The following is a 71,747-nucleotide window of genomic DNA, read 5'->3' on the forward strand; positions in this document are numbered from 1 at the left end:
GAAAAATAGCTTGGAATTTCCTTAAACCTATGCTCTATTTGCCTTAGAATGGAAATATTTCTGTTATGGGATTACCATAGCAATTTCAGAAGATAATATAATATACATAAAACAAAACAACAACAAAAAAGAACCTGGCTCTTGCCAGAGGCAGAGGCAGAGGCAGAGGCAGAGGCAGAAGAACCTCTGAATTCAAGGTCAGCCTGGTCTACAAAGTGAGTTCCAGGATGGCCAGGGCTACACAGAGAAACCTTGTCTCGAAAAACAAACAAACAAACAAACAAATAAACCAACCAACCAACCAACAAACCTGACTCTCTCTCTCTAGGTCTAGAACACAACTCTAATATCAGAGCCAGGGTTATTTATGAATGAAAATGATTTCATGACAGTGTCTGCTACTACAATGGACGTGTAGATCTAGTTTATAGTCACGTATGATAGTAATTCATTCTCTATCATTCTCTAATTTCTACCAACCCAGTAATTCTGGGAAGTGGTGAGTACATTATAGATTTACCACTTTAATTCGTATAAGGGAATTTAATTCACCTCCACAGTAAAATGCAACCAGAATACTCTGCTTTAGTAAAACTTTTTTTTTTTTTCTCTGTGTAGTTTTGGTGCCTGTCCTGGATCTCCCTCTGTAGACCAGGCTGGCCTCGAACTCACAGAGATCTTCCTGGCTCTGCCTCCTCAGTGCTGGGATTAAAGGCAAATGCTACCGCCACCCGACCTAGTATAACTTTTATAGGTACCTTGTATTTAGTGTGAGAACTCCATTTTAATTCGGTCTATAATCCATAGTTTGAAATTTTGGGCTTTGAAAATGGAAAATGTTTTAATAAGTATTTGGATAGTTTGTAGAAGTTCCAATAAGGCTATAGTTGGACATGAATATAATTTTTAAAATTCACCTTTTATGTGAAAATATAAATACAACAGCCAGGCATGATAGTACAGGCAAAATAAGGAAAAACACGAGCTTGAGGTCAGCATGGTGTATTTAATTAGCCAGACTCTCTCTGAAACAAACGAAATACTATCTTGTTTTGTTTGTTCGTTTATTTGAGACAGAGTCTCTCTACATAGCTCTGGCTGTCCTGGTTTTATGTAGACCATCTTTAACTTAAATAAAAAATTATTTTGGTGCTGGGCATTCAACCCAAGGACCCGACACACTTGCAGTGAGCTATAGTTCCTGTTCCCTGTTGTTCTGAGAAAAATAAAAACATGTTGGGAACTATCATTTCACTGAAGAAATTTTCTCTGGCAAGCAAGCTACAATTAGTTCATCCTTCTTTCTCAGTCTTTGATGTTAAAACTACTATAAAAAAGGACAAAGAGCCAGGAGTAGTGGAGATTGCTTTTAACCCCATGATTAGGGGGGCAGGGATAGAGTTCTGTGAGTTTGAGGCTGGCCTACTAAGGAAGTTCCAGGCCACCTACCTAGGGCTCGATAGTGAGACCTGGTGTCTCAGTCAGTATTCTATTGCTGTGAAGAGACACTCTGATCATGGCAGCTCTTATAAAGGAAACCATTTAATTGAGGTTGGCTTACAGGTGTCCAGAGGTTTAGTCCATTATTAGCATGGCGGCATGCAGGCAGACATGGTGCTGGAGAAGTAGTTTCCAGTCTTACATCTGAATCTGCAGGAAGCAGGAAGAAAGAGTGAGCCACTGGGCCTGGCTTGAGCTCCTGAAACTTCAAAGCCCCCCCCCCCCCCTACTTCTTTCAACAAGGCCACACGTCCTAATCCTTCAAAGAACATCACTCCCTCTAAGCCTATGGGGGCCATTTTCGTTCAAACCATCCATTCTCCAAAATAAATTAATAAATATTTACATATTTATGTACATACTTAAATAGGAACAGAGAATGCTAAAAATAACCCAGGCTTGTAAACTTATATACTTTTTAGATTTAGTCATTTTATGTGTGTTTTGCCTGAATGTATGCCTCTGTAACCACGTGGGTGTGTGGTGTCTACAGAGATGGCAGAATGGAGCATCAGATCCCTGGTACTGGAGTAAAGGATGGTTGTGAACCACCACATGGGTGCTGGGAATCCAACCTGGATCCTCTGGAAGAGCAGCCAGTGCTCTTAACTGCTGAGCCATCTCTCCAGCCCCAAATCTAGGCTTTTTAGACTTCAGGTTTTTAAGCCCTGGACCTGAACTTTTGCATCTTTAATTTTGGGGGTAGGGGGTATTTGAATCAAACGTAAATGGTTGTAAGCAGGACAGGCAGACCGTTTCTCTTACTGCTATTTATTTCCTCAATGCACTAGTTTTCACCTGCGACATTTCCTTATCTGTCTCCAGCTGGGCAACTCCTTGGACACATCTTAAATTTAAAAACAGATTTCTGTCGGGTGTCAGGGGCGCATGTTTTTAATCCCAGCACTTGGGAGGCAAAGACAGGCAGATCTCTGTGAGTTCGAAGCCAGCCTGGTCTACAGGGCAAGATCCAGGACAGGCACTGAGAAACCCTGTCTCGAAAAACAAACAAGCAAATTTAAAAAACGAATTTCTAACTTTCACTTTTGTATGCCTGTGGCCTCACACACCGCTGGCTGTACGGTGTGCAGAAACACTTGGAACTGGAATTCTGAAATGCTAAGCGATGCGAAGTATAAAGGAGAAAATAGCAGATGTTAAAAGCACGATCAGTGGAAAATACACGTATCTTTCTTGGGGAAGAAATGACTGGGTGGGGGAGGAAAAACCGGACTAGACCAGGAAACAACCCACAGCTGGGAAATGAAGAGGCGCATTTAGGACTGCAGGGCACAGACAACTGATCTGAGGCAGGTCCCCAAGGTTTAAAGTAATGGGGCACTTAGGGAATGATAGGCTTCTCTCTGCAAAGAAATGCTCTACCTTTATTTACCAAGGGTCGGTCACTCAATTAGTCACTGAAATGGTGCCGGGTGGTGGGGTGGGATGGGGTGCACTGTAGTGGACTAGATTACAAAGATAAAAAGCACACCAGCACACCTAGTTTCTAAAGATAGGTGTTAAAAGACCTTTTGCAAAAAGAAGCCACTGAGCCCTGAACAGCAGTCCTTAGGTTTCACAGAGGAAGTGAGCTGTGGGTTGGGAACCAACAGAGCCCTGTGATACCGGTTCCTATTTTGGAAAACGACCGATAGTGAAATGGATCCTCCAGAACAGGAAGAACGAGGCTCCAGGCGGGGTTTTTAGATGAAGGCTGAGAAGAACACGTTAACTGTAGCCGGGACTTGGACGTGCCTTGCCCGCAAAGGGGTGATCGGGTTTGCACCTATGCAACCAACCCACGCGGGCCCGGGTGTGGGTCGTCTCCTTGGACTCGCCACATTCGTTCCCTAACTGCCAACAGCCGCCCTCGAATGTTTCGTCAACTACGGGATGCAATTTTTGCACACGCACTTTCGGGGCCGGGTGGGGGGGGTGTCGGTGTGCGCGGCGCCTCGAGGTTTCCCCTCCTCTTTTTTTAAAAAGGAGAAGAAAAGCATTCAAATCAGCGGGAAGGCGGTTAACACCCGCAGCGCCGGCTCTACCGAACGTCGGTCGCGCCGCCGGCCCAGATTCCCCGGGCACGCCGGCCTAACAGCGCCAACCGCCGGCGCGGGGTGCGGCGGGGGAGGGGTGTGGGGGGGGGCGCAACCGCTGCAGAACCCGCGCGCAGCGGGCGTTGCGCGGTCGGGACTCGAAGCCCGGCGAGCCGCGCGCGCGCGGTGGGGGGGTGGAGGAATGTTGACGAACAGCCGCTCCAGCCAATGGGAAGCCAGATCGCCTTTTCCTTGGCCAATCGGAAGCGGGACCTCGGCGAGGAGCGGTGGAGGGCGGGAGCTCTGGGCTGAGGGATTCGATCCCGCCCGGCGGCAGTCAGTCAAAGCGGGGGAGCGGATTAGGGAGGAGGGAAGACCGGAAGCCACGGCCCGGGCCCCCCATCCTTACTTTCGCGTTCCGGTCTCCCCCCGCAACCCATCCCCTCCGCGCCCCAACCCCGCTCCGCCCCGGGGCTTGGGAGAGCTTGCGAAGCTGGCGGAGGGAGAAGCTGGAGGCCGGCTGGGAGAGAAAGGGAAGCGTCCCCTCAGCCCGCGCTCCCTCCTCAGCCACGGGCTCCTGGAGCGCGCGGCGGCGTTGGAGGACGCCGGGCCGGCTCGGAGCCGCGCTGAGGCGGCGGGGACGGATCGGCGACATCTGAGGCCCGTCTCCCACGCCACCTCGACCGCCGCCATGTCCTCCTCCACCTCCTCCTCCTCCCCGCAGGAGGAGACGTACGAGGAGGACCGGGAGTTCGAGAGCCAGGCCAAGCGCCTCAAGACCGAGGAGGGGGAGATCGTCTACTCGGCGGAGGAGAGCGAGACTCGCCAGGAAGCGACGCCTCGGGCCGGGAGCGACAGCGACAGCGGCGGCGGCGGCGGCGGCGACGGCGGCGAAGGAGGCAGCGGCGGCGGCGGCGGCGGCCACGACGACGAGGACGAGGACGAAGAGGGCGATGGCGAAGAAGAGGGCGGCGGAGGAGGAGAAGAAGAAGAAGAAGAAGGGGACGGCGACGAAGGCGATGACGGCGATGAAGGCGGCAGCGGCGGCGACGAAGGCGGCAGCGGCGGCGGCGGCCCCCGGAGCATGCCCCAGGCCATGGTAACAAAGCGCGGCGGCGCCGCGTCCGCTTCTCGCGGGGTCCGGGGCCCGGGGCGGCGGGGTGCGGCCTGCTTTCCGCGGCGTGCATGCCCCCTCCCCGCCCCCGGAGCGTGTCGGTGGGGACTCTTATCGGGTTTCGTAGGTCTCGATTTGCCCGTGGCGGCGGCAGGGCGGCCGGACCGGAGCCGACGGGGCCGGGGCCGGGCCCTGAACTTGGGGAGGGTCGCGCGGGCCGGGGGTGGGGTGGGGAGGGCGGGTGTCGCTTCCGCCCCGGGAGCCCGAGCCGCGCGCGCCCTCGGCGGGATTCGGGTCTTTTGTTAGTGGAGCAACTCTGGCTGGGAGGCTGGGCCGGGATCCCCGCACGGATGCAGCCCCCCCCCCCCTCTTCTCGGCCCGCAGCATCCTCGCCCCGGGGCGCCATCCCAGCGAGACTAAATGACCAAGGGCGCCCCGGGACCCTAAACTCCAGTTCCCGTGCTGGGTGTGTGTGTGTGTGTGTTTTCCCTTTTCTTTTCCTTCTTGGCTTGCTCTTGAGAAGTGTTTGCGGTCCTGGAGTCCGTGTTTGGGCTGCCCACTTTTGGGGCGGTGGCTCAAGACAGTTTTTCCTTACAAGATGTTACCCAAAAGAAAGTGTGCGCAGTATTGGTGTGCCCCAGCTTTCAGGTAAAACGTCCGCAAGTGACTTGGCGTTCATCATTGGTGGTGTGCTTACTCCGCGAGTTTGTCCCCACCCGAGAAGGAAATGAATTCAGAGCTGTGTTTTAAATACATTCCTCGAATCCGCCGCCTTATCAGCAATGTTGTTGGCTGGAGACGGAAGGAATGTGAACAGCGGAGCCCACGGCTTCAGTTTCCTGGAGAGTTTAAGGAAACAAAGCCATCCAAACGGTTTCTGTCCGGTGTTGGAGCCCTTAAATTACCCTGATGACTTCTCTTTCAACGTTTAATACATTTGAGAGCAAATCTTAGCGGCATTTTAGGAGGCTAGACGCGTCTTCCACCATTAAGCTGTTCCAACCTTTTTAATCAGAAGTTTTTGGATTTTTATTTGTCTAGCTTAAATTTTTTAAAAAGTTACATATGTGGGTAAACAAGCACCCGTGGCAGCTTCATAAGTTGGATCCCTTGGGGATAGAGTTACAAGTAGTTAAGTTGTGAGTCGCCTGACCTGGGTGCTGGGAATCAAACTGTGGTCCGCTGTGCAAGAGCACTGTGTGCTTTTCGGAGGAGCCCTTTCTTCAGTCCGTTTGAGTTTTTTAAATTACATTCGAGTGGGGGGGGGGGGCGTCAGGGGACAGCTGCTTACATCACGTGAGTCCTGAGGATTGAGCTTGGGTCACTGGCAGCACCTTCACCACCTGAGCCATGTCACTGACCCAGTTTGAATTTTTATGTAAAAATTCTGATAAGAGTTTTTAGATACAAGAAATGTGATGAGTAAATTTGACCACTTTTTAAAAGGAATTTATCTTTCTTGCTATAACTCACAACTGATTTTCTTGAAGGTATTTTGGCCAAGATCAGGCATAGTTTCCTTGCAGTTCGTTGTTATTTTTGGATTTTTCTGTCAAGCTTTTTGAAATACTCAAAATGTACCTTGGGAATGTGAATAAAGGTTTTCTTAGAGACTCTTAAGATCACAATCCACTATTGTAAGAGTTGAAAATAGGGTTATTATAAGTGAAGTTTTGGTTCTTTTGCCAAAAGCCTTGGTTGTTTGTGAAGTACTTTTAAATGTCTTGGAAAGATACTTAAAACAGTTAGCAGAAGAGATGGATGCCTCAGTAGGTAAGAGTGCTTGCTAATGCCGGAAAACTGCCAGAGCCCACATGGTGGATGTTGTCCTCTGATTTGAGTGTGCATGCCTTGGTGTGCACACTTATACATGTGCATACACACACATACACGATACAATTTTTTTTTCAAGAATAGGTTATTTTTGAATGCTAGGGAGAAATAGGTAATTAACATAAATCAAACAGTGGAGATGGCATTGGGCAAAGGCTTGAGGTAGATCGATCTAGTCTTACTTAGCATACAATTTCTGTGACCTTGAGAAAGTCAGTTAACTGCTGCTCCAGTTTTCTTAGTCTATAAGATAACGAAAGTTGAACTGTACAAGCTTTTCTTACTTGAAGCTGTAGTTAACTAGTTAGCACAACTTTTAAATGACCAAGGTAGGAACTAATGTATGTAGTTATAAATTCAAGTTGCTGGTCATCTGTTAGTGCTTAAGGCAAGGTGCTTTCATTTGACTTAATACCTGGAGCTAGGGCTGAAGCTTGCTGGCCTCGGTGGTGTGCTTGACTAGCATGTGTAACTGTTCTTGACCCTAACAACACTCCTCTCCAATAAATTAATTTGTAAATTTAACACTAGAATTGATGGGCTGATGTGAACTTTAATGAAGACTCATTTTTCCCTTTTCAGTTTTTTCCTTGTAATTTTCAGTACCATTTTGAAGTCACTGTAGTTAGGAAACATGTACATAATAAAATTACTATTACCAAGGTGGAGTCTAGTGCTCTGCTATGTTGAAATATGTTTAGCCCAACTTCAGTGGTCCCTAGCCTATAGAAGAAAGACATCTGTGGTCAGACTGTTGAGAGTAAGTGCAGATTAGGTACAGTGATAACTCTTTTCAACTCTAGTTGGAAATTGGTGAAGTGAAAAGTAAGATTTAAAGGGTTCCTACTGTTTGACCTTTCATGACTTAATAACTAATTTTGAAGAAGAATGTGAGTAAGGATAGTTAAAATGGGACTGGATTCCTAGCAGTGGTCTCATGTTTGAAGGTGGAGAAATATGAAGGCTGGGTGTGGTGCCTGCCTATAATTCCAGTACTGAAGAGGTGGAGATGGGGAGGGAGCAGTGCTGTGCCACTTGAACTATAGTGAATTCCATAGTGACACTATGGAAGGAGAAAGAGGAGAATGAGAGGATGGCATTGAGATGGATTGATTTGAAAGGTTTGGATTGGACAAATAAGATACTTCTCAATGTCTAGTGGTACTTTTCATAGAGCAAAAATTTCTGGGGTTTTTGATTCCCTTTTTACACTCTTGAACAAAGCTTAGTTATAGGGGTTCATGCTATGTATTATAGTTAACTTATTCTTTTGGAATAAATAGCTGGTGATTTTGAGGGGGGGTTCGAGACAGGGTTTCTCAGTGATAGTTTTGGTGCCTGTCCTGGATCTCTGTAGACCAGGCTGGCCTCGAACTCAAAGAGATCTATCTGCCTGTCTCTGTCTCCGGAGTGCTGAGCTAAAGGCATGAGCTACCACTGCCCGCCTAGCTGGTGATTTTTAAAATTTATTTTTCAGACAGGGTCTCACTGTATACCCTTAACCTGCCTGGAACTCAACAGGGATTCACTTTCCTTCTGCCTCCTCTGTGCTGAGATTAAAGATGTGTGCCACTATGCCTGACCAATTTAATTTTTTTGTTGTGTGTTTGTCTGTATGCCACTATGTGCATGCCTACTGCCCATGGAGGTCAAAAGAGGCCTCAGACCCCCTGGAACTGGTATTACAGATGGTTGTGAGCTACTGTGTTTTACTAGAAACTGAGCCTGGGTCCTCTCCAAAAGCAGCAAGTGCTAAGCCATTTCTCCAGCCCTCATACTCCATTAAGTAGCATTCTTAAATTTAGCAGGCATAATCTTCAGGCTCTTTAGTTTCTATATCTTTTTAATTTAAAGAAAGAAACTAGACCTTCAAATATTAGGGCTTCGCTTACCAAAACCAATTTATTTACCCAAAATAGTGATGGAGTTCCAATTTATTTTAAAGATCCAGTTTTTCAGATGTTGTGTTCCATTAGTAAACAGGCAAATCAAGGATTGAGTGATAGCAGGCAGTTGTAGTCCCAGCTACTCAGGAGGTTAAAAGTCTGGAGGATTACTGGAGCCTCGGAGATCAATACCAGGCTGGGCAGTATGGTGAAACTGTATCTTAAAAAACAAATTCAGGGAGGCTGGAGAGATGGCTCAGCCGTTAAGAGAATTGGCTACTCCACTAGAGGTCCTGAGTTCAGTTCCAGCAACCACGTGGTGGCTGACAACCATATAGAGTGGGATCTGATGCCTTCTGGCATAAAGTCATACGTGCAGATAGAGCACTCATTCATATACATGAAATAAAGAAATAAATCTTAAAAACAAAACAAAACAAAACAAAACCAGGTACAGTGGCACATGTCTAATACCAGCAATTCTAATACTCCTCTAAGTGGACAGAGACAGGAGGAGGATGAGTTGGAGGTTAGCATAGGCAACAGACTGTCTCAGAAAGCCAAGGAAAGTCAGGGATGGGGTAGCAGTTGGGGGAAGAGGCAAGATAATCAGTAGTTAAAGGCTGGCCTTAGCTGCATAGTGAGTTTGAGGTTCGCTTGGGCTCCAAGATACTGTCAGAAGAGCAGTCAAAACAAAATTGCCCAAACAGAAAACTCCAAAAGGAAAGAAAAATGCCCAAAGAGCCAAAAATCATAGGTAATTCGTTTGCTAGTGAGGTAACTATCAAGGGTTTTCAAATCTTAATAAAGTAGACTCGTAAGGTAGTAAGACAGTTAGATGAAATGGTTGCCCCTAAGATTTCCAAATGGGAAAAAAAAACAAAAACAAAAAACCGGGCGGTGGTGGTGCATGCCTGTAATCCCAGCGCTCAAGAGGTAGAAGCAGGTAGGTGGATCTCTGAGTTTGAGTCCAGCCTGGTCTACAGAGCTAGTCCAGGACAGCCTCCAAAGCTACAGAGAGACCCTGTCTCAAAAAAAACAAAACAAAAACAAACAAACAAACAAAAAACCAAATGAAAGATTATAGCAATGTAGAAAAAAGCAATTTGATTGGCTTATGAGAATTAGTCCTTGAGACTGCCCTTGAATGGCTGTTTAGCATGGTTATGACCAGACGAACCTTGAGACTGTTAGTGGGGACCCATTGAGCCTTCATTATAGAGTTTGACCCAATTTATTTACAGAAGGGATTGGAAAATTGTAAAAGAACACATGTATATTGAAAGGGTGGTTGCATTTGCCTGAGTATATACACCTGGAGTATTATTTCCAGGCTGGGAAATGATAGATACAATAGAACAGGAGAGAGCCTCGCTATTGAAGAATTTGAAATAGAAAGGCGCTTCTATAGGAGAAAAGAATTAAAAATGCTTCCTTAAGCCTGAGAAGACATGCTGAAAGTATTAGTAGGTGTGTAGTCTGGCTTTGAACTGTGAATGACGGTGATGTGAGTGATGGAATTGTGGGTCTTTATGTATATGGAGGGATTATCAATACTGATTTACCCACTAGTTTAGAAATCAGGTAATAGGATAATGCTGTAAGACTCAGTGGTAGAATGCTTGCCTAGCATGAGAGAAGTGTATTCCTTGATGCCACAACTACATGTATAATACATAATGATTTTATTAATTATTAAGGTAGGTAAAAGGCTCTGCTGCAGAAAATTTCGGATTTGTCACATATATATCAAATTGAAAAAAAAAGTGATTTAAGAATAGTGTTAATGGTTAGGATATGGCTAAATTTGTGCATGAAACTGTGGGTGTGATTTCCTGTGACACATGAACAGGGTATTCTAGTGCATATCTATAATCTTAGCAGGAAGATCAGAAGTTCAAGGTTGTTTTCTGCTACATAGGTTTGAAGCTGGCCTTGGATGTATGAGAGCTTGTCTTTAAAGAAAAAGTTAATACTTTTGGGTAGAAGGGAAGACAGAAAACTAAGCCTTGGAGGGAGTGGCAGAAATATAGTTTGAAAAGATTGTCACCTTTTCAGTTGGGAATAACTGGAATTTTAAGTTTTTAAAATGAATGATAGAAAAGTTTTTGTGCCAGGCGGTGGTGCACGCCTTTACTCCCAGCACTCAAGAGGCAGAGCCAGGCAGATCTCTGTGAGTTCGAAGCCAGCCTGGGCTACAGAGCGAGATCCAGGACAGGCACCAAAACAACACAGAGAAACCCTGTCTTGAAAAAAAAAAAAGAAAAAAGAAAAGAAAGAAAGAAAAGTTTTGTATTATAGAGATGGGAATCAGATATGGCAGGGCAGCATACTTCCTAGCAGTAAGGACGTTAATGAGTTCTGGGCTAGCCAGGGCTGCATAGTGAGATCCTATCTCAAACAGAAGAGTATGTATGGGAAATATATTAAAGCTAGAGAAATACCAAGATAATTTAAGAATGGTTGATTGGGTACAAGGGGTATGAGGTGCTTTTTTGCCTTGAGATTGAGAAAAATTACCTTTCCCCTAAATACTGTATTATAGTTAGCATCTTCTAGCTTTTCTTTTATAAGTTCTTTTTTTAAACAATTTTGCTAGGCCTTAGTGGCTGTCGCACTCTTAATCCTAGCACTTGGGAGGCAGAGACAGGCGGAGCTCCGTGAGGTTGAGGCCAGCCTGGTCTACAGAGTAAGTTCCAGGACAGCCAGGGCTACACAGAGAAACCCTGTCTTGAAAAAAAAAGTTATTTCCTTGACACAATATTATATATTTATGGGGTACAGTTATAATTTGTATGTAATACATTGACCAAAGCAGAGCAGTAACATTTTTATGTCCATCAGCTTTTGGGAATGACTTCGGTGTAGACAGTGAATTCTTTTGAGGGATTTAAAAAAATTGGTCTGTAATTCATTTTTGTGAGAAAGACCAATTTGAAAACTAGCCATTTTTTGCACTGTAGTCATGGTCATTATTCATGATGGGCAATTCTTAGAGAGAAACTGGCAAAGGTAAAGGCCTATTCAAAAGTTACTGCCAAGATACCGGAAGAGGAGACTCTAGAGACACAGAGCTGAATTCAGAAGGCAGATTTTTTTATATCCAAGATTTTTTAATGGAATTAGCATTGATGTATCTCTTGAGTATAGAAGGTAAATTTTATAATAGACTAAAAAATGGAGTTAGAAGTCAGATGATGGACAATTGCAGAAATATGAAGACAGATTTGTCTAATCGAATAATTTTTTTAATGAAAATGGTAAAGGTTAAGTAAAAGAATGTTGAGCTATTTAGTGATGAAATGTCATGATGCCCACAACTCTATTTCTTGTAGTTTAAGGAGAAAAGTGTCTATCCAGATATGAAATGCAGGTCTAAAACCCCCCCAAGGGGGGGAAACCACAAACAGTATTGAGTATTTTATGAAATAAAAAGCTGTAAAATTATTACTTTATTTAATATGTAAGACAAACAAAAAGGTATACAAAAAAAAGCACTCATGAGCTCACCACCTACATACTTTAGTAAATCAAACATTGCCTATTACGACATCTCCCTTACTGGCTTAAATACAATTTTTTTTTCCTTTTTTCTTTTTTGGTTTTTCGAGTCAGGGTTTCTCTGTGTAGCTTTGCACCTTTCCTGGATCTTGCTCTGTAGACCAGGCTGGCCTTGAACTCACAGAGATCCACCTGCCTCTGCCTCCCGAGTGCTGGGATTACAGCATGTGCCACCACCGCTTGAATACTTTTTAAAGAAATTTATTTTGTGCATGTAAATAATTCCCTATGTCTACTGTGTGTGGGTTCTGGCGATTGGACTTGGTGTCAGGTGTGGTGGCAAGGTGCTTGTGCCTTTTACTTACTGAGTTGATGTGCTGTTCTCAATCACTCTTTTTTAGAAATAAAAATTTCAGAGACAGGTGAATCTCTTAATTTGTGGCCAGTCTAGTCTACACAAAGAAACCCTGTCTTGAAAACACCAAAGCTGGGGAGGAGGGGTTGGAAATTTACTAGAAATATGATTTTCAAATCAAACATTCATTTTATCTTATTTTTCAGGTCCTTTGTTGACTTGTGAATTGTAATTTGGCTTGTCATTGTGTGTGTATGTGAGGTGTGTGTGTGTGTGTATGCACGTGCAGGCGCGCGTGCACGCAGAGTTTACTGAAAGATGTCGTTTAGACTGTTGAAGTTGACTGGACATTGTTTCTCTTCTCTAGGAAGGAGGTGGAAGTCATCATAAAGTTTCTGTCTCCCCTGTTGTGCATGTCCGAGGGCTCTGTGAATCGGTGGTGGAAGCTGACCTTGTGGAGGCGCTGGAGAAATTTGGGACAATATGGTAAGGACGGCAGGGACTCAAGACATCGGAAAGAGTGTGGGAGAACAAGCCTTGCTGGATTTCTTCTAGTCGGTATTCAGCATTGTATAGATTGTTTGCCTGTGTGTGCTTTTCTGTGGGGAAAAACTCCCCCCGCCATTTTTTGAGTTGGGGGCTCCTCCCTGTGCAGGGCAGGCTGGCCTGGAACTTGTATTCATCAAGTCTCAGTCTGTTGAGTGCTAGGATTGTAGGTGTCTGCCATCTTTGGAACCTTTTTTGTTTTCTGACTTTTGGGGGGTGGTTCGAGACAGGGTTTTCTGTGTAGTCCTAGCTGTCTTGGACTTACATATGTAGTCCAGGCTGGCCTCAAACTGAAGGAACTCTTCCTGCTTCAGTCTCCCAAGTGTTGGGATCAAAGGTGTCCACCACCACCACCTGCTGGGTGGTTTTTAACTTTTAAAATTTACTTATGGTGCGTGGAGGTCAGAGGACAACTTGAGGGGATCGAGTCTCTCCACCATGTGTGTCCAGGGATTAAATCAAGTTAGTTCCTCAGATTGTCCCCTTACCCAGTGAGCCCCCGTGCCAGACCCACCTTTGGAACTTGTAAGCTTGTTAGTACTGTGTTTTGTGTTCTGCTGCTAGGGATTGAGCTCAGGGCTTCGTACACTACACCCACTACACCTGCCAGGCAGACAATCTGCCACTGAGCCTTAATTACGATTAATTAAGTTTTAACCTTCCTGGGGTGATTAGTAGGTGCTTATGTTGACATATCACCTGCCATCCAACAGGTTTGTAGGTAAAAATTTCAATAGAGTTGGCCCTTGCATTTCTTTTTTGCTGTTTGGCCTTTCTTCATTCTTTTTAAAGAATTGGTTCACTGGGCTGTTTAAGCACATGCTGAAATGTCTGTGACATTTAAGTTCTCCCTTTTTTTTGTCCTTTATACAAAGTCACTGTCCTGGGTACTTTTGACTTTGCTTCTAGTTTAAATGTCTTATTTTGGGTATAGGTTTTTGGTTTTTTGTTGTTGTTGTTGTTTGTTTTGTTTTGTTTTGTTTTTTTGTTTTTTTGTTTTTTGTTTTTTTTGGTTTTGTTTTTGTTTTCAAGAGACAGTCTCAGTAATGGTGCATGCCTTTAATCCCAGCACTCTGGGAGGCAGAAGCAGGCAGATATCTGAGTTTGAGGCCAGCCTGGTCTACAGAGCAAGTTCTAGGACAGCTAGGGCTACACAGAGAAACTTTCTCGAACAAACAAGGAGAGAGGGCTGTCCTGGAACTCACTGTAGACCAGGCTGGCCTTGAACACAAACAGAGATCCAACTGCCTCTGCCTCCTGAGTGCTGGGATCAAAGGTGTGTTCTTTGATCATTTTGCCCAGCTAGAAAGCATTTTTTTTTTTTTTTTTTGAATGCCGAATGCCACTTATTGATGGAGGGAGGAGGTTTTAAATACAGGATTACAGCACCATGGGAGAAACCTGGAGGGCAGAAGTTTGCTTCTGTTGTTTTACAATCTTGCATCTAAGCTGTTAACGCCCAATATGCTGGATACACAGACAAGGAGCTTCCCTTAAGCATTCAGGAGGGTGGAATCTGGTAGGGAATTAGCATAGGGAGGATATCAAGGTCAAGGTCAGCAAGCAAGGCAAGTTACCCAAAATGGGTGGCAGGGCCCGACAGGTCTCCCCCTTCTATTAAAAAATGAGCTTCTGATTTAGGTTGTGTGGGGATGTCAGCAGGTCACCTTACCTGTCATGGAGACACCTGTCCAGGCCACACAGGCTTTCTGTCTTAGGTTGGTGAGCGCCCCCCAGGCATTACCCATCTCTGAATACTCATTATCATACAGGCTCAATTGTGTGAACTGCAGAGTTAACTGTTTCCAAAGATCTCTAAGTGGCGCTGGGCTTGCAATCTGTGAGTTCTACACAGAAAAGACCAACAGAAGTCTTAAGCCACCCACAGCTGGTAGGCTAAAGGCAGCTGAGCCATTCCCTTCCTTAATGAGCCTTACTACAAATTGGAGTCCTTGTAAGATGGTATCCCAGGGTGGGGGGGGGGGGGGGGGGAGATGGTATCCCAAAAGCAAATGGAACTTGAGTTCGTAAATTTATAAACTTAGAAGGCAATTTTATTGTGACCAGATCTCTAACAGGCCAGTTACCTTTGTTTTTAATTGCTCTGTTTCCAGGGGCCATTTTTGACTTGGTGACAAAATTTATGTATTGAATGAGAGACATTTATTCTTTTTAGATTTGTTTACATGTATTTTGTCTTCCTTCATGTATATATGGTTCCTAGAGAGATCTTAAAAGAGGGTGTTGGATCCCCAGGAGCTAGAGTTGTGAATTACCATATGAGTGATGGGAACTAAACTCTGGTCCTCTGTGAGAGTAGCGGGTGCTTTTCATTGTTGAGCCGTCTTGCCCTCCCGCCTTAGTTACTTTTAAATGACAGGTCTGATTCCAGGGTTTGCTATTTTATATGTAAAAGATTTCAGAACTTTATTGGAGAATTTATCTCTAGAGGAAATGTGTTCTTTCCTGGGATTTAATTTATATTTTGTACTTAGAGTTGCTGTAGCTTTAAATCCTGGACCTTACTGTTTCACTGTTTACTTTTTAGTGATGTGGGTGGGGATAGCTAACCAGCCTCCAAGGTCAACATATACTTATTACCTGCTGCGTGCCAGCCTCTGTTTCTATCTTTTGAGGATATAAAGTTATATCTTAAGACAGGGTTTCTCTGTAACAGCCTTGGCTGTCCTGGAACTCATTCTGTAGTCCAGGCTGGCTTTGAACTAGAGAGTCACAGGCTTAGTTTAAATCCCTGAGTGCTGGGATTAAAGTCGAGCGCCATCATACCTGGTGTTTTTTGTCTTTTTTTTTTTTTTTTTTTTTTTTTTGACATGATTAAACCATGTTGGTTATATATCAAGACAGTTGAAAGTTCTTATTCCTATCCATTAGGAATATGCTGTTTCTCCTATTGTAAAACGTGCTCTGTGATTTCGATATCTCTCTCTCTCTCTCTCTCTCTCTCTCCCTCTCTCCCTCTCTCCCTCCCTCCTCCCTCCCCTTCTCTCTCTCTCTGTCTCTCTCTCTGTCTCTCTGTCCTCACAGTGCAGTAGTTCTGGTTGGTCAGGAACTCAACTGTGTAGGCCAGGGTGGCCTCAAATCCAGATCTTCCTGGCTCCATCTTTTGAATGCTGGGATTGCTCCGTTTATCATCCATTTTGTGTATTGAAATACAGAACCTTCAAAGGATGAACACTTCATCCTCCTACTCTAGTTAACCATGGTTGTTTCCTAGTCGTTGTCTTTGCACAGACTTAAAATATTTTGGAGTAAATTACTCAGGTGAACTTGGGTCAATTCATGGTTGCTTCCATTTGGTTTTAATAAGACAAATATGGAAACAGTTAATGCTTAGTTACTGTTGTGTGGGTATTTCTGCTATTTCTTTTCCTTTTGGGATGGGCTGGCTTTGAACTTGTAATCCCCTCTGCCTTCACTTCCCAAGTGCTGAGATTACAGCTTTTTCTACCGTGCTCAGATAGTTTCTGCTGTTTAACTATGGTTTTGCTTGGTCGTCTTGTGTGGAGTTTTAATTTCTGTGTCTTGATGTTTTCTAATACTGCATGGGATGGGGATATAAGGGACTGATAATTGGGCTTGAGTAGGGCATGATTGAATACGCTTTCCACCATGGGGCTATTGAAGTCTGCTTTCACTTGACAGACTAAGTGATGTTGTATTGGTATTTCTTCCTTTCAGCTATGTGATGATGATGCCGTTTAAACGACAGGCTCTGGTGGAGTTTGAACATGTAGATAGTGCCAAAGAGTGTGTGACATTTGCTGCAGATGAGCCTGTGTACATTGCTGGCCAACAGGCTTTCTTCAACTATTCTACAAGTAAAAGGATCACTCGACCAGGAAACACTGATGACCCGTCAGGGGGCAACAAAGTCCTCCTGCTCTCCATTCAGAATCCTCTCTATCCAATCACAGTGGTATGTATTGTAGTAGAACAACTAACCTGGCTGTAGTTTTCTTACCTGTCAACTAGTTTTGTTTGTTTTGAAACATGGTTTCATTATGTAGCCCTGGCTGGCCTGGAACTTACTGTACCAGGCCTAGACCTTCTTGGCCTGAAACTTAGAGAGCCTGCCTCTGCCTCCCAAGTGCTTGGATTTAAGATGTGCAACAACATGTTTAGCTGTTTGTTTGTTTGTTTGAAAGATTTATGTTTATTGTATGTTTGTATGTGTATGAGTGTTTTGCCTGTGTGTCTGTTCAACACATATGTGCAGTGCCCTTGGAGGCCAGAAGAGAGCACCTGGAACTGGAGTTGTAGATGGTTGTTAGCTGCTCAGTTGCTGCAAACCTAACCTAGCGTCTAGCCCAGTGGTTCTCAACTGGTAGGTCATGATCCCTTTCACAGGGCTCACGTAGCAGATGTTCACATTATGATTCATAATAGTAACAATTACAGTTATGAAGTAGTAGCAAAAACAACGTTATAGTTGGGGATTCACCAGAACATGAGGAACTGTATTAAAAGGATTGCGGCATTAGAAAGGTTGAGAATCACTGAGCTAGCCCCACTTTACCGTTTTAAACAATGTGGTTATTAGCTGGGTATGGTGGGACATGCCTATGATTCCAGCACTCAGGATGCAAAAGTGGGTAGATCTCTTATTTTGAGGCTCTCCTGGTCTGTGTGGCCAGTTAGGACTACACAGTTAGATCCCCTAAAAAATCTTTACTAATTAAGAGGAATGATACCTGTAAATTTTTACTTTTTAGATAAAACAAAATAGAATATAGTTTTAATGTCTCTCTAAATATAAAAAATGAAATATTCTTTTTTTTCTATTCATAGGATGTTCTATATACAGTATGCAACCCTGTTGGAAAAGTACAACGTATTGTTATATTCAAGAGAAATGGGATACAAGCAATGGTTGAATATCCTTTATTTGTAAATGTGTTACTGATGTATAGAAGTGTTTGTAATTCATATTTTTTTCTGCTTGAGTATTTCTAGGGAAGTGGCATTTTTCCTGCTAGAGCAATCTTCTTGAATTAAATTTGTTACTTTGTTTTCCTTTATGTTGAGATGGTAATCAACTCAGAGATCTGCCCACTTTCTGAGTGCTGAGATTAAAGGTGTGCACCACCATATCCTGCTTACTTACATTTAAAAAATGAAACTGCAGTATTGTAGGGAATTTCACTATTTTAGTAAAAATAACTTGGTACCATAGAGTAGTCCATTAAGGTACTGGGGATTGAACATGCAAGGCCAAGTGCTCTAACACTGTGTTACTTCCTTGGCCCTATTCTTACTTTGAGAACAAAATAATTTTGTTTGCAGGTTGTAGATTGATTGCCCTTCACTCAGAGGATAGAACCTGCTCCGTGCTCTACTTTATAGTACTTCTAATGATTTGGAAGGATTAATGTAGTTAACATTGATGGTGTTCTATTTTCTGTCTTTAAAATAAATCTTTATGAGTAAAGATTTATTTAGACTTTTATTTGGGAAAATATTTCCAGAAACACTGTTAGTTTTGGTTATCATTTTAGTTCCTTGGGAATGAATGAACAACTAAATTGAGGAAGACTTCAGCCATGTTTCCTTAATAGAGCTTTATGTTTGAGTCCGTTCTTTGTGCCCAAAAAGCTAAAGCAGCACTCAATGGAGCTGATATATATGCTGGATGTTGCACACTAAAAATCGAGTATGCAAGGGTAAGCATTCCTTTCCAGCACTACTGAAGAGATACTGATACTTTGGGTATTCAACTTAAACTTACTCGTCGTCTTCACTCTCAACAGCCAACTCGTCTAAATGTGATTAGGAATGACAATGACAGTTGGGACTACACTAAGCCTTATTTGGGAAGACGAGGTAGGTATCTCATGAAGTTTAGAATGTACTTGGATCTGCTGAGAAATTTTTACAAGCAGTTACATTCTTTTTTCTGAGATGAGCTAGTTAATTATAATGAAAGTCTTGTTGCTGAATGCTTTTGTTGCAAAAGTCCGTGTAATGCTGGATATTAACCTTGGACGTTAGTGCCCCCTACTGGTATGTGCTGAGCTTAACTATATTTAGTTCAACAAGGAGCCCTCACATACAGGCACGCCCGCAGTTCAAGGACTTGCATTTCTCCAAGCAGCTCTCTCTCTTTGGAGGAGAGGAAACTGATTCAGAACATTCCTTACAAACTGCAAACTCGCACACTGCTTCTCTATGGAAAGGACTTTTCCCCCAAGCTGGACGAGGCATTAAGAAGGATAGAGGACTCCGGCAGGCTGACTCTACACCTCATCATGCACAACATCGGCATCAGCAAAAAGCCCTCTGAAAAACTCAGACTCGCAACTCACCTTGACTGCATACTACATGCACCATCACCCCAAGTTTTTAAAGGACGACATTTAACAGTACTTCAGACTTGCATGGAATGAACACCATGATAGACTGTGCCCATTTATTCAAGTTGTATGTATACTGATTTGATTTCCCTTAAGGTTTCAGTTGTAGAATTTAAGATTTTCCATTTATGAAAACTAGAGATTTGCAATGTTGTAAAGTTCACTGACCATTGATGTAACTGTTTTCAGCTTAGACTTAGATTGTTAACTGGCTTTTAACAAGGGGTCAGTTTATCTACAGGTCTTGGGAATTTATATGCTCAACCAATCCACAAACATTAAACATTTAATGTGGATTAGAAAGGTGTAAATTTGGCTGGGGATAAACAGGTCAGTGATAGAGCATGTACTTAGCATGCGTAAGCCCCTGTGTTCGATCCTCAGCACAAAAAAAGTGCACATTTGCTGCATTTAAGTTTACTTTTTTTTTTTCCTAATTATGAACACTGAACAGAGTCTAACAAATGAAAAGGTGCATTATATGTAAAAGATGTTTTTCTGTGGTTTGATTTTTGTAAAGTGGCTGTTTATAAGTTGTCATATTTTGTAACAATTTAAGGTTTTTCACTTATGTTAATTTGTGTAACCAGAAAAATGAACATTTCAAATACAGTTGAAAGTAACATGTCATTTTCAAGGAAGAATATATTTAAATCTGATAAATCTGAAAATCAAGAGCATTTCATTTGAAATGCCTTTTCACCAATAGTCTATAAATGCTAAATTTTATGAGCATAGAATTCACTGATAAATTGTTCAACTAACTGTGGTAATTCTGGAATATACAAATTAAAATGTCGATCTTGTAAAAACAAGGGGGCTTCAGTATTGGCTACATCTCAACTACAATATTAATGTTTGAACCACATGTTAGAAAAACTCAAGATGAATGTGTCTGTACAAGTCAGCTTGAAAAACTTTATAACATCCAAAATGTCTTGAGCAGTGAATACTCGAGTGCATGTACTTCAGCCAAGGGAAAGAAAGAATAAAACTGTGATCCTTTGCATGTTCAGATCCTTTGACGTTTTGGGGTGATTGGCTTCTTTAGCTCTCAATTTCCAGGGAATCATTTCATCCTGTGCATGGAATTGTAAATAGGTTTGTTTTGTAAAATGTGGCTTTGTTAGAGCCCCAGTTTTGATACTTAGGGAAATATGCTTGATCTCTGTTTGGTGCAGTAGAATCCAGTACTGGAAAACAAATCCTTAGGAACTCAAACAACAAGACAAATGGTTGATGAGAAATCTCTCGTTGTTTCTGCCCACCGACAGTATTGAAAACTTACATTTGGTTTTACTCGTTTGAAATAGCTTGGGCTGCATTATGTTACTATATATTGAAGCATTTGTAGATTTTTTTTTCCCCTTTTTTTGTTTTCAAGACAGGGTTTTTCATTGTAGCCCTGACTATCGTGGAACTTGCATTGTAGACCAGGGTAGCCTTGAACTTTAGAGATCTGCGGGCCTCTGCCTTTCTAGTGTTGGCATTAAAGGTGTGTGCCATCATGCCCAGTGAAGCATTTATACATTTTAACATTGTTTATATGTATTATTTTTAATTATCTAATGTGCATTGATGTTTTGCCTGCATGTATATCTGTGTGTCTGATCCCTTGGAACTGGAGTTACAGACAGTTGTGAATTGCTATGTGGGTGCTGGAATTGAACCCCGGTCCTCTGGAAGAGTACCCAGTGCTCTTAACCACTGAACCATCTCTACAGCCCATATATGTGTTCTTTTAAAAGGTCTGAACTTTACACAAAGCCAGCTTAGTTTTTATTCATGCAATTCTAATTAGATAATCCATTTAGAAATGTGTACAGTAGATATTTAATAGAGATATAATTAAAGGAATTAAATTTATATTTATACTTTTAAGGCAAAAAATACTCTTGTTTTCCTAGTTTTTATTGACAGAGCTTTCTGGCTAGACTTGCAGTTTATAAACATAGTTTCTGTAGTGATTTAAGCTTTAGTTGATCGACAGATCATTAAAATTATTGACCTCCTTTTCCCAAAGACCTTTATGGAGAGCCAGGTATGGTGTGTGTGCTTATAATCGTAGCACTTGGAAAGTAGAGGCAAAGAATCAGGAGTTTAAAGTCAACCTGAGCTATATGAGACCCTGTCTCAAAAACAAACAAAACAATAAATAAAAGGACAAAAGAATCTTCATATATCTTTATTGAAGAAATTTTACTAAAGAAATCCTCATTAAAATAAAATTTCTAAGCTGGCGGTGGTGGCGCACTCCTTTAATCCCAGCGCTCTGGAGGCAGAGCCAGGCGTATCTCTGTGAGTTCGAGGCCAGCCTGGGCTACCAAGTGAGTTCCAGGAAAGGCGCAAAGCTACACAGAGAAACCCTGTCTCAAAAAAATAAATAAAATAAAATTTTCTAAAAAATTTTATTTAAAAATACCTGATTACAAGCTGGGCTGTGGTGGTGCACGCCTTTATTCCCAGCACTTGGTAGGCAGAGGCAGGCGGCAGATCTCTGATTTGGAGAGAGTTCTAGAGTTTCCAAGGCTACAGAGAGAGACCCTGTCTCAGAAAAACGAAACAAAAAAACCCTGATTACATTTTATTACAAAGAATCCTTAGCTTGAACTCCAGGGAACCCTTCCATAAATGTTACACAAAATTTACATACTGTATGTATGTGTACCTTTTTGAGACGAAAATGCATAGCATTTATCAGATTTTACTTGAATACAGAGTTTAAGAAAACACTATAGACTGATAAGCTTAATGTTTGACTTTACTGTTCCTTTTTGTTTTATGTGATTTTTATCTTTGGTAGTGGATGTTTTTAAATAAAAATATACGGCTGAAAGATATCTTGGAAATACTTTTTTTTTTTGAGATGAGGTTTCACTCTCTGCCTGTATCCTGAGTGCTGGGAGTCATGTGCTACCACACACACCCATCTTCTCTTTATTTTACGTATGAAGATTGTGGGCTTCTATAACTACACAACAAATTAGTGGTTAATTGGAATCTTTTCTTTGTAACATATTTTTAACTGTCAGTAAAACTTAAGCCGTGAAAACATTATGGTTTTGAGAAGAGATAAGGAATTGAATTTAGTCTTTGGTGGGATCTACTTGAGGAGACAATATCTGAGGGATCAGCAGACTGGATTAACTTAAGAGAATAGACACAAACACTGGGAAATGCTAGAAACCATGTAAGAAAAAAGAAATTCTTTTAGCCAGGAGAAGCAATAGTTGAGGTGAGGTCAGTGTTTTAAGTACTAAGTGTAAGGTTTTAAATACATTAGACTGTGGATGGAGGGTCAATTTCTATTCTGTATAGAAAGTAATTTTCTTGAAATTTAGGTTTTCTATAAATATAAAGAGAGAGAGTGAATACCTTATTGCTGGTATTAGTTAAGCAGTGGCCAAAAGGGATTATTAAGAATGTTTTTGTGCCGGGCAGTGGTGGCGCACGCCTGTAATCCCAGCACTTGGGAGGCAGAGGCAGGTGGATTTCTGTGAGTTCGAGGCCAGCCTGGTCTACAGAGCTAGTCCAGGACAGGCTCCAAAAACTACAAAGAAACCCTGTCTGGGGGAGGGGGAGCAGGGAGGAGAATGTTTTTGTTGTTTGGTTGTTTTTTTAATATGGAATAAAAGTTTAACTAGATGAACCTCTTCAATCCCTTCCAGTGATATGATAGTGTGGTTAGAATAGTTAATTAAATATAAACTTCTCTAGACTGAAGTGAAAGTAAGTATTTCTCATCTTCCACAAACCTTGTTTGTTCAGGTGACTAAGGATATTTTGAGCACTGTAATTGGATCAACAAATTTCTAAAAGTATTACATGAATTTGAAATTTGTGAACTGGCAATAGAAGTCCTATTTTGGAAACCTGGAAGTAATTCTTAAAAAAAAATACTCTCAACTAAGATTTGAGGAAATTGGCATGCCTTTTTTGAAAATATAGCTAAAATAAAAAATTAAGAGTATTGTAGTCTCATCCAATAATGTAGCCCCCTTGGTTAGGTTTATCTTGGCATATTTAAACTCTGAAGGTTGCTCATACTTCTGCTCGATGTTATGGTCGATAGAAAATGACCTATCTATGATACAACATAAGCCAGTGATGTGCAGATTTTCAGCTCTCAAGTCAGTAGGTGTTTGTAAATATGTGTATGTACATATAAAATACTCTGTGTTTACTGATTGTGAAACCATGTAATACAGGTTGTTGTTGGCTTATGCTGAAACTTCTTGAAAGAAGCCCACTTTGAAAATGTGTTGCTGTTGAAGCTAATAGTATGATTCAGGTACTGTCTTTCAAAAGTACTGCACTTACAAGCTTGTTTTAAAGACATGTATTGGTAAAAACTTGTGTACAGTGTCAAACTCTAGCATTGTGTACAATTCACTTCCTGCAAAGCATCTAATCTTTTTAAATTTGAAAGTGTGATTGTATTTGGCATTTATCAAAAACATAATTTCCAGTGGCATTTGTTAGATAGAATTACTTTCTTAAACTTTCGGTGTTTGTATTTACATTGGATATGGATGGATGTTTAAAATTAACCAGGAGTAATATTTCTTTCATGAAATATATGGATGTTTTGAATGGGTGTTTCCCATGTGAAAAGTCTGTTAAGTACTTGGATCAAAATTGTTAAAACCATTTTTCTACTTTTGTGTCAGATAGAGGAAAGGGTCGCCAGAGACAAGCCATTTTGGGAGATCATCCTTCTTCGTTTAGACATGATGGCTATGGTAAGTTGTCAAGGCAGAAGGAAGGTAGTGTAGATCAACTATTAGAATATTTGCCTTTCTGATGACAAATGCCCTATTTCTTATCTGTATTTTTCTTGAGCTTCCTAATCACCTGATGTAGTTGATATGAGATCAGCCCATTACAATGTTGTCCAAAACTTTTTTCTTAGGATATTGATACATTAAATAATCCTTGAAATAAATTGGTTGGGGAATTGAACATACTTTTTTTTTCTGTTCCTGTGGTTTAGTGGTTTTTTGTTGTTGTTTTTTTTTTAAATAAGATCTTTATTGACAGATAATTCACATAGTGTACAATTTTCCTGTTTGCTCAATTTGATAGACTTTAATCCAGCATCCTCATAGGCCCATGACACCATCACCACTTCCTGTTTTAGACATGGCTGTTTTCAAATTCTTTCTTTCCTTTTTTTTTTTTTTTTGAGTGCCGTTTATTGAAGGAGGGAGGAGGTCTTAAATACAGGCTTACAGCACAATGGGAGAACCCCGGAGGGCAGAAGTTGGCTTCTGATGTTTTACAGTCTTGCATCTAAGCTGTTAATGCCCAATATGCAGGATACACAGACAAGGAGCTTCCCATAAGCATTCAGGAGGGTGGAATCTCGAAGGGAATTAGCATAGGGAGGATAAAAGGTCTACAACCACACATTTGTTAGAAGTTATGGCCATCATAGGGATATCTGTACAAATTAAGACTGATAATGCTCCAGCATATGACTAGTAAAATGAAACAGTTTGTTTTTGCTTATTACAACATAAAACATATTACAGGTATACCACACAATCCTACAGGACAAGCAGTTATAGAAAGATCAAATCAAACTCTAAAGGATATGCTTACGAAATAGAAAGGGGTAATAAAGAACCTCAGAGATAGGTTACATAATGCTTTATTAACTTTAAATTTTCCAAGTGCTAATGAGAAAGAAATGACAGCTGTGGAGAGACATTGGATAGTAGAAAAAACTATGTAATTAAATCAGCCGGTGCACTTTAAAGATATGTTGATCTCAGAGTGGAAACCAGGATATGTGTTATGTTGGGGAAGAGGTTTTGCTTTATTTATTTATATTTTTTATGTGTTATGGATGTTTAGCCTGCATTGTATATTTATACACATTGTACATGCCTGGTGACTGAGAAGGCCCGAAGAATGCATTGGATCCTCTGGAACTGGAGTTAGACAGTTGTGAGCCTCCATGTGGTTGCTAGGAATTGAGCCCAGGTTCACTGGAACAGCAACCAGTGCTCTTAAACACTGAGCCATCTTTCCATCTTTTTTAAACTGAAAAATTTATTTTTTTATCTGTGATAATTTGTTCAAGATTTTCTAATAATTTATATGACACAAGAAGTTGAAACATTTTCTTGTTAAATAGTGTTGTACAGTTTTTTTGTTTTTTTCCCACGATAGTGTCTCACTATGTAGCTATACTGGATCTCGCTCTGTAGACCAGGCTGGCCTCGAACTCAGAGATCCGCCTGCCTCTGCCTCCTGAGTGCTGGGATTAAAGGTGTGCACCCCCACTTAGCTGTTTTTTGTTTTGTTTTGATTACATTTTCATTTTGTGTGCGTGCCAGTGGAGGTCAGAGGACTTCGTTCTCCTCTTCCACCACGTGGTCCCAGGAATTGAATTCAGGTCATAGGAGGAAAGTTTGTTATATTTGGAGTTAGTGTCTCAGTGACAATCACTCAAAGGCTAAAACCTGGTTAATTATTTGCCAAACAAACTAGGAAATATGGAAGAATAAATAAGAAACAAGGAGCTCTCTTGTAGTAGTATTGAAACTTTTCTTTGCACAGCTTTTGAGGAATAGTGTTATGTTATCAGGTATATTTTACTGAAAGAACTGGGTGGACAAATAGTGTAGCTTATGTAAAGAGAAATGCACCGTTTGGAGTGTTTGGTGTTAAACAGGGGTCATTGAGATGGCAGTCTTGCTTTCGGGGGGGGGGGGGGGGAGAGTTGTCTCAGGGTTGAGTGGGAACATCTGTTCTCAGTTATGTCTGAGTCGGGCGGTGGTGGTGCACACCTTTAATCCCAGCGCTCGGGAGGCAGAGCCAGGTAGATGTCTGTGAGTTTGAGGGCTACAGCGTGAGTTCCAGGAAAGACGAAAAGCTACACAGAGAAACCCTGTCTCAGGGGGTAAAAAAAGATAATGAACTTGGAGATTAGTTTGTTCTGCTTCCTAAGAGAAGTTAAGCAGACAGACTTCAAAGGACAGAGACTCAATAAAAAAAGAAAGTGAATTGGTTTATCAATGTGCAGGTTGCAGCTGTACACCTTCAGAGCAGCAGTTAAGCAGAACAGCTTCATCTGCATTTTGTGATACATCGTGGATGTTCCTAGGTAATGATCTAAAATAAAGAGAAAACAGAAGAAAATAATTGAGCCAGGTGCAGAGTCTCAATTACAGTAAATTTATTGCTTTATCATAGGGTACATTTTATACTAATTGTTACAGTTTTTTGTTTAAAAGACATGGTCTCACTGTGTATTCCCTGCTGGCCCGGAACTCAAGGTGTAAACCAGGATGGTTTTGAAGTCACCATCCTTAAACAGTGGGTTTTAAGCAGTCATAAGTTGATGGCTAACATTTTTGGATATAGTTTCTGAATCAAAGATTTTATATTTTGAAAGATAGGACATGACTTAAAATGTTAATGATATCATTTATATAACATTTTACCATTATAAATGGATTTTTAAAAAAATATGTGAAACAGTTTTCTTTTTTAAAAGCATCTGCTGTTTAGGACTGGCCAGTCTAAATCATGTAGATAATTTAATTCTCTTGACTCATGGTCGTAGTTAAAAACATCACATTTTTATTATTTTATTGTTTTATTAAAACAAAAACATTTTTATTCTGTTGTACTGGTTTTGGCTGTTGCTTAACCTGTATCCCATTAACATTATGAATTTTGTCCAACTCGAGAGCTAAGTGGAAGTTTGAACTGCTTATCTGCTGCAGGTCTTTTTACTTCCCATGGGGAAAGGACTAGTGACTTTAGGGAACTGTTGTGGCATGAACAAATGGTAGTGGCAGGGAGGTAGTATAATGAGTAACGACTTTGCAGTATGATGATCAGAGTCCTTGAGTCCTACAAGAAACAAACAAGCAAGCACAAACTACAGTTTCTTCTTACAATGAGGAACCCAGCTCGAGATTTGGTATTTATTGTATACAAGGAGTACATTGTGTACATTCTGGATTATGCTTCTGTAACCACTAACTCAGGAGCACCCTAAATGTTTAGGGCTTATGTTTTTATTTATTTATTCATTTATTGCACTGGAGGAATTTTTATTGGTGGTTTTTGTTTTTTAACATGTATGTGTGTATGCTTGCATGTGCATCACGTGCTAATTCCCAAGGAGACTGAAAGGTATCAGATCCCTTGGAATGGAAGTTGTAGGCAGTTGTGCAATGCCTTACATGAGTACAGGGAACTGAACCCAGGTCTCCTGGAACAGCAGTAAACTCTCTTGACTGCTGAGGTCTCTCTTTAGTCCCCTGGGTTTATGTTTTTGAATTACAGATCTCCATCTCAGTTGTTACTTTTGGGTTCTTCTTAATTGCTGCTAATGTACTCTCTGTCTACTTGGTTTTTGAGATGGGGTTTCTCTGTGTGGTCCTGGTTGACCTGGAACTCTTAGACCAGGCTGGCCTTGAACTCAGAGATCAGCCTACTTTTGCCTCCTGGGTACTGGGATTAAAGGCGTACGCCACCGCTGCCAAGTTCTCTCTGCCTACCTCAGTTTCTTCACAGTTGTTCCATTCTGTTACACACTCAAAAAGCTTGAAAGTAAAGTTGATGCACAAAACCACAAGGTTTACTTACAACTCTTAAATTTAGCAAGTTGATTCTGAAACAAAGATTTTTAGTTTAAGAAATGTAGTGAGTAGAGAGATTTTCCGTTAGAATTGTAGAACTTTCTGGTGGGTCTTGTGTTTTTTGTTTTTAGTTTTTTTAAAGAAAGTGGGGGGAAAAGGGAGGAGATTTCAAGCCTGAGAGATGACTTGGTGGGTAAAGGCACTTGATATCAAGCCTGGCTTACCTGAGTTTGATTCTTGGAACCTACAATGGTAGAAGGAGAGAACAGACACCTACAAGCTGTCCTTTTACCATGGCACACAACATCCATCTCTCTCTCTCTCTCTCTCTCTCTCTCTCTCTCTCTCTCACACACACACACACACACACACACACACACACACACGAATTCTTAATGGAGGATGATGATAGAGCACCTGTATACGGATGAGGTACTGACTAATGAATCCTAGTATTTATTTTCTGAAATTACAGTATAGCACGGTATATTTGAGGAGACAGCGTTTTGTAGAACTGAAATGGTTTTCCTTTTGTGGAGGAGTTGTTTGAAGCAGGGTCTCATTTTGTAACTTTGGCATCAAACTTACAGAGATCCATTTGGCTCTGCCTCCATAGTACTGGGATTAAAAGCGTGCGCCATCACACTGGCTTGAAAATATTTTTCTTATATTAATTATAGAGGTAGGTTTTTACATTTTATTATATCTTCTCTAAAAGACATTGGCAGTTTATTATTTTTTTAAACAGGTATGATTTATATACAGTAGAATAAATAGTGTTTATATGGTGGGTTTTCTGTTCTGTTCCTTTTTTTTCTCTTCTTAAGGATCTCATAACCTAGGCTTTCCTCTATAGAACTGAGGATGACCTTCAGTTCTGGATCCTCTTGCCTTACCCAAGTACTGGATTGTAGGTGTGTGTCACCGTGCCTAGATGAATTACAGCATCAAACATATGTACATACTGGCTCCCTCAAGTCTAGTCTAGTCTTAAACCTTTTGAAAATATACATTTTCCATATGTAGATATAGCTGTCTGTTGGGTATGGTACATATAAATGCTGATTTGATTTGTTTCCTGTGTTTATATTTAAATATTAATATATTTGAGGTTTTCTTGATGTACATGAAGCAAATTTTGAGAGTTTAATTTGGGGGAATGAGGTTTTAGCTTAGTGGCAGAGTGCTTGCTTAGAATACACAAGGTCTTGGGTTTATATGGTGAAGTGCATCTACTAATTTTTGGAAATGGAAATATGTGTGTGTGTGTGTGTGTGTGTGTGTGCGTGTGTTACTTACTATTATTTTGGTCATTTTTACAGGATCGCATGGTCCATTATTGCCTTTACCAAGTCGTTATAGAATGGGCTCTAGAGATACACCTGAACTTGTTGCTTATCCATTACCACAAGCTTCTTCCTCTTACATGCATGGAGGAAGTCCCTCTGGCTCCGTTGTAATGGTTAGTGGATTACACCAGCTCAAAATGAATTGTTCAAGAGTCTTCAACCTATTCTGCTTGTATGGAAATATCGAAAAGGTAAATTTCATTTTGTTAGTTTATTGGGTGGAGTATCTAGTAGTGATTCAGAAAATGCTACACACTTCTGTCAGGAACATCAAATTTCTTTCAGTAATGGACTCACATAAGCCTAAAACCCATTATGTATGAACTTACAGAAATGATTTTTTTTTTGGGGGGGGGGGGGACAGGTGATCTGTATAGATTGATAAGTAAGCCAGGCAGTGGTGGTACACACCTTTAATCCTAGCACTCAGGAGGCAGAAGCAGGTGGATCTCTGAGTTTGAGTCCAGCCTGGGCTATAGAGTGAGTTCCAGGAAAGGTGCCAAAGCTACAAAGAGAAACCCAGTCTCGAACACACCCCCCACCCCACCCTACCCATCCCACCCCCACCCCCACCCCACCCCCGCCTCAAAAAAAAAATGTTTTAAATGACCAGTATAATGAGCAGGGTCCGAAGCACCAGCAGTTCAGTCACCTACTAGTGTACCAAAGGCATGAAGCCTGTGTAGATAAATGTTATGTTAGCAGTTGTTTGACTCCTGATTTTTCTACTTTATGATGTTGTAAACATGATACATTTCATAAAAATGATACTCTGAATTTAAAATTTGCCATACTAGCAATATGTGTGACATTTGTTCTGTAATCATGAGAAGCAGCAACAGGCCAGACTTTCTTTCTAGTTATCATATGAGTAAGAAACTGATACAGATATTTTATAGTATATTGTCAGCCAAGCTATGATGTTGGGTAGACCAGATACATTTACTTAATGTATCTGTGCATTTCAATTTATAATGTTTTTACTTTAATGGTGAAAGAAAACCTATATTTGGTTTTAGCATTTGACATGTTAAACTATAGAATTTCCAAAAACAGTTATACTCCTGGAGCTAGATATTTATATAAGTGAGTCTCAGAGCTTGACTTGCTTTGGGGGTGGGGGTGGGGGGGTGGGGAGGTTTGTTATATACTTGTTTTTATATTTTTTATTTATGTGTTTGAGTGTTTTACCTGCATGTATGTCTGTGTACCACTTGTTTACCTGGGCCCATGAAAGTCAGAGAGGGTTTTGGATCCCCTGAAAGTGGGAAGGGTGTGAGCCACCATGTGGGTGCTAGAACTAAATTCAGGTCTTTTGCAAGAGTACAAGTGCTTTTAATGGCTGAGCCAGCCTCAAACATCTTACGAGGAACAATGTGTTTTTATTTGAGCTCAGTTAATACTTGGAACTGACCCACTTTGACAGAATGTTCTAATAGTGTAATAATGTTATTTTCCTCTTGTGATTTTAATACTCTTTCCAGTGATAAGAAAGTATAAACATGTGAGTCTATGGTCTGGAAGTGGGAGAATGACCTAAAAACTTGATACTCCTAGTTCTTAGTTCATTAATAAGTCTAAAACCCTGATAAGCAGCTCTTGAGAGTCCCGAGTTATCTCCATTATTTTATTATATTAAGAAGAGGGGAAAAAAGAAAGTATTTTATGTCTTGTCTGAGGGTAGGTAGACAACTAAATTCAAGAAGTTTAATCCATGTCTTTTGTGTTAAGAATTGTCTTATGACGTAGTTTTTGGTATGTTTGAACAATTCTTCTGTTTCATTTCATGTTACCTTGAACTTTTAATCTGTTTTTAAACTTTTTTCTGTTGTATTTTATGTGTGGGGGTGTTTTGCCTGAGTGTGTGTTTGCACCACTTGCCTGTCTGGTCCCAAAGGGTCAGAAGAGGGCTTTAGATCTTCTGGAGCTGGAGTTATAGAAGTTGTGTGCCACCGTGTGGGTGCTGGCAGTTAAACCTGGGTCCTCTGGAAGAGCAGCCAGTGAGTGAGTGCTCTTAACTGCTGAGCTATCTCTTCAGCCCTAAGTTTTTAGTAATGTTAAAGGATGGATTGTGGTACATAAAACTTAAACCATTCTAATCCTTTAAGTTTAAAGATACTCATTTAAACTTTTCCTAATGGTTTAATTTTTTAAGGATTTACAAATGTGTGTGAATGTTTTGTCTGCATGTATGTGTGTGTGACATGTGTGTGCCTGGTGCCTGTGGCAGTCAGAAGAGGGCATTGGATATCAGAACTGGAGTTAGGGATGGTGGATGTGAGCCGCTGTATAGGTGCTAAGAATCAAACCTGGGTCTTTTTCAAGAGCGACAAATGCTCTTAACCACTGAGCTTTCTCCAGTACTTTCTAATTTATTTAATTATTTGGGGGGAGGAGGCTTAGAACCACATTTATACTTTATAAATATGCATATTATATAATTATAATTACTAGATAATTTTAGGATATTACTGAATTAAATCAAAGGATAAAGTATTGCCTACAGCAAAACAACTGATTTCAAGTAAAGCTGAAAATTTCTGGTATTACCAGTTTGTGCAGGTATGGTATATAGTGCTAGGACATCCTTTTAAAACTGAAAGTGCTAGAGGTAATAAATGGCGAACTTACGATTTACACATATTTGCTCTGTTCCCTTGAGGTTAACAGGTAAGAAGGGAAGTGTGTTCAAGTTGTCGTGCTTACTGTGTGGTTTAGTAGTTCTAAGTGGCCAACACTGCACTTCCTGCTACCATGCTGTCTCTAGGCTGTCTTGGGGTCCCCCCCCCCCCGACAGGGTTTCTCTGTAGCTTTGGAGTCTTTCCTGGACTAGCTCTGTAGACCAGGCTGGCCTCGAACTCACAGAGATCCACCTGCCTCTGTCTCCCGAGTGCTGGGATTACAGGCGTGTGCCACCACTGCCCGACCTGTTTTTTTGTTTCTTGTTTTGGTTTTTCAGGACAGAGTTTTTCTGTGTAGCTTTGGTACTTGTCCTGGAATTCACTCTGTAGCCCAGGCTGGCCTGGAACTCACAGAGATCTGCCTGCCTCTGCCTCCTGAGTGTTGGGATTAAAGGCAAGTGCCACCACCAAGTGGCGTGTCTTGTATTATTTATTGCCTTAACATTTCTGAATTGTTTATGGCCATATAAACATGAAGACAGTTAATGTTTACCATTCAATCTGTAGTACCTAGCACAATGCTTATCAAAACATACTAGATACTCAGATATTTGTTGAATATTGATTAGGCTGAGTATCTAGGGATGTAATCATTATTATCTTCATTTCATAGTGACTGTCTGGTGTAGAGGAATTAAGTAGATTACCTCTAGTTCACAGCCTTGGGATAAACCTGTGCTCCATCGGCTGTAGAGTACAATTACGGTCTTCCCCTTTAACTGCACTCAGTTTTGGTAAGAGTTAAGGCTATCCTGTAAAAATGATAGAATAAGGTTAAGATTCTAAGAATTGATCTTGGGGGGACTTTTGTGTTTGCAGGTAAAATTTATGAAGACCATTCCTGGCACAGCCCTTGTAGAAATGGGTGACGAGTATGCTGTAGAAAGAGCTGTCACACATCTTAATAATGTCAAACTCTTTGGGAAAAGACTTAATGTTTGGTAATTACTTGTCATGATTGTTAACAATGTTTTGAAATTCTTGTTAACTTAAAGAGTATCTTGTAGTAACTGAGCATACATCTGAAGGGTAACAAGGTTAGTATTATTAATGCTGACAAGTTGTAGGAGTTATATATTCTACTTATCTAAAGTTGTTTGTATGTGTACACGAATGCAAGTGCCCAAAGAGTCCAGAAGAGGGCATCATATCCCCTGGAGCCGGAAATAAGTGCTGTGAGCCACCCAGCCTTGGTGCTGAGAAGGGGTCATCTGCAATAGCAGTAAGAACTCTATGATGGGGTTGGGGATTTAGCTCAGTGGTAGAGTGCTTGCCTAGCAAACTCAAGGCCCTGGGTTCGATCCTCAGCTCAAAAAAAAAAAAAAAGAAAAAAAAACTCTATGAGCCATTTCTTAATCCAGATCTCTCCTAGTTTTTAGTGTTAGTACCATAAAATGTTAAAACAGATAAGTTCTTAAGTATTCTAACAAGAATGATTGATTACAACCTAAAGTGAACACAAGTTGGTATATTCTGTACTTTTTTTTTCAGCCAACTGTATTTTAAGAAAATATTTGAGAAAAAATTACATCTGTACAGAACATAAACATACTATTCCTTAATGTAACTATATATTTAGCATTTATACTGTGTTAGATATTGGAACTATTCTAGAGGTAATTTACATTATACAGAAGGCAATAAAGTCCAGCATAGTGGCATAGACCTGTAATGCCTTCACTTGGGAGGTGGAGGCAGGAGGCCAGCCTGGAGTTTTTGAGACCGTCTCAAAAAAAATACAAAAGGGTAAATAATACAGAAGCTTCTGCATGTGTTATATGTAAATACTGTAGTATTTGATAGACTTAAGCATCTTTCTTGTTTTTTCTCTTGGGGGGGTGAGGGAATGGGGGGTGGGGTTCCTGGACCAATCCCCTTGGATACCAATGGATACTTTTGTACTGTACTTAAATAACTGTATACCTTTTTATTCATAAAAGTATTTTGTGACTACCTGCTGCTACTTATCTAACAAAATATATTTTTCTTTTCTAATCTTCAGTGTATCTAAACAACATTCAGTTGTTCCAAGTCAAATATTTGAGCTGGAGGATGGTACAAGTAGCTACAAAGATTTTGCAATGAGTAAAAATAATCGCTTTACAAGTGCTGGCCAAGCATCTAAGAATATAATCCAGCCACCCTCCTGTGTGCTGCATTATTATAATGTTCCACTGTGTGTCACAGAAGAGACCTTCACAAAGGTAAGCACTGAAGAAAATGTATAGAATGTTGCTCTTTGTGTTTTAAGTTTCTGTGATATTTCATAGTTCAATCTCATTTTAAAACTTTTCTAAAATCCTGCCTTTTTTGTTGTCAGGCTAGAGGTCAGTGGTGGTGGGTGTTTTCCTCTGTTGATTTTCACCTTTTTTATATTAATGAAATTTGCTTTTAAAATGTAATCCCAGCACTGGGGAGGATCTCTGTGAGTTCGAGGCCAGCCTGGTCTACAAAGGGAGATCCAGGACAGGAACCAAAAACTATACAGAGAAAAGACCAAAACAAAAAACAATCCATCCCCCCCCCCCCCAATTAAACTTGGTTTTAAAATTCATGAACAATTCATAAATTTGTCATCTTTGGGGAAGGTCCATGTTCATATTCTTTTTTTGTTTTGTTTCGTTTTGTTTTTCAAGACAGGGTTTCTCTGTTGCTTTGCACCTATCCTGGAAGTCACTCTGTAGCCCAGGCTGGCCTCAAACTCACAGAGATCTGCCTGTCTCTGCCTCCCGAGTGCAGAGATTATAGGCGTGTGCCACCACCGCCTGTGTCATATTCTTTTTATCCAACTTCAGTATATGCATTGCCAAAGTGAGCATTACATACACTCTCTGCTTTTAAGACAGGGTCTCTTACTGAACCTAGACCCTGCCAGTTGGCTGGACTGGTGAACTAAAAGCTTCAAGTATCTTCTTGTCTCAGAGCGTGGGTATAGTTCTAGCACTTGGAAGGCTGAGGCAGGGGAATTGCCATGAGTTCAAGGCTGTCTTGGGTTACATAGTTAGGAGTCTGGCTCAAAAAAACAACAACAAAAATAAAAATAAAAAGCAACAGAAAAGTTACTTTACTATAAGTTTGACCTATAATAACATTTTGTATTCCCTTCCCTATAACTTGTTTAACTAAAGGAGCATTTCAGGAACAATGTGCTTTCTGGAGTGGTCCTTCCTTTCTTCAGTATTTAGTTACTCTTCATAAAGTCTTAGAAAATGTATTATAGCTTTAAAAACTGTTATTGTATATGAAATGATTTTCATAGTTTAGAATTTCACTTTTTTTAGTTTTTTCTTTTAGAACTTGATAGTAGCCTGAATGTACATGAATTCATGTAATAGTAAAGGCTTAACCGCTCCTCTAAAGCAAGGGTTTCAAAAGAGACTTCTGTGCAGCTCGATTTCTGATGCGGTTTCCCGTTCTTTCCCTGGCAGTTGTGTAACGACCACGAAGTCCTTCCATTCATCAAATACAAAGTGTTCGATGCGAAAGGTGAGTGAGTGAGTGAGCGTCTCCGGAAAAGACTTTGTAGGAAGCTTGCTGACAAGAAAGAAGTAACGGCTGGATGTGCCTCTGTTCTGTTTCAGCTTCTGCTAAAACCCTCTCTGGGCTATTGGAGTGGAAATGCAAGACTGACGCCGTGGAAGCTCTCACTGCACTCAACCACTACCAGATCCGAGTCCCAAGTAAGCCGCTCAGTGGGCAGTGCCGTCAGCTGTGGACAGGGTTCAGTTCTGACTGCCAGAGGGCTGGGGAGAGAAGGGTGCTCAGGAAGAGAGGAACCTACGCTGCAGGGGCTTGTGGGCCTTGAGGCAGTTTATCTCCAAAGGGTCGCTCAGAATAAAGCCACAGGGTGGCGGGTTCTGAAATTCTCCCAACTACTTTAAAGAACTCATGGAGTTGTGTGGGCTTACTAAAGACATTTTAATGTGGACTGGGCGAGGGTGAAAGAAGAGAGAAACGCTGAGGGAAAGCAAGATAACAAGGTAAGGACAGAGACCTCTCTAGGGGAGTATTCCAGTAGTGTGTGATTGCACGGACTGATTTTGATCTTAATAGGGACCTTTGTGGGTTTGGATGCTGGGAATTGTCAAGTTGTGTGTTTTTAAATTTTTATTTATAACACAGAAAAATGGGCATAGAATCCCACAATACAATCCCTGTATGTCTGCTGCTGTATGCAAATTACCATAAGCCAAAGCAGATTAAAATAGTAAACATTTGCTGGACTGTGATGGCATGCCTTAATCCCAGTTTGAGGCCAGTCCAGTCTACAGAGTACCAGGTCAGCCAGGGCTATACAGAGAAATCCTGTCTCAAACAAAAACAAAGACATTTGTTAACTTTCTCAAGGTCAGCAATTTGGGTGCAGTTAAGCTGAATCATTGTCTCATAAAGTTGTAGTCAAAATTGTGGTTTTACTATCATCTCAAAGTTTGATTGCCTGAAAAACTCACTTCTAAGCTTACTTATTCATTACAAGCCCGTTGAAGCCATGTGGGTTTTTTATATGGTAGCTGGCCTCCCTTCAGAAAGAGTGATTCCATATTGATTGAGAACATCACTGTTTTCATAATTTAATATTGGAGTGGTCTAATTGCTTATTAACTCTGTTATACACATGCCATGGTGCAGTTCAGTCATCTTCCTTTGCGTCTGGAATGCTGGGATTAAAAGTATGTGCCATATGTGGCACCAAAATACTTTTTTTTTTAGCAGATTTGGAGTTAATCCCAGCACTGAGGCGTTTGAGGCCAATCTCTTCACTAATGAGCCCTCTGATTATTTCTGTTTATCTTTACTGCAATAAACATGTTAACAACTGGCTTTTTTGTTTTGATTTTGTTTCTTTGAGACGGGGTTTCTCTGTGAAACCGTCCTGGAACTCACTCTGTAGACCAAGCTGGCCTTGAATTCAACAGAGATCCACAGGCCTCTGCCTCCCAAGTGCTGGGATTAAAGGCTCGTGCCACTACCACCTGGCTAATAGCTGGCATTTTTTAATTTTTCAGCATATTTTTATTAATTATTTGGAAATTTCATGTCATGTACCCAGATCACACTCATTCCCCTCAGCCTTGAGATCCCCCCCCCCCAAAAAAAAAAACCAGAAAATGAAAATATAGAAGTCCAATTTGGCCGGGCAGTGGTGGTACATGCCTTTAATCCCAGCACTCAGGAGGCAGAGGCAGGCGGATCTCTGAGTTCGAGGCCAGCTTGGACTACCAAGTGAGTTCCAGGAAAAAGGTGCAAAGCTACAGAGAAACCCTGTCTTGGAAAAAAAAAAGTAGTCCAATTTGTGTTGCCCATATACTCACTGGAGCATGGTCAACCAGCCCCTTAAAAAAAAGTCCTTCCCCACCTGTCCTCCTGCTGGAAGCCCATAAAAATGTGTATTTATAGGTCAGTTCCTTTACTACAAGACATTGAGGTGTATATTTTGGCAGAATGATTGTCCTTTAGGAAGGTTGTTGTGGTTACATAACCACCTGTGTTGCTCCAGCATTAGAATATTGAGTCACACCTTCAGGTTTTACCGGTATGATAGCTACAAATGGTATTCCATTGTTTTAATTTGTCTCCAGAAAGGTAAATTTCTTTGTTTTCTGTGTTTTGTGGTTTTTTTTCATATGTCATGAAGAACTAAGTTTTGACGTTTTATGTTGTATAATTTACTTTGATCCTGGCTCTCAAGGGTATACAATTTCATCTTTAGCTTTTAGGAGGATCAAGAATGTGAGGCCAGGCTAGGCTATATATATATATAACCCTATTTCAAAAATTAAATAATAAAGAAATGCATGACAAAAATGAGTATTATTTAGTGTGGTTATAGGGGGCAGAGGTAAGGAAACAAGATAACACCCTGCAGTTCCAGGGACTGCCTGGGCACCAAATTGCATGACCTCATTCCAGTTATTAAAAGGAAGGAGTAAAATTTTAAGAATCATTTGAAGGTTTTATGTGTGGAAACATACTTTAAATATTGTAACACCCATGTTTTTGTGAAGGGCCCGGCAGAAAAATAATACTTCTAGCACTCAGGAGGTAGAGTCAGGTGGATCTCTTGTTTGAGGTCAGCCGGGTCTATGGAGCAAGTCCCAGAACAGCTAGGACTTTTATAGAGAGAAACCTTGTCTCTAAAAGCAAAAACAAAAAGATTAAGGTACTGTACCATTGGCAATATGCTCTATGTAGGTGAACTCTGCTGTGACGACTGTTTAACCCTGATATTATTAATCTTTAGTGATGAATTAATTCACTTGAGAAATTATATGTTCTTACGCTTAGAAAAATAGGAATGTAATAAGACTGTTTTCTAGAGCTTACTATCTATTAGGTCAGGTGGTTAATTTTTACCTTTTTGGAACTGGAGAGATGGCATCCACATTAGCTCACTGGAACTCCAGTGCAGGGGTCGGGCACCAGAGATGCACATGGTATATTTACAGATGAAACACTCATACACATAAACAAAGTATTACAAATTGCCTTCTTTGTGTTCCTGTTTCCAGTACTATACCTATAGAATAATTTACTTATTCAGTCTGATCTCAACATTTTGATGGAATACTAACTTCCCTTTTTTCAATTTTACAGATGGTTCCAACCCCTATACATTGAAGCTTTGCTTTTCTACATCATCTCATTTATAAGAAGAGAAGAGCATGTTAGATTTACGTTCATCTTTATTACAGTTTTAAAGCTATACTTCATTTAAAATATTCTAAAATGGTTGATCTAATGTTGCCTTGCTTACTATAAGATCCTGTTCTGTAATAAACATATTTTTGCCTCAAGTAAATTTGTTGTTAAATTAAGTATTGTTTTCACCTTAAGATAGAATACCATAACGTAGACTGTCTACAGCTTCATTGTAGATTTTTACAAACGTATGATTTCTAACATTATTACAAATTTTGTTCCGTGGTAAAATATATTTGCATTCTTAGTGCTAATTTTTTGCAAATGTTTTCCCATTGTGTTTGAGATTAATGCAGGTGAAAGTATTGCATTTTAATACAGAATTCTTACAATAGAAGATTGAATGTTATAGTTACTCATTAAACATAATTTGTATTTATTATTTTAAACAAATTTGAGAATGATATTGCATTGGTTGACTTTCCAGAAGTACAGGTTTAGCTGATTTCAATTTCTAAAAGGCTTCATAGACATGAGCACACTTGTATGGTATGCACTCAATCTCACATTGGTGTGTTTCTTTTCAAAAGTCATCATCCATTTGTATTGACATGTCTCTGTTCTAATTCCATTTTGGAGGTTTTATAAAGTTAAAATAATAAGTTAATGTGTTCATCTTCATTATTTTGCATGTGACCCAATCTTAAAAGTACATGTAGTATTTGACATTGATATTTTAATACTATAGAAGTTAAATTAATAATAATTCCTCTTCTATATAATAATCTGGGTTCCATAGATGGGTGTCAGAGAACTTGTTAGCCCTCCCAAAATTGTGTGTAGAATTTGGGATATTTGCATTTTTATTTCTTAATCTTCGATCCATCATAATATATGTATTTTTCTATATGGTGTAAGATTTAAGAATTTTATTTTTGATCAAACAGCTATTTGTCTCAACACCATTTATTAAACATTCTCCCTCTGGATTGGTTTCTTTCTCTTTTAAAGTAATCTATACTAAGGCTGTTATAATTATACCCAATGGCACCATAAATAATTTATTTGTTTATTTATTTTGAGTTTTTGAGACAGGTTTTCTCTGTGTAACAGCACTGGCTGTCCTGGAACTCTAATTCTGGTCTCAGTTCACAGAGATCCACCTGCCTCTGCTTCCCAAGTGCTGGGATTAAAGGCGTGCACCACTACAGCCCGACCATAAGCAGAAAAATTTAACTTGCTATCAGCCTCAATTTTAAGAGGTAATTTGTAGATGTATGTAATGACTTTTTCTTCCTTTGAAAACTTACTGTGTGTTTTCAGTGTTAGAGATTTGTGTGTGTGTGTGTGTGTGTGCTAAGATTTCAGGAAATAAACATGGCTAAAGGCAGAGTTTGATTTAGAGTTTTGTGAGGTGGAATTGACTGATCTCTTGTCATTAATGATTTCTTCCCACGAAATGACAAGTAGATTCTTCCTGGGTGAGCTAGTATCTGACAGATGCTTGGCTGTGTAACGCCATGTACTGTTCCTGTCACTGATGCGCTTGAGCATCCTTGCCCTGCCGTCTGAATGGAGTTCTGTGAATGCTGCCTTTCCTAGCCTTCAGCCATTCTTTCCCATCTCAGCCTCCTCAGAGAGGACTCACAAGAGAGCACTTTAGATTTACTAAAATATAAGGTAGGTAGAAGGGTGGGTGGGTGGACAGGTAGATACTGACTTTATTACATCTATTTTTAAATGATTTTGAATATTGGATTTACATCTCTTCAAATCGCATTACATATTTATAATCTGCCAAATAGGGGTACAGTTGCCTTTTAAAACCTCTCTAGCTCCTACTGTGTGAGAACCCTGTCTCCATACAGATCCTGCTCCAAATAATAGTCTCAGGATGAATAGAACCTTTTTTTTTTTTTTTTTTTCCCAGAGCTGAGGACCGAACCCAGGGCTTGCTAGGAAAATGCCCTACCACTGAGCTAAATCCCCAACCCCAGAATCTGTTTTATGTATTCAAGGAAAGCAGAGCTGGCTTGGGAATGTTTTGCCTTTGTGTGTGAATGGTACATAAATTGTAAAGCCAGACAGTAAGATCATCCGGAAACCATCCTGGAATGTTCTCTCTACCAGCTATGACACCTTGAATGGAGCAGTAGTCCAGATGTGTGTGATACCCCACAATGCTTCCCCAGTGAAGAACCTTGGTTGTGGGGGAGTAAGCAAGAAGCCATGTGGAGGAAAACATGACTTGTGTTAAAACCAGCCATTAACTCCATTGGATTATGGCCAACTCATTTCTAGGTCTAATTTCCTGTTGATATACAGAGTTTAGTTTGATTGGTTCAAGAATTCAGTTCTGTTTTTTGTTTTTCTTTATTGGTTTTTTAGACAGGGTCTCACTATATAGTTCTGGCTGTCCTGGAACTTACTGTGTAGTTCAGGCTGGCTTGGAACTCAGATTTGCCTGCCTTCCAAATGCTGGGATTAAAGGAGTGTGCTACCACCACTCAGCTCTGTTTTGTTTTTGTGAGCAATTTTTACTACTTTTGACTTGTGTGCCATGGTGTGCAAGTGTTTCAGAGAACTACTTTTGAGAGTCCATTTTCTCTTTCCCAAGGATTAAATGCATATCGTCAGGCTTGGCAGTGGGGTACCTGCATCTTGCCCGCTCTTACAGTTAACCCAGGGCCTCATGCATCCTTGGCATTTCCACTACTGCCCAGGTACACTCAACTATTATTTTGTGGCTCTGCAATTACACATACGGAAAGGTCTTGAAATGATGTGGATAAAATAGGTAAGGTTCTCATGTGTTTTGTTTGCTGAGTTAATTAGATTGTTTTATTTTTGTAAAGTCATTTTAGTGAATAACAAGATCAGACCGCTTGCTGGTACCCCATAGCATAAGAAATCCTTCAGAGGATCCTTAAAGCTAGTGTGATTCAGAGGAGCAGCTTGGACCGGACAAGTTTTATCCAAGTGTATGGGGAGCTAGCTGAGGTGGTGGCTGAGCAGTGGTTCTGTCCTTTTATTCAGGCTATGGATATGGGTAGATGGGGTCAGGACCTGGAGGGACTGCAGCAAAGGGAGAGGGGATGATGGTGGGCATTGCCTTTGCTTGTCTGGAAGCCGAGTTCATTGAGGACTAGCCTTTCTGAGCATGAAGTCAGCGTTGGCCACACCTGGTAGCACAGGCCTGTACTGTAGATGAATTTCTAAACGGTCTTAAGAAAACACAGAGCCAGATACAGGGATGAAAACCTGAGAGAAGTCAGAGGAATAGGAACAGCCACATGCTAACCTCACCTCATTAACTCCGCAGCTTCCAAAAGGCAAGATACTACCCACGCCTATATACTTGCTGTTCTGCCATCTGATTTGCTCTTTTGTCCAGCTACATCACTTCTTGCCCAGCTCTGTCACTTTCTGTCTGTACAGACATCCATGGTTAACTAGTGTTGGCTGTTACCCGTGTTACCAGCCTTGAACTCACATAGATCTAGACAGATCCCTGCCTCCTAAGTAATAGGATTAAAGGCATGTGCTACTATTGTATGACTTCTATATAGTGGCTGGCTTTTTCCTCTAATCTCCAGGCAAATTTTATTGGGAGGCACAGTATGTTGGGGGACACAATACATCACCACAGTGTATTCCAGCTATTTAGGAGGCTGAAACAAGACAGTGAGTTCAAGGCCAGCCTGGTCAACTTAATGACACCATGTCTCAGAATTTAAAAACATGGAAGGGTACCTGGAGCAGGGCTGGGGGCAGAACACATGCCCAATGTAGATGGACACTAGATTGAATTCCTAGCACCCCCACTTAGAAGCTAGAGGTCTACCAGTGTCTAACTCGGGCTGGTGGTGGCAATCACAGGAATGTATTGGGATGCACTTGATCCCCAAGTCATCTGCTTTGAGGAAAATCTAAGCTGAAGATTGGTGGCCCCAATGAAATCTCATAGGCATTGGCCATAAGTGGTAAGTGGGGTTGGTCCAGAGCCAGAGGGAGCATTAAAACATCAAACTCAATATAAAAAACCAGAACGTTGACTTACATAAGAGAGATGGTACTGAAGGAAGTAATCTGGAATAGAATAATACAGCAATCTAAACCAAAAATTCAACTGTACGTGTGTATGTCTCGCCAACCTTCAAAGTTTCTTGGAAGAACATTCCCGTTAGCAGACAGGTGATGGGACATATTATAGGAAGGTTCATTTTTCCTTTTATAGGGGGTGGTGGTGGTTTGAGACAAGGTTTCTCTGTAACAGCCTTGGCTGTCCTGGAACTTGATTTTGTAGCCCAGACTGGCCTCAAACTCACAGAGATCTGCCTGCCTCCGTCTCTGCCTCTGGAGTGCTGGGGTTAAAGGTGTGCGCCACCACATCTGCTACATACTTTCAATGGATAGAAACCTCAAGCTAGTAGCTGAAGGTAGGACAAATGGATGGTGCTGAGACTTGAACCTGGCAGTTTGGTTTCTGATATGCTCTCAGTTACCTCTCTAAATGACTTTTAAGTGAATAATGTGAAAATGTTTTATTGGATTTTTCCAGTTACAAAAGTAAGACATGTTTACTCCAAATGGTGAAGTTGGTAAGTGGGTTTTGCTCAGGTAGAACACTGGCCTATCATACATATGAGGCTCTCCCAATAAATAAACATGAACATAAAACAGAAACAGGAGGCCAGACGGTGCAGTCAAAACAAAAAGCTATAAACAAGCTGGGCCTCTTACTCCCTGCTGTTTGGGAGGCTGAGGCAGGAGACTGGAAAATTCAGTGTAAGTTCAGAGTAATCCTGAGAAATTCAGCAAACTGTCTAAAGGCAGGAGACAGGGAATCCAGGCAGTTAGGGATTGGCCCCAGCAAGGCCCCGCCCCGTGTGTCTATTGAGTGACCTGGTTGTCTGAATTGCTGATGCTTCACAGACAAAACCGGTCTGCTTGATGACCTTTAGATACTATATCAGTTGATGGCAGAGGTCTGGCCCTGGGGAAAGTCATCCGTCTGTGTACCTGAACTGTTTTCCTTGCTGCAGCCATAAAAGAGCACATAGCCCTTGCTGCTTGGATGATACTCTGTATTGGAATCTTCTCCCTTCGAGTTAATTTTTTCCTAAAAATATGCTGGTCGAACCTTCTGCCTCTTGAGTCTGAGTGCCTCATTCCTTGTTGTCAGCGGGACAAAATCCTGGGGTCACAGACAATTATTACAATTAAGTTAGAGAAAAAAAGAACTGGGGGGGGGGCAGGTGTCCCGGTGGTAGAGCACTTAGCATGTACAGCAGGGTCCTGGATTCAATCCCTAGCATGGCAGAAAAAGCACAAGCACAAGGAAAGTTCTGTTTCTTCACTACAATTGTTGCGGTAGAGCAGCATCCCATTGCCAGATGGGCCAGTGACTGATTCAGCCAACCTCATGTTGATGGGTTTTTGCACATGGCATTTCAAACATCCGTTATAGGCTCTTGCTAGTCCTTGATCTGAAGTTTCTGTCCAAATACCACATTTCAAAGTCTGAGGATTGTCAAACGTTCTTTCCTGTCCAATGTTAGCCTTAGACAGTGGGAATTGCTTGGCGGCATAATTATTGCTACCCAGTAAAGGAAAATATTCCCTTCTCAAGATCCCTTCTGCTTCCTTCAGTGCTTTGAAGCTGTTGGATGCTGTTATCTTACTCTGAGAGAGCAAAACAACTGGTAGTTCCATCCCTAGTTCCAGAATTGTCTTTATAAAATGTGTGTGCATGAGTATTTGCAGAGGCTAGAAGAGGGTTTTGGATGCCCTGGAGCTGGAGATACAGGCAGTCCTGATCTGCTTGATGTGGGTACTGAAAATTGAATTTGGGTCCTTTGTAAGAACAGCAAGTGCTATCTCTAATTCCCCCTCTTCTTCCCTCCCTCTCTCCCTTTCCTCCTTTTTACTTTCCGTCTTTTGACATGTTTCGAAGTGTCAGTATGTATCATTTCATACATGATCCAAAGAAAGACTGTCCTGTAGCTGGAATTTTTCTGGTCCTGCCTGGCCCAGGGTCAGGGCAAATCTCTCTAACCCGCCCGTCCCACAGTTGCTCAAACCCAACCGAGTAAACACACAGAGACTTATATTGCAAACTGTATGGCTATGGCAGGCTTCTTGTTATCTACTGCTATCTTAAATTAACCCATTTCTATTAATCTATACTTTGCCACATGGCTTGTGGTTTACCGGTATATTACATCTTCCTTGTCATGGTGGAGGCTGGCAGTGTCTCTCCTCCACCTTCCACTTCCCAGCACCTCCACCTTCCACTTCCCAGCATTCTCTTCTCTGCTTGTCCCACCTATATTTCCTGCCTGACTACTGGCCAATCAGTGTTTTATTTATTAACCAATCAGAGCAGCACATTTGGCATACAGAACATCCCACAGCACTGTCCTGAAACTGGACTTCACTGACACACGGGGCTCAAGCAGCTCTATTGAGCAAGCTCACTTCTTGCAATTTAACTCAGAAGTGGGAGGAAATTAGACTTCAGTGTCCCTCCCTTGTCAGAGCCAAGCTCTTCTTAAGACCTACCAAAGGCAATGCATTTAGACAATTTCACATAAATGGCAAAAGCAGGCTTTTCTGTTACATATCTCCAGGTTTTTATGGCCTTTGGGTACTGCAAACCTGCGGCGCGGCCATGCCTGGTGGATGTCTTTACCTTACATAACCATTAGTCAGCAGCCTGGATTCCATGCCAAGGCAAACAGCAGTGCCAAGAACTGTAGGAACACAAGGAAAGAGGAGCTCTGCACAGCAGCTGGATGGAGAGAAAACTGCAAGCTGGGACAAAAGCAGAGCTCCGAGGAAAACGAGCCTTAAACCGGCCCAACCAAAAGTTCTCTCAGGGAGCTGAGAAGCAAATAGCAACAACCGGTTACTCAGTTCAGCGTCTTTGAGAAGACTTGATCCTCCTCAAAGAAAAATGCCGTTGCTTACATGCTGTGCTCCTAACCTCTTCCAATGCCCCAAGTGCTGTGTTGCGCAGAGGAGCGCACCCTGGCCTGGTCCCAGCTCCAGCTACTCTGCCCCATAGCCATGCACTTTGGCTACATTATTGACTTGCTCTGATCGTCTTTAAAATGAAATGGTTGGAGGTGGTGAGATGACTCAATTGCCATGCCTGCTAACCTGAGTTTGGTCTCCAGATGCAGGGATCCCCACGGTGGAAGAGTATCAGCTCCCATGTGTCACCTTCTCACATCCACAAGCACTGCGTGTGCTCCTGCCCCAGACAAAATAAATACATGTAATTAAATTTTTAAGCAAGCATATTGGGTTAGTCAGCCTTGCTTTGAAACTGAATTATGTGGCACAGGTAGAATTTAAATGACTTTGGTAGTGTACAAGGATATATGGGGGAAGAAGATCCATTATTGGGAAGGAGATTGACATATGACAAAGAACTGGGCCATATGGGATTAAGAAAATTTAAGAAATTATCTCCTGCTCAGTGAATATGTCAAATACAAGCCTCTCATTCCAAGAACTATCTTCCCTTTAGCAAATGAGAAAGCAGTATAAACACTCCCAAAGTTAAAAGAATATTCATGTGTCAAATATGTGGTATGAGTAGGCAGTAAAGTGCTGGGTTCTAGGAAGGAAATTTGTATTAAAGATAAATTCTGGTTGGGTGGTGGTGGCTTATGCCTTTTAATCCCAGCACTCAGGAAGCAGAGGTAGGAGGATCTCTGAGTTAGAGGCCAGCCTGGTCTACAGAGTGAGTTCCAGGACAGCCAGGGCTGTACTGCCTCAAAAAAATAAAAAATTAAAAAAAAAAAAAAAAAAAAAGAAAAAGAAAAAGACATTGTGGTTTGGAAATGGAGGCCCTGTGCTAGAGATCTCCAACACCGATCCCCCTGCCTCTACCTACTGAGCACTGGCATTATAGGTGTGTACCACTGTTCTAGCTGTGAATTGTTAATGTGTATTGGGGACCTACCCTTTCTGAGGCTGAGCACTGAGGGACTTGAAGATCAGCAGACCGACCTCTGTCTTCAACAAGTAGGAGGCTGTTGAAAGCATCAGCAGCCCCATCGCAAGGACACTTGACATGTGAACAAGGGGCACTTGCACCTTCCTGGAAGGACCAACGTTTCCAAAGGGAAAATGGACTTTGAGGAGTGCTTGATCTGAATCTCAGCTCACTGGCCAGTGACCATAGACACAATGCTCACATCCTTGGTCCTCTCCTGGAAGTCTTTGAGGGTCCTGGACCTTTGTGTCTTGGTCTGTTTGCTCATGGCTCAGTAGAAGTTGTCACCGACCCTGTAGTTCTCACTGGCAGGGTGTAGAGACCGTAGGGATTGGAGGCTTGTTGTTGGAATCCTCATTCATGCCCTGGGAAGAATGATCAGAAAACAGGACCACTAGAGAGAAGAGGACACCTGAGCAAGAGAACTCATGTTGCTGAAAGGGATTGGAGGAAACAGGGATTGGCATGGTAGGCCCAGACTCTGAAGTCACATGATCACACTGTTTCCTGTTTGGAGAGGAAGCAGAAGACAGGTGCCTGACTATAAGTATAATAAGAGAGCCGACGACACCTAGATTTCTATACCAGTGAGAGAATCCACCTAGTAACCTAAAAGTTAGAGTGAAATGTGGTTGGGTGTATTTCTGGACCCCTGCATTTTCGTTTTTTCTGTCCTCTTTTGTAAATTGGGTAAAATGTAAATTCCTGGAGTTGGGAGGATTAAGCATAGAACGTCATTTTTGTGAACATGTATTACTCACAGAAATATAAGTATTTGGTGCTATTATTATACTAGAAAAGAGGCACCTTGCCAATATCAAGACTCTGGCCCCCCTCCCATCCCATTAGCACTGTCCATCCATCGGGAAGCAAGTCATGCATGGCAGGTGTGCCCATTTTACAAACAGGGTTGGATGGAAAATGAACCTTATTTGTCTATTGTCCATTTTTCTCTTTTTCAATGGGCGCTTACTATTAGGCAGGTGCATGTGTTCCAGAATTTCCTTGAAGAAAAATAATTCCATGTGAAAATAACATCGCACCTGAGTACGAACGCTTTAGGCAGACAATGGGTTATCCCTGTAATACCGAATGCGTATCCTAAAACCTTCCTGTGTCTAGACGAATGGATCCACATCCTGCCCTGAGCAAAGGAATTTAACTAATAGACATTCCCTCTGCTGCATTCAGTAATTCAGTCTAGGCTGTCCCTATGGATAAAAGAATGTCCCTTGATTGCCACTGGGAGGAAGCCAGCCACCCAACATCACATCACACTTTCCTTAGAACACAGCCCTCAAGATGAGGAAATACTTTTCCAGCTACAGAAATCATTGCTCCAAGTTCCCATAACTGGTTTGGTGTTCAGGTACAATCTGGGGAGTCAGATGCCGCTGTGGGGAGGGTTTTCAATGTCATGGGAAACCTCCAGAATGGACAGATTGTGCACATAGGCCATGTGAAATACACACCGAGCTTAAAAATACTGTACATTAGGAAAGTATTCATGAGTGCAAATCTGCAAGCTCAGGGATTTGCTTTAAAGTAACCCAGCTGATGGGTGGAGGGGAGCCTGGGGTTCAGCTGAGATGGAGTTGGCCAGTTGTTGATTGTAGTTGGAGAGTTTCTCTCCAGGTTCCACCAAGCCCCCGTGGTCCCACAACCCACGTATAAAATAATCATACAGACACTTTTATATTTAGCCCATTTCTGTTAGTCTATACTTTGCCACATGGCTTGTGGCTTACTGGTGTCTTTACATTTTGCTTCTCATGGCAGCGGCTGGCAGTGTCTCCTCCCAGCCTTCCTGTTCCCAGCCTTCTCCTCTTCCTTGTCCTGCCTACCCTATCCTTCCTGCCTGGCTACTGGCCAATCAGCACTTTATTTATACAGAATGATATCCACAGCAGTTGATATTTAGTAACTCTGAGTGAAGGAGTAGGGGGACTCACTATATAATTTCCTCAACTTTTGTAAATGTCTAAAATTTCCACATAAAAATTAACCCTCCAAATCCCAACAGACTGCCTTTCTTGCGTAGGAGTGAAATATGTTTTCTTTCTCTCTCTCTCTCTTCCTTCCTTCCTTCCTTCCTTCCTTCCTTCCTTCCTTCCTTCCCTCCCTCCCTCCCTCCCTCCCTCCCTCCCTCCTTTCTCTCTCTCTCTCTCTCTCTCTCTCTCTCTCTCTCTCTTTTGACACAGCGTTTTTCTGTGTAGCCCCGGCTGTCCTGGAACTCACTCTGTAGCCCAGGCTGGCCTTAACTCAGAGATCCGCCTGCCTCTGCCTCCCGAGTGCTGGGATTAAAGGTGTGCCCTGCCACCATGCCCGGCTATAACATGTTCTTTCTAAGAGATTCCCTTTCACTCCTGGCACCACCTACGCCCTTGTGTACTCAGGGAGGCCAGAAGAGGGTGTAAGATTCTCTGGAGCTGGAGGTACCTGGTGAGGAGCTGGGATCCCAGCTCAGGTCCCCTGGAATAGCTTGCTCATGACCACTGAGCAATCTCCCCAGTCCCTTCCCATATGCTCTTAAAATGTGGTAATTCATGGTTGGAACTGGAGAGATGGCTCATCAGCCAAGAGCACTTGGTCTTGCAGAGGACCTGAGTTTGGTTCTCAAGGCCCACATGATGGCACAACCATCCAGTTCCAGGGTGTCTGATACCCTCTCTGATTTCTCAGGGTACTTAGCGCACCTGTGGTGGTACACACAGGCAAAATACTCATACACATTAAATAAAATATGTAAATCTAAAAAATAATTTAAAATGTAAAAATTCACAGAAATTGCATAATTAAAAATACAAAATACATGGCAGACATGGTGTACATGTAATCCCTCAGCACTGGGAGGTGGAGGCAGGAGCATATACAAAGGCCATGGAGGAGGGATGCTTACTGGCCTCCAGGTTCCTGCCCTGTTTGAGTTCCTGCTTTGACTTCCTTCAATGATGGACTATGATGTGGAAGTGTAAGCCTTTCATCCCCAACTTGCTTGTGGTCATGGCGTTTCATCATAGCAATAATAACCCCAACATAGTGATTTTGGGCCAGCCTGGGCTACATGAGATCTTGCTTCAAAAAAACCATCTTTTCATCCTTCCAGCTATCCATCCATCTATCTTCTACCATCTAATTGCTACTTACTACGCACTAGGTCATTTATTTTAGTTGTATACTTAAATTTAGTATAATATAACACATGCATAACATATATACACATAAGATATACATATATTAAATGTGTGCTTAAAACACACACACACACACACACACACACACACACACACACACACACACATACACATCCTTCTCCCTTCTCTGTTGTGAAGCAGAGAAGACTTAAGCCAACAGAAAGTCTTTATTAGCCTGCTACACCGGGTGTTCAGGATCCCAGCGGAGCACCAAGCCTTCCTCACGGGGAGCTTGGAGCCCAAAAAACCGTGTCCCTTCCCTTTCCCTTTCCCTTTCCCCTTCCCTTCCCTTCCCTTTCCCTTCCCTTCCCTTTCCCTTTCCCCTTCCCTTCCCTTCCCTTCCCTTTCCCTTTCCCTTCCCTTCCCTTCCCTTCCCCTTTCCCCTTCCCTTTCCCCTTCCCTTCCCCCTTCCCTTCCCCCTTCCCTTCCCTCCCCTCCCCTTTCCCTTCCTTTCCCTTCCCTTCCCTTTCCCTTCCCTTTCCCTTCCCTTTCCCTTTCCCTTTCCCTTCTCTTTCCCTTCCCTTCCCCTTCCCTTCCCTTCCCTTCCCTTCCCTTCCCTTCCCTTCCCTCTTCCTTCCCTTCCCTTCCCTTCCCTTCCCTTCCCTTCCCTTCCCTTCCCTTCCCTTCCCCTTCCCTTCCCTTCCCTTCCCTTCCCTTCCCTTCCCTATCCTTCCCTTCCCTTCCCTTCCCTTCCCTTCCCTTCCCTTCCCTTCCCTTCCCTTCCCTTCCCTTCCCTTCCCTTCCCTTCCCTTCCCTTCCCTTCCCTTCCCTTCCCTTCCCCCTTCTCCCTTCCCCCTTCTCCCTTACCCCTCCCCTCCCCTCCTCTCCTTTCCTTTTCTTTTTTAAGCTACTACCTTCAGCGTTTGCCTTACCTGGTCGGCGAGCCTCCTGAAGGGAGGGTGGAGGAGGATGGACTCAGGAGCCTGTGTCTTGGTGCTCTGCTGGTGGCCATGTGGCGCCACCTGGTGGCAGCGAGCACGGAACTGGAGGGTGCGCTGTCGTCAATGGCTTTCCGTGCCTTTGGCAGGATCCCGGGCGCTGCTGCAGGCCCCTGCGAAGACGCTCAGGTCATCTGTCTGAAGTCCCTTGGGGATGAAGCTCTCAGTTACAAGCCCAAGTTGGTTCCAGGAAGGACTTCCCAGAGCTGGCCTCAGGGCGCCGGGCAGGGCTGCAGGGCACAGTGGGGTGCAGGGCGCAGTGGGTGCAGGGCGCAGTGGGTGCAGGACGCAGTGGGGTGCAGAGCACAGTGGGGTGCAGGGCGTAGTGGTTGCAGGACGCAGTGGAGTGCAGGGCGCAGTAGGTGCAGGGTGCAGTGGGGTGCAGGGTGCAGTGGGGTGCAGGGTGCAGTGGGGTGCAGGGCACAGTGGAGTGCAGGGCTCAGTGGAGTGTAGGGCGCAGTGGGGTGCAGGGCGCAGTGGGGTGCAGAGCACAGTGGAATGCAGGGCGCAGTGGGTGCAGGGTGCAGTGGGGTGCAGGGTGCAGCTGGAGGCATCCCCTGAGCCAAGCCGTCTAAGCCCCGCAAGGCAAACTCCACTGAGAAGGGCATGCTTGCCTTTTGCCTTCCGGGAGCTTAACATCTGCAAGTACTTGAAATCAATGTGTTAATGCGTGTGGGCCTCTGTGTATTCCTTTGTAACCTTTCTTATCAGAAAGAGTTTTAAAGTTGGAATCACTTCATACGCCCCTCCCCTTTTACGTGACAGGTTGATAGCCTCAGATCTTAGTCCGGCCAAGTTAGCAGATCAGAATCTGTGAGAAGGCGTTTTTAATCAGGGTCTTTCGCACCTTGTCACTAGCCTGAGACCCTCTGAAGCTGGCAGATAAACCCTGCTCCTTGGCCCAAATGTAGAGACAGAGACTATCTGGGGCGGAGGCAGGGGTGTTGCGTCCATGGTGCTCTAGGAGAGGCAGCCCCACCCGAGGCTAGGTATCCACTCTCTTTCCTACAACATGCCAAGGAGATTGGCAAGGTCGGGAGACATTTCTGCTATGCGTGGGGTGAGCCTACAGAACTTCAGTGGCTCTCTGAAGTGAAGGCCTCTCTGTACGGGGATATATTCCACGCCTATCTTCTGTCTTGCTTTAGGGCTAAGCACATTCGGAAGGAAGTGCTTTGCTGGGAAGTCTTCAGCACGCAGGCCAGGGGTCACATGCTGCACAGTACCTCCTGGCAGGTATGGAAGCCCTAGAGGAAGGGCAGCCCCATCAAGGGCAAGACAAGATCCTTCACTGAGATCTGTCTGGAGAAAAGCAGATAAAGACTGAGTCCCTGGAGGCTTTTCTGACCAAGGGCTAGATGGGCTTACTTGGTGAATAAACCCTGGGTCACTGTGTAAATGGACACACCTCACTATGAAGAATCCAGGTTCTGTTTGAGGGGTAAAATCCTGGTGTCAGTCTATTAAGGAAAAACTGTTGGCAAATTTGCGTCTGAGCGGGGAGCTACTCAACGTATGGTATCTTTGTCATCTAAGATGAACAGGGTAGGGTTTTTTTGTTTGTTTTTGGTTTTTGTTTTTGTTTTTTTTTCAAGACAGGGTTTCTCTGTGTAGCTTTGGTGCCTGTCCTGGATCTCGCTCTGTAGACCAGGCTGGCCTCGAACTCACAGAGATCCATCTGACCCTGCTTCCCGAGTGCTGGGACTAACGCTAAATTATAGGGCTCCAGCAGTATAATGTCTCTAGCCTCTGGGGTCTGGTGAAGTAACTGCATTGGCTAGGGATCACACTGGGTGGGGGTGTCCAATAAATCCCGCCCCTTCTGACCTCTCCTCCCGATATGTATTAGTTACTTCCCTCATTACTGTGAGAAACTACCCAAGAGCAGCTTCCGGGAAGGAAAGGTTTATTTGGAACGGTGGTAGGTGCAGCGTCAGGTGCCTGGTCACTTTGCACTCACAGTCAGGAAGTAGTGAAGGCCGATGCTCAGCTCTGGCTCCTCCCACCCCAGTCAAATCTCTGTGGAAAACACCCTCACAGAAATGCCCAGAGGTTTGTCTAAATCCCAGCAGGTCAAGAGGACCACAGAGACCGACCATCACATGACGGTAAGCCATGCAGGATCTAGATTTAGTTTTTTGGTTTTTGTTTTTGGTAGGGAATAGCTTTTCATTGTAATCCTTAGTTTCTATGTCAATCAAAAGGGAAAATCCAATCAAGAAGATAATGCACCTGGGGGTGGTAGTCTACGCTCTTAATGTGATCAGGCTGGCCTCCAACTCAGAGGTCCGCCTGCTTCTGCCTCCTGAGTGCTGGGATTAAAGGCGTGCGCCACCACCGCCACCTGATTCCCCACTCTATCTTTCTGACAAGACCAGAGGCAGGGACTTCCAGTAGAGAGACTGGGAGAGTGGAAACCACATTGTTTTGGAATATTTGTGTACACTGTAAAGATGTGTCTCTGCCTAAGGTGCCTTCTGATTGGCTTAATAAAGAGCTGAATGGCCAATAGCTAGGTAGCAGAGAATAGGCAGGACTTCTGGGGGAAGAGAGGACTCTTGGAAAAAAGAGAGGCAAGACCCAGGGAGACACAAAAGAAGTCAGATATACAGTGTGGAGGAGAGGTAACCAAGCCACAAGGCAGAATGCAGATGAATAGAAAGAGGTTAATTTAAGTTGTAAGAGCTAGTTGGGGGAAAAGCCTATGCTAAGGCCAAACTTTCCAAATTAATAATAAGTCTCCATGTAATTATTTGGGGCCTGGGGATCCAAAGATAATCTGATAAGAAAAGTTTCTACACCACATTGGCTCAACTCTTGAGTCCCAGACTGTGCCAGCTGCTTATCTAGAGCGATTAAGGGGACCTAGAGCGTCCCCTGGTGGCCAAAGTATGCCACAACTCTGATCAAGTCCCCTCTAGAAAGAAGGGCAGGCAGATGGGTTGGCACAGCTGGGAAAAGGGCATCCTGAACCACGGGGCCAGAAGCCCAGGATAGCAGAAGGAAATGGGGTGTTTTCTTTAGAGGAAATAAAATGTTCAAGGCCAACTCCCTTTTTAAATACACTGGATTTTTGTGGAAGGGATGATATTCTGTGTGAGATTTAGAACCAGAACTGAGACAAGGGAATGAGTTCCTGGAAAGCATTTGGAGATTAAAACTGGATCCCTGGAGATAAAGTATTGTTGATCACGTGGGAATGTCATGTAAGGAGAATTCTGGGTAGAAGGCTTCTGGGTTCTGCAATCCCTTTACCAAGGCCTTCTGGGAGAGTCCCATGTTCAGTACTCCATCAGTGATGGGGTCTCTAAACAGTTACAACCTGCATAGACTCCAATGTGCTCACATTTGCCAAACACCCCACAAAAGGTCTGTTGCTTCTAGAAATAGCAACAAAATAGTTTGTCAAATCATATTCTCATTTGTGACTTATGCAGATAACTTTAGATCCACATTTTTAGATGAAAAAAATTAATGATTTATTTAAAAAAAAAAAGACTTATAAGTGGGCGTTGTGGCGCACACCTTTAATCCAGTACTCAGAAGGCAGAGACAGGTGGATCTCTGTGAGTTCAAGACCAGTCTGGTCTACACAGTGAGTTCCACAACAGTCAGAGCTAAGTAGTGAAACCCTCTAAAAAAAAAAAAAAAGACACCCTCCTCCCCCGTGTGTGTGTGTGTGTGTGTGTGTGTGTGTGTGTGTGTGTGTGTGTGTGTTTTCGCTCACCCTTGAAGGTCAGAAGAGGGCGTTGATTCTCCTTGATCCACTCAATGTAGGTGCTGGGATCTAAATCTGGTCCTTTGTAAGACCAGCTCTCGATTGCTGAGCCATCTCTCCAAGCTCCAAGATTAAGTTGTCTTTTTAGAGTATTTGTGGAGGTGTTGGGAAAATGGGCACTAGAACCAAGGATCTGACCTCTCTGGATATCATTTGTGAATTGTCAAAGATACATGCTCAACTATGTTCATAGCAGCACTATTTGTAATAGCCAGAACCTGAAAACAACCTAGATGCCCTTCAACTGAAGAATGGATTAAGAAAATGTGGTACAGGCTGGAGAGATGGCTCAGAGGTTAAGAGCACTGGCTGATCTTCCTGAGGTCCTGAGTTCAATTCCCAGCAACCACATGGTGGCTCACAACCACCTGTAATGAGATCTGGTGGCCTCTTCTGGTTGGCAAGGACACATGCACGCAGAATACTATATACATAATAAATAAATATTTAAAAAAAAAGAAAATGTGGTACATACACAACATAGAGTACTACTCAGCAGAGAAAAACCATGACATCATGAGATTTGCAGGCAAATGGATGGAACTAGAAAATATCATCTTGAGTGAGGTAACCCAGACTCAGAAGGACAAACATGGTATGTACTCACTCATAAGTAGATTCTAGATATAAAGCAAAGGACAATCAGACTGCAACCCACAGAACCAGGGAGGCTTTATAGCAGGGGGACCCTAGGATGACTGTGGCTTATAAGAAGTTTTGGTTTTACTCAATTATTGGGCAAGCCTCAGAGAAACTTTTCACTATTAGGACAAGAATTTGTACTGTATCAAGCTGATAATAGAAAAGAAAAAGATTTTTTGCACAGGTTCCTCTTTTTGTTTAGAGTTGCTTCTATTACTTAAAGCCAATAAAGAGGTCATGCGATGTGATGCAAAAAGTTTGTGAATCTTGCCCCCTGATGGAGTCAGCTTTTCACTATGAGACCCTAAACCCATCTCTTGGTTTAGTTCTGGCTGTCCCATGAATCCTTCCCCTCAACGCGTCTCTGTAGCGCTGATTTAACCTAAGTGGTTTGCCCTGAGGACAGCGAGAGGAGAGTCCATTTGTTCCTGGACTGAGCTGGTGTTTTTGAGATGAGTAATCCCTTTGGCAAGGACTAGCCCTGGAATAATGGGCTGTCTGATCGTTACCGATACAGTGGAGAGCCTTTGGTTGCCTTAGAGGCTCTAAGTCCTTGAGGGCGAATAAGGACTCATTACTCTAAAATTCTAGGCAGCCAATAAGATTTTTCACCCTGTGGGCATTTGATAGATAACCGGGGCTGACACCTCTTCTGGAGTGTTTCCTTTTGTGGCTCGTCCTCCAAGCTCGGAGGCTTCGAGGATCCCAGATCTGGCTTCAGGAGAGGAACGAATCTTCCCACTGCTTTTGAACTTAATGAGAAGATCTGAATCCTTAGGTACATGGTGATAAGTGCAATAGAAAGAAAGAGCCGGAAGGCAGGACAGAGAAAGGGCAGGTCCAAATGTCCGCAGGCTGGCTACAGTGTTTTGATGTTTACTTTAAGCAGACAGGATTGTTTATCCCACACTCTCTGCTCTGTCTCCTTCCTTGGACTACACAAATGCTTTCTGCTTCCTTTACACACACATGCTCTTTGGGTGTGAAGAGGAAGACAGGTGCTGCCTACATACCTACTACTTTGCACCAGTGTTCTGGGAGACACATCGTCCCCCTGTAATTATCTATGTGAGGACAGGAAGTTTTCACCCTGGCTTTTCTGATAGACTTCCTCTTCACATTGCAATTGGACAGGCAGAGATAAGCTGCTGATTCCTGGTTCTTCCTGGAGCCACAACTAGGCTGTGGGATCAAGAGAATTCCAGGACAGATGGTTCCAGAGATACCCAGTGCATCGGACGCATTGTGCCTCAGATAGGAATGAGCTTTGTAGAGTGATCCGCGTGCTCGGAGAAACAGCTGGCACATCTGCATGCAACCCATGGGAAACACAGGGTCTGATTTTTCGCTAATTTGGTAACACAGGGTAACACAGGCCACAGAGGAACGCCTCTTTCTGGATCGACAGCTCTCCTAAACAGCTCCTCACTGGCACCAGTGAACGGTAGAGCTCAAGGCCAGCCTGCCCGTGCCAACCCAAAACACCAGCCCTGAGAACGGCTGTTCAGCTAGCTGTCTTCATCCCTACTCAAAGTAGCTGGAGTGGACTGAGCGCAGATTGAGCCAGATGCAAAGCGAAGCAGACCCCTGGGGTGTTTATGGGCGTGTTCCGATCTGCTTCACGCGGGGCTCTTTCATGCGTGTCTGATGTGGCTAAAAGGCACCCCTACAGCTTCAGCAACTTCCCAATCTGACCTCTACGTCCCTGCCCCTTTCACCTCAGCACTAATCTCTATTTTACCAAAGCCGACCTATCCTTGGAGGATCAGATCAAATGTTGCTCGCTCCTCCAAGATCCAGAACCCCTAGGAGTTGGAGTCAGTCAAGCTCACTTTTTCTTATGGAAGGAACCAGAATTGAACCCATGACCACCAGTCCAGGAATCTCCCAACTCCATCAGCCAGTATACCGAAGACTGACAAATGACTGGTTTTCAGGAGAAAAAAATCAGAGGTGTTTGCGAGAAGGGGCACCGTGCTCCTTGTTTGTTTGGTCCCTGAACTTGTTGACCTGCCCTGGGACACGGAGCAAGGTGAAGAGGATGGGAGGGAGGGGCCTGGAGAGATGGTTTAGTGGTTAAGAGCACTAGTTGCGCCCGGTGGTGGTGGTGGTGGTGGTGGTGGTGGTGGTGGTGGTGGTGGTGGTGGCACACGCCTTTAATCGCAGCACTGGGGAGGCAGAGCCAGGCGGATCTCTGTGAGTCGAGGCCAGCCTGGTCTACAGAGAGAGTTCCAGGACAGCCTGGATTATACAGAGAAACCCCGTCTCGAAAAACAAAAAAACCCAAAAACAATAACAAAAAACCCCACTAGCTGCTCTTCCAGATAACTGGAGTTCCACGGAATCCAATGCCCTTTATTGGTGTGCAGACATACATGTAAGCAGAGCACCCATATATATGTACATACATATACATAAATATTTTGGGGGGCGGGTTTTCGAGACAGGACCTTTCCTGGACTAGCTCTGTAGACCAGGCTGGCTTCGAACTCACAGAGATCTACCTGCCTCTGCCTCCTGAGTGCTGGGATTAAAGGCATGTGCCACCACTGCTCAGCTCATAAAAAAAAATCTTTAAACAAAAGAGGAAGAGAGAAAAGCGGTAGGGAAGGAGGGTAAGCTAGAGGAGGCAGACCACCCCTGCCTGGAAGTCTCGGTTCCTGAGGGGTAGGGAAGATGGAGGCATAGACCAGTTCTTCACTCCCCTTTCCCACAGTCCCAGCTGCAGCACCCAATTCTATCCTATGAATCACCCCTTGTCCTTTTGGGACTGGCTTATATCATTTAGTAAAATGTCCCCAAGTTTCACCTGTGCCACAGCGGTCATCAGAATTTTCTTTTTTTAAGACAAAATAATATTCCCTTGTGGGACTACAGAGCATTTTAGAATGCATTCACCTGTTGACAGACAGTTGGTTTGTTTCCGTCTTGTGGATAGTCTGCATAATCCTGCTATCAATATGTGTGCAAATATCTCTTCAAAATCCTGCTTTCCATTCTTCTGGAATTGCTTGATCATACAGCACTTTTTACCTTACTGGAAAACTCCCAGTGGTACCATTTTACATTCCTATCAAAGGTTCATATTTCTCCAGATCTTAACCAGCACTAGTCATTATCTGGGTTTTATTTGGTAGTAGTTGTCCTGATGGGGAAGAGGTGGTCTCTCACTGTTGTGGTGATATTGTGTTCCCCAAAATATCGTGCACCCTAATAAACTTATCTAGGGTCAGAGAACAGAACAGCCACTAGATATAGATACAGAAAATGGTGGCACAAACACCTTTAATCCTAGCATTCCAAAGGCAGAGGTCCGTCTGGATCTCTATGAGTTCAAAGCCACACTGGGAACAGTAAGGCATGGTGACATACACCTTTAATCCCAGGAATTGATGGCAGGAGGCAGAAAGGTATATAAGGTGTGAAAACCAGGAACTAGAGTCTGATTAATTTAGGGTTTTAGCAGCAGTTCAGCAGTTCAGTTGGATGAGAACTCAGAGGCTTCTGGTCTGAGGAAATAGGATCAGCTGAGGAACTGGCGAGGTGAGGTGGCTGTGGCTTGTTCTGTTTCTCTGATCATTCAGCATTCACCCCAATACCTGGCTCTGTTCAAGTTCTGGAGCTGTTTTTCCTTTGATGTTTCATTATCAAAATTCTTTATATATTATGAATATTAAGCCTGCAACAGGCATATGATTTACAATATTTTCTCTCATTCCATAGGTTGTGATGATATTTTATCTGTGCTTCAATAAAGCTTGCTTACATATCAGAGGAAAACCAGTCACTGTAGTAAACACAAAGCCAGGCAGCACACGCCCTTAATCCCTTAGCAGGCAGGATCTCTGTGTGTTCAAGGCCACATGAGGGCACATAGCCAAGCATGTCGACACACACCTTTTATCCCAGTACCAACCATAGAGACCTGGAGGAGAGACAGACAGAAAGCCACAGAGCTGTGTAGGAAGAGGAAGTGAGGTAGCTGGGCTAAGACAGCCAATGAGAGGGCAGAACAGCAAGGCAACAATGGTGCAGGTCAGACAGGAAGTAACTTGCATTTGGAAGCTGCAGAGTTGGTGAGGTAAGGTTGGCTGGTGGCTTTCCCTGTTTCCCTGATCTAAGGCTTTCAACCCTATATTTGGCTCCGTGTTTTTATTATTTTTATTTTTTTAATTTAATAAGACCATTTAGAAATTTGTTTACAATAGGCTGCCTTTCCAATTTGTTGATTGTGAGTGTGTCTGTGATGAGATTTATCTCTTTAACCAATATCAAGGTGTTTGGGGAGGAAGATTATAGCTGTAACACTTGTGAAAGGAAACAAGGACTGTATACTGAAGATGATCATACAAGCATATTTCATTTAAATTGTATTGGTAGGGTGTTTTGTCTGCATGTATGTCTGTGTATCATTTGCATACCTGGTGTCTGAAGAGACCAGAAGAGGATGCTAGATCTCCTGGAATTGGAGTTACAGACAGTCGTGAGCTGCCACAGGTGCTGGGAATTGAATCTGGGTCCTCTGAAAGAGCAGCAGTGTCCTTAACTGCGGAGCCATCTCTCTGGCACCCTACAAGCATATTTTTAATGATTTGGGTTTTGATGGGCAAGGCAGACAGACCCCAAGTAGAAGCTTACCCTAACAGCCAGGCATGGTGGTGATGCCTGCAATCCTAGTGCTCAGAGTACTGAGGAATGTGAGTTCCAAGCCAGCCTAGCCTGTACAGCACATTTGTGTCTCTGAACAAGAGTAGGCAAGGTAAGGGCTGGACAGATAGCTCAGTGGTTAAGAGTGCTTGCTGTTCTTGTATAGAACCTGAGTTCAGTTCTCAGCACCCATCCCAGGAGGCTCATAACTGCCTGTGATGCCAGCTCCAGGGGATCTGGCATTGTCTTCAGGCCTCTGCAGGTACCCAAATGCACATGACAAACACACACACATATACATAAGCAAACATCTTAAATGCAAGGTAAGGGGCTGGAGAGATGGCTCAGTGGTTAAGAGCACTGGGTGCTCTTCCAGAGGTCCTGAGTTCAACTCCCAACAACCACATGGTGGTTCATAACCATCTCTAATGGGATCTGATGCCCTCTTCTGGTTAAAGCTGTGCATGCAGACAGAGCACTCATACACATAAATAAATAATAAAATCTTTTTTAAAAAGATGCAAGATAAACCAGTTGTGGTATCTCTTGCCTTTAATCCCAGTACTTGGTAGGAAGAGGTAGGTAGATCTCTACATGAGTTCCAGGACAGCCAGAGCTATATAGTGAGACCCTGTTTCAAAAGACCAAAACAAACGAACAAAAACACCCCAGCAAGATAAAACATAAAACCAGTCAATAAAAGTACAAAGCCCTAGTGGGAGAAACCCGCCTCTAAGCAAGAAAATATGCAAACAAATAAAAATTGTAACACTCAATAGAATATACTGTAATAACGGAACACAGCCACAATATAAGATGAATTGCAACAAACCATATGATTCAATAAAATCATACTGAAAAAAGATGCTAGAGCTCAGGGCTCTGATGTCTGCAAAGCTCTTTTTCTCACAGAGTGTCAATCACAGCCTCTGTCTTTTTTTTTTTTTTTAAGAGCAGCCCCCTCCCCAGCCTCAGCTCTAGAGTTATTAAACATTTGGTTTTTTGCCTTTCAGAACCGTAGATGGTTTCTCAGCAGACTTTAAATGTGCAATTCTCTTATGAGCAATGGTGAGTGTATTTTCATTTGCTTGTCTTTTTACATGAATTGCCCCCCCCCCCTTCTGAGATTACTGGGTATCTTTTTCCCCTAGAAATTCTTGAAATAGCTTCTTTGGATTTGATGCAGTTTGAGATGACTTCACCCTACTTTTATCTGCTATTTCTTTCACTTAGGAGTTTTTATATTGCTAAGGAGGTATGTTTGCTAATATATTTTATTACTTTTATTAGTTATGAGTTTTATGAGGTATAATTAAGAGTGAGTTGGCTTCCCTTACATTATGAGCGTTTTATGAATATTTCCTCTTCTCTCTCTCTCTCTCTCTCTCTCTCTCTCTCTCTCGCTCGCTCCTTTTTTTTTTTTTTTTTTTTTTTTTTTTGGTTTTTCAAGACAGAGTTTCTCTGTGTAGCTTTGGAGCCTTTCCTGGATCTCACTCTGTAGCCCAGGCTGGCCTTGAACTCACAGAGATCCACCTGCCTCTGCCTCCCAGTGCTGGGACTAAAGGCGTGCGCCACCACCCGGCTATTTTCTTCATTTTCAAAAAATAATTCTGAAAGAATTATTTTATTTTTTTTTCACTTTATGTGGATGGATGTTTTGCCTGCATGTATATCTGTGTACCATGTACATGCCTGGTGCCAAAGGACCTAGAAGAGGCCACCGGATCCTTGGGTCTGGAGTTACAGGTAGTTGTGAGCCGCCATGTGGGTACTGGGAATCAAACCTTGTTCTTCTGGAAGAACACCCAGGGCTCTTAGCCACTGAACCAAGTCTCCCTCTCCTGCCCCCTTTGGTTTTTTATGTTTAAATTTTTTATTTTATTTTATGCGCATTGATATTTTGCCTTCACATATGTCTATGTGAGGGTGCCAGGTCCCCTGGAACTGGATTTATAGACAGTTGTGAGCTGCCATGTGGGTGCTGGGAATTGAGCCCATGTCCTCTGGAAGAGCAGCCAGTGCTCTTAACTGCTGAGCGATCATCTCTCCAGCCCCTTATGTTTTAATTTTTACATGAAGATCTTGATTCATCTGTACTTATTCTAGTAGTTAGCGTGAAGGATAGACCTAATTTTATTTTTCTCTATCCAGTAGCTCAATGAATCACTTATAAACATTTATCGACTATCTTCTACCTACCTATCATTTGTCTATATTTAGCTAGAGTTCAGAAGGATATAGCTTGAATCTTTTTATTTTATTTAAAAATATTTCTCTCTGTCTCTGTCTCTCTCTCTGTCTCTGTCTCTCTCTCTGTCTCTGTCTCTCTCTCTCTCTGTCTCTCTGTGTCATGTGTGTTGATGTCTGTGGAGACCAGAAGAGGGCGTTGGGTCCTCTGGAGCTGCAGTTATAGGTGGTGGTTGTGAACCACCTGATGGGGATGCTGGTGACTGAATTTCGAATCTCTATAAAAGCAGTAAATGTTCTTTTTTTTAAAAAAAGATCGATCGATTTATTTATTTATTTCTTCATTCATTCATTTATTTATTTATTAATTATGTATACAGTATTCTGCCTGCATGTGTCCCTGCAAGCCAGAAGAGGGCGCCAGATCTCATTACAGGTGGTTGTGAGCCATCATGTGGGTGCTGGGAACTGAACTCAGGACCTCTGGAAGAGCAGCCAGTGCTCTTAACCTCTGAGCCATCTCTCCAGCCACAAATTCCACTCTTTTGACCGGGAAGAAGCAGCTTTCCCTTAACAAAGCCCCGATGCCTCCCCCTTTCCATGTGATGTTTTAAACCCTGAGGGAGGACAGCTGTTTCATCCCCAGGGTTACCAGGGGAATGGGAGGTGGAGTCCAAAGTCAACCATGGAGCAGAGGTCTAGTCACAATGGCCTCCAAGACTATTACTAATCCCAATGTAGAAACCTAAAACTCACCACCCCTTCCAAGAGCTGAGATCCTAAAATCATTTAGGGTGTGGGCTGAAATTTGGGGTTTAGAGTCTTCATTCTTTTTGACTTTCAGGCCTTGGAGCTTAAGGGGAACCAGCTAAGAGGCACTGGACTATGGATTATAGGCGGCCATCTGAGTGCAGATCGGCTGTAAACGAGAGGAGACAAAATTAAGACAGCAGTTGACTGCACTACGATTGTAATAGATATGACCCATTTGCACCATGAAAGAAAGCCCCACGATCCATCCCAAAGCTGTTGATTAAAGGGATGATGCCTGGGCTGGAGTTTTGGTCACATCTTTATATTCAGCGTCCGGGTAGCTGTGTAAATGAAGAAAGATAACAAGAAACCAGACCGGAAACTAGAGTCCACCCTCCACCTCCCACTAAGTCTTCTGACATTTAAGGCAGAAACCAGAGTTCTTTGGCATTCCTCTGGCCAAGGGCACCAAGTCCCGCTGCTACTGTGGAGGCGCTTGCCATAAACTCCCTGACAACTTCCGTCTCCTGTTCTCAATCTCTGAGCTCCCGGATGGAAGAAGTCATGGTTGTTGATATCGTCTATGAAGGTGTGTCCTAGGGAAGGGATGGGCAACTCTAGCCGCCCCAAACAGCTACTGGATCCTGCTGCACACCAGAGCCTGGCACACCTGTTGTACACCCGAGTGGAGAGTGAAAAAGCAGATCAAAACAACAACAACAAAAAGCCTTCAACTTATGGTTATTTTAAAAAATTTTTATTTTGTGTGGTATTGGGGGTTGGGGATGTAGCTTGGTGGCAGAATGCCTGGCGTACACAAAGCTTGGGGTTCAAGCTCTGGTTACACACACACACACACACACACACACACACACACACTTGCGCACACACGCTAGGTAACCACTTTACCCGTACACCCCCAGCCCTCAGTTAATTGTGGCGTGTGTTTTGTGGGGATTGGAAGCCTAGTAGGCCTTCCTCCTGTCTATAGCCACTGTGAACCTTATATTCTGTAATTTTTGACTGCTCTGGGATTATAACGATTCCCTTTCCTTTCTAGGTCTCCCACCTCAGGACTGGGGGATTCTGTGGATTGTCCCCGCAAAGGGATTTCTTCAACTTTTTTTTTACACAATCATTTCATTTTTAACAATGCCTGTGGACATCTAATTTAAGGTATCCGCGCTGCAGGAATGGAGAACACCTTTCTGTGGGGACAATTCCCACAGAGCTACACCTGGCCTGGCTCCAGAGTGCTAGCTAGCATCTAGCCTTAATTCACCTTTTGTCCCTCTGTGTGAATCTCACCTGAGAGTTTCTAAGGGTGCAAAAAGCCTATGCAGATGTGGTTGAGGAACAATCCGGAAAACTATGATATTCCATAACTGAGAAATTGCGTTTGGCATTGTCCCTTTGGGAAGCTTAGATGAGAGATGTTGGGGACAAAGATTAACTTGCTAGAAGGTGTAAATTGGAGAACAATAAAAAGACCTTTTACTAAATTACAACGGAACCAGTCGTAGGGACGAATCCCCCTGCAGCAGCTGGGAAAGGCTAAGGAGTCTTCCTCAAGGTGCCTCTGACTCTTGATTCCACGGACCCCTGAGAACCTACACCCACACCTGGTGTCCGACGGCTTTCTGCCTGTCTTACAGACCTTCCTGATACCCTTAGTGCACTACACGTGTCAGGGGATGGACAGAGAGAGCGTGGGCTCCTGATTCAGTTGGATCTGCTGCTATAGTCATGTTACTGGAGTATTTGGTTCAGTTCTGAGCCTGTTTCTACATCTTCCCCTACCTGTGTTGAGGACGAGTCAACACAGGCCAAGTGCGTCGGTAAGGGCCCCTGTGGGTGCTGGCTTCCTCCTCCTGTGTTCTGAGCCCCCTTGCCATACCCTTTCTGTTGAGTGGTCCCTTCTGTGAATGTGTCATTGTCCACTGAAGCAGTAAGCTCACCCGGGGTTCAGGACCCGCTTTGGGAACTAGACAATGGGAATATTCCTTTCCACCAAGGGCTCCCATACAAAGGTTTAACATCAAGGCCCCAGGAGAGAGATCACTTAGACACTGCCGCGCACGGTGGATGGGACGGGAGGGACTGTGTTTATGATCTTGTCCTCCGTTACCTGACACCAGTCTCCAGGGGAATTAGCAGAAGGTGACTCAAATTTCAGAGGACATATTTCTGTCTGAGGTCGAGCTATCTTCTCTCTCCAAGGACCTGTACCACATCCTACCACAAATAAGTGACTCAGCCTTGTTACGGAATGACCTACATGGAAAACACGGTTTCCCGGGGATGCACAGGGGAAGGTGAGACTCTTGTGAATTGAACAGGGCACATGGCTGGTCAGGAGCCAAGTGACTAATGTCTCCAATGAGTTCCTTTTAGAACTTTTTTTTTTCTAGTCTCCCCTTGTACATCTTTCAGTTTCTTTGATAGTCAAGATAGTGGCGCACAATTACCCGGTACCCTGATACCTCCCACTATCTTTTTCCAATATCTCTGTCTGCCTCCCTTTGTCCTGGGCAGCCACCCATAAACTTAATGTGGCGCATCACCTCTCTCTCTTTCTCATCATCCTGGAGCTGATTTTAGCTAGGCTTCTACTTCCAGCGCTTCTGTATACCTCACTACCCAATGTGGGAATGGACTCATTGGTCATTTCCAAGCTCAAGGAGATACTCCGTATTCCTCGTTGAGTTCTCTGGTTGTCCGTCCTAACTGTGGATTCCTGTATTGGAGATTTCTCATAAAAAGGGAGATGGTTGGGGGAGAATGAGTCATTAAGTACCTTGTATTACACTGGACCAAAGTTCTCCATACATTAAAAACAGAATTAGATGCTATCACGCTCACAAGCATAAGCTTAATACCGTACGGCGGTAGCTGAGACCGGTACTATGATCAAGAATGACATCATGGATACCCAAGGCCTGGTTAGTGATTTTTCATGTTTTCTTTTAGCCCCCATTACATTAGCCATTGAGGGATAACATGTTTTGTTTTTAGTATTTCCTTCTGCTTTTAAAGACAGAGGAGTCTCTCTGCAAATTCATTATGGCCCTGCACTTGCTCTGTAGTACAGGCAAAGCCTCCAATTTATAATCCTCCTGCCTTGGCTTCAGCTGGGATTACAGGTATGTGCCCCTGCCCCTGACCTCAGGGGAGCTGATGCATAATTTAAGACCTATTGTGCTAGATCAGGCTGTTGTATTAGAGGCTGGCTCTTAGCCGAGATCAGGAGATGAGGCTGGCTCTTAGCCTTCCTTTCTTCACTTGAGTGTTTAACGTTAATGCCTGTAACGTAAAGCACCGACTTCCTTAATGACTGCTGACATTTTGCAAGGTCTAGTTAATGTTCTGCTTCCTGTTAGAAGGAGGTGCTAGGAAACTTAGGGCCTAGGTTTGTGTTTACAGCTCAGACACCAACTGTGTAAACAACCACAGGGAGGTCATTCCCTTTCTCCGACTGGTCTCATTGGCCTAGAATGACATCCTGAGAAGAGGAACGAGGAATGAATGGAGACCTGGTCCAAAGAAGTTTCAAATGCCATGTTGGCTCTTAGCCCAGCCTTTCAGAAGACCAGGGCTGTGGTTAGGGTTGTTACTGAGGTGAGAGGTGATATGGAGCCTATGATCAGGCCTCCATTGCTTTATCTGTGGAATGCAGAGACTGGCCTGGATGGTCTCAGATGTCCCTGGCAACTAGAAGGTCAGGGATTTCAACCCTGACCTCTGCCCCCGGGGGCTTGGCTTCTTTCTTAGACTCTACCGAGGTCTGGTTCTATTCTTCGGATGGTAACCTAGAAGCAAGCGGGGAGAAAAAGGTGTAAGAGTCACAGAATACCAAATAAGGCCAAATGCAAACAAACAAACAAGCAAACCCCCAGGCCACCTGTGGAGGAGCCTTCCCCGAGAAGAGGGGAGCCTTTCAAAATCACATCTGATACTGGAGAAAAGGTACAACAGCTTCCCAACTAGCCTGTTTGTTGGTTTTCACTTGGGGAAATAAAAAACAAAAGCCCCAAGTCTGTGGAGGCCCACAAAGGTTTCCCAGTGAAATCTGAGCAGGGCTGCATTAGAGGATTGCTTGACCATGTGCCTGGTTACTAGGTGATTGGAAGGGTCTGCACTTGTCTGAGCTAGGGGGAGGTCTTTCCTCCACCCCTTGGCATTCCTATAAATAGCCCTTTAGAAGAGACAGGAGGGGCTGGTAGATATTGATCCAGGCCCTCCCGAGGCTATCCTGTGTTTCTATCTGTCTCTCTCTTCCCTCTCTCCTTCTATCTGAATATTTCTCACTTCACCCTCCTCAAGAGTACCCTGAGGGGAAAAAGCAGGAGTGGGTCTTCCATACAAGCCACTAATTCCCTTGAAGAAGAGACTAGTAGTCTTTTGTACAGGCCTTCCATTTGGCACAACAGACCTGTGGACTGTATAAAAAAGAAGACCCCTCTAAGCTCCTACCATTGCTGTTATTACTTTATAAAGATTGATATTTATTATTTTTGAGTTAAAAAAAATAAAATGAGCTGGGCAGTGGTGGCACACACCTTTAATCCCAGCACTCGGGAGGCAGAGGCAGGCAGATCTCTGTGAGTTTGAGGCCAGCCTGGTCTGCAGAGCAAGTTCCAGGATGACCAGGGCTACACAGAGAAACCCTGTCTCAACAAACAAACGACAAACAAAAACAAACAAAATAAGTAGTCAGAACGTTAGTGTACACACTTTGCAATCCTAGAGATACTGACTTTTCTTCCTTTGCACAGGAAAGACCACGTTTCATGTCCCAGGAGTATATCCCCTTTTAGGACCTTCACAGGATTGATCATGTCCTATGTGCCAGCTTTTTCCTTGAGTCCCTTCTTCAAAGGCTCTTCCCGTGGTATACTGTATTTCTCTACGGGGCAGGGAGTCGGACTTGGTAAACCTCAGAGTGACAGCTTCCAGGGGTGCAGACGGACATCGCCAAACATGACTGAAGACATGTCAGGTAGGAGGTGTTTCTGAGAAGATGGGCCAGTTGTTTCTATGCCAGATGCCCGGCCAGGTGTGTGGAGGATGAAACAGACACAGGCTTGGTCACAAAGACAAATGCAGACAAATGCACACAAATGCATACAAATGCAGACAAATGCATACAAATGCGTACAAATGCAAGGTCACTATCATGACCACGGCAGAGAAGAGCAGGCGCTTTACATTTAGACGATGATTTGCTGATCCCTCTAAAATGCTTCTTTCGCCCTCTCTTCTATCTGTTAACCTTTGTTTAGCGTTCTCTCTACTGTTGTCTGATTGCACGTTCCAGCCCAGGACTGTGCACAGAACCGCAGTTCCTGTGGACCACAAGAACAATGAAAACGAAAACTGTCCAGTCAATTCTCGTTAGCAGGAGACTGCAGGGGTCACATGGGTCAGGCAACTGTTGCTGATGGGAATGAAATGATCAATTCATCCTCTAATAAAAGGGTTCGGTCTGTCTAGGAACCAAGTTGAATGCTGTGCAATAGTCAGAGGCCTGAGACTCATTCTCAAGACGGAAGAAAGATAATGAGCCAGGACCCCAAGTCACTCAGGATCCTGGAAAGGACACACACAGCTTCCTGCTAATGCTCTTTTGTACCCAACATGTGACTTTAGGAAGTCAAGGGGCTTCTTGAGACTTTTGTTTCTTCACCTAGAGCATGGCTCTGCACCTGTTTTATCCAGCTCACAGGGCTGTCCTAAACAAAATGAGTGAATGTTTCTAAATAAATTCTATCCTGAACACGTATAGTGCTTAGGGGCTGTTCCTCCTTCCTGGGGAGCTCATTTCTTGGTTCACCGGAGGAAAAAAAAAAGCAAGATTGGCAAGTGTCCAACACCTGATTGAACAGGAGAACAGAATCATTGATTTCCTTGTGCAATCTTTCAAGGACTCCAAACACCACAGGTCCTCCCAAGGACCCCAAACACGTTTTCAAGCAGCTGCTCTGGTGTGATATCCTTAATTTAAACTTAACCCAATCCTTCCTGCAGTCTCACAAGGAAGTTATTTTCTTCTCCTTTAGACAGAGGGAGAAACCAAAAGCTTGGATGAGTTGGCTAAGTCATGCTTGAATTCACATGGAGAGTTGAACTTGAATCTGGCTGACTTTCAGGGCACGGCCAGTTTTCGTGGTGTGGCGTTGTTTAGCTTTGATGGTGTTACATCGGGTCGTCAGATCCCTATATGCCCTGGAGAAATGAGAGAAGAAATGGAGGTCTTTGGGAAAATTACCTAAGTACCATTCTGTGGAGATGCCTGGGGTCCAAGAGTGCCCAGTGCCCAGTACATGGGCATCTGCTCTTCATCCTCCCACGTCACTTAGGATGACCTGAGTTCACAGCTCACCAAATACATTTTTTTGTTTGTTTTTCGAGACAGGGTTTCTCTGTGTAGCTTTGCGCCTTTCCTGGAACTTGCTTTGGAGACCAGGCTGGCCTCGAACTCACAGAGATCCGCCTGGCTCTGCCTCCCGAGTGCTGGGATTAAAGGCGTGCGCCACCACCGCCCGGCCGGAATACATTTTTGTAGTCTTGCTGCTCAACTTCTTCGAGGCTGTCAGTCCAGGAAGCCGCTTCAGATGGAAGTCTAGTTGGGATACAGCTTGAGAGCAGGGCGGGGCCTGTGGGAGGGTCAGGTACCAGCTTCAGATGAACTCTCTCTGTGTAGAGCGTTTTCCTCCCTGAGGCCTGTTTGTCGATGTTCTCGGGACTTTGGGAGGGAACTGTGCAGTGAATTTGGCCAATGGAGGAAGGCCCTCTTCTAATCAGGTCATTTGGTTTAATGCAGGTGGCCGACTCCTCTGCAGGGGTGTCATTTTGTTTTGTAGCAGCGAGGCTGAGCTCCAGCGGGGCTGGGAAGCCTGGCTCTTTGATCTCCGGAGAGCTCCGTTCTGCTGGCAGCCGTCCAGAAGGGGGCGTTGCTGACCTATCTGTTTGGATTTGACAGAGGTTTGGATAGCCCCAGGTTTCAAAACAAGCATGTCCCAATACCTAGAAAATGCCATCATCTTATTTAACCACGAATAAGTCTTTGCTGATGGATTTTTTTTTCTTTTTTGTAAAGAAGTATAAAAAATTTCTAGAGTTGTTGAAAAGAGCTCCATAAAGTGAATAGGTGAATGCAGCGAGACTATTAGATTATTATTCAAAAATCATTTGCACTTTTGTCCACTAACCATAGTTAGAAAGAAAGAAAAAAAGGCTTACAGCTAAGATTCAAAAGGGAAAGAAAACCTTTAATGTGCCCAAACCAACCAACCAACCAACAAAAACCCAAAACAACAACAACAACAAAATGAACGAAACATGTTAAGAGACACTAAAGATGAACAAGAAAAAAGGCAACAAAGAAAATCAGGCGGGAGATGTGAACAATTATAACACAAGTCTAGAAGTACACAGATGTGTGATCTTACTAGTGACCAGGGAAAAGTGAGATTCCATTATAAACCCCAAGATTGGTGAAAACCAAAAGATTTGCCAAAAGAATCGGGGATGATATCGAGGGGTAGAAACACAAGGTGTTTGTGGATAACAAGTTGCTTATTAATAATAATGGACAATGCACTTGCTCCCCAAGATGTGAATTCCACTTATGGGACTCTCTGGGTGTGGTGGTGCACGCCTTTAATGCCAGCAGAGGCAGAGGCAGGCCCATCTTTGTGAGTTTGAGGCCAGCCTGGTCTACAAGAAAATCTCTTAGTTGCACACAATGCTAGTGAATAGTACTGTAGAGGTGTTTGAAAGAAAACAGAAACAAAATCACACAAACCCTAAAACAACCTAGATGGCCGCCAAAAAAAAAAAAAATCAGGTAAGCAGTAGGATATCATCAAGTTGAGGGAAAAAAGGAAATCCTCCCTGCCCCCCCCCCCAAAAAAAAAAACCTGTAAGAGAACCATTAATAGTCACCTAACAAAGATTTATTTTTATTTTATTTTATGTGTATGAGTGTTTTTACTGCATATATGTATATGCGCATTCAGTGTCCAGGGAGGCAAGAAGAGGCCATCAGATCTTGAAGAACCAGACAGACAGTGGTGAACGTCCATGTGGTTGTTGGGAATTGAACCTGGGTCCTCCGGAAGAGCAGCCAGTGCTTTTAACTGCTGAGCCATCTCTCTAGCCTCTCGCCCTTAAGTTTTTAAAGAAAAGAAAGAGAAAGAGGCACTTACTTAACTATTAGCCTACAGAAATTGAGTTGGTGAGTATTTTTGATATGAAGTGTGTTCTGGTGGAAACTCCATCTCAATCCCCCTCCCCCACCTCTTTCTCCCCAGACTCTGCCCCATTCCAGACAGCCAGCTGTCCGCGGCTCCTGCCCTGGAGATGCCCGGGACCACGCCTACCGGCTATTTAAGACCTGGCCCAGAGCTCTGCCGAGTGTGCCCTCGGGTTCTGTCCCTGCCTTCCTGAGGGCCACCCGGGACTGCTCTGCTTTGCATTGCCCTTTCCTAGCTTTGCACTCTTCCTGGAACTCACAGAGATCGGCTTGCCTCTGCCTCCCGAGTGCTGGGATTAAAGGCGTGCGCCACCACTGCCCGGCCGCATTGCCCTTCTTATTAAGTCTGGATTTATTAATTCGGGTTGAATTGGTTTATTGCATCAGCGGCAGAGGAACCCAGCAACCCGGGATCCAAAACTTAACAACTAGTTTTGGTCACATCAACTCCTGGTGATGGATTATTGCTTTGTAACTCCATCGTTAAAACTTGACGGGAGCATTCAAGCCGAGCTACACCTGGTCTGGCTCCAGAGTGCGAGCATCTAGCCTTACCCCACCTTTCGTTTCTTGGTTTCCTTTGTTTCTCTTCTGCCTCTGTGTGAATCTTGCCTGAGACTTTCCCAAGGGTACAAAGCCTATGCAAAACTTGGTTGGAAAAAATCCGGCACACTGTGACATTCCTTAATAATTTGCATTTGGCATTAGTCCCCTTGGAAGCTTCATCACGATGTTTTGGGGATATGGAAATCAACTTGCTAAAAGTGTAAATTGGAGAACAATAAAATTGCCCTTGGCTAAGGGAAGGCGGCTCAGTCCTGAGAGAGGCTGGGTCTCCCTGCAGCTGGAAAGGCTAAGACTGCCTGCCTTGAGTGGATTTGGCATTTGGGAGCGCCAAGGGGAGGGTAGAGGGAGAGAACACGAGACTG

The 71,747-nt window shown here is 43.1% G+C and overlaps 1 protein-coding gene and 1 long non-coding RNA gene across 2 annotated transcripts; one reads left to right on the forward strand and one right to left on the reverse strand.

Moving 5' to 3' along the window:
* The first annotated feature begins 3,810 nt into the window (after positions 1 to 3,810).
* Positions 3,811 to 39,403, forward strand: Hnrnpll (heterogeneous nuclear ribonucleoprotein L like). The gene is made up of 13 exons (XM_036170636.1): positions 3,811 to 4,635; positions 12,593 to 12,711; positions 16,471 to 16,708; positions 17,581 to 17,666; positions 18,356 to 18,452; positions 18,540 to 18,612; positions 23,813 to 23,884; positions 29,068 to 29,285; positions 32,595 to 32,716; positions 33,778 to 33,979; positions 35,204 to 35,261; positions 35,357 to 35,455; positions 38,370 to 39,403. The coding sequence occupies exons 1-13, from the start codon at positions 4,228 to 4,230 to the stop codon at positions 38,423 to 38,425; spliced, it is 1,848 nt and encodes a 615-aa protein (XP_036026529.1). The 5' UTR covers positions 3,811 to 4,227; the 3' UTR covers positions 38,426 to 39,403.
* On the reverse strand, positions 26,034 to 46,785 carry LOC118571574. Its single transcript, XR_004943372.1, has 3 exons — positions 46,390 to 46,785; positions 45,579 to 45,672; positions 26,034 to 26,264 (listed from the first exon to the last, which is right to left on the reverse strand). It is a non-coding gene; the product is annotated as an uncharacterized LOC118571574 (long non-coding RNA).
* Between the last annotated feature and the right edge of the window lie 24,962 nt (positions 46,786 to 71,747).

The sequence above is a fragment of the Onychomys torridus genome, chromosome 21 (assembly GCF_903995425.1).
Source record: "Onychomys torridus chromosome 21, mOncTor1.1, whole genome shotgun sequence".
NCBI classification, from domain to species: domain Eukaryota; kingdom Metazoa; phylum Chordata; class Mammalia; order Rodentia; family Cricetidae; genus Onychomys; species Onychomys torridus.

Excerpts from the sequence above, each read along its gene's own strand:
- Hnrnpll (XM_036170636.1), top strand. The coding sequence starts at position 4,228 with ATGTCCTCCTCCACCTCCTCCTCCTCCCCGCAGGAGGAGACGTACGAG. Across the intron at positions 12,712-16,470 it reads GAGAAATTTGGGACAATATG|CTATGTGATGATGATGCCGT; the intron begins GTAAGGACGGCA and ends TCTTCCTTTCAG. Across the intron at positions 18,453-18,539 it reads TAAAAATCGAGTATGCAAGG|CCAACTCGTCTAAATGTGAT; the intron begins GTAAGCATTCCT and ends CACTCTCAACAG.